At 38.1% G+C, this 66,922-nt stretch overlaps 5 protein-coding genes across 5 annotated transcripts; all 5 read left to right on the top strand.

Moving 5' to 3' along the window:
• Positions 1-6,527: 6,527 nt before the first annotated feature.
• On the top strand, positions 6,528-13,629 carry LOC137975152 (carbonic anhydrase 2-like). The gene is made up of 8 exons (XM_068822232.1): positions 6,528-6,754; positions 9,728-9,799; positions 10,268-10,300; positions 10,395-10,708; positions 10,954-11,046; positions 11,151-11,213; positions 11,382-11,542; positions 12,338-13,629. The coding sequence occupies exons 2-7, from the start codon at positions 9,742-9,744 to the stop codon at positions 11,391-11,393; spliced, it is 573 nt and encodes a 190-aa protein (XP_068678333.1). The 5' UTR covers positions 6,528-6,754; positions 9,728-9,741; the 3' UTR covers positions 11,394-11,542; positions 12,338-13,629.
• Positions 13,630-19,244: 5,615 nt separating this feature from the next.
• LOC137975212 (carbonic anhydrase 2-like) lies at positions 19,245-26,309 on the top strand. The gene is made up of 8 exons (XM_068822299.1): positions 19,245-19,448; positions 22,401-22,472; positions 22,941-22,973; positions 23,068-23,381; positions 23,629-23,721; positions 23,826-23,889; positions 24,058-24,218; positions 25,017-26,309. Exons 2-8 carry the CDS (start codon positions 22,415-22,417, stop codon positions 25,308-25,310), a joined length of 1,017 nt encoding a protein of 338 aa, XP_068678400.1. The 5' UTR covers positions 19,245-19,448; positions 22,401-22,414; the 3' UTR covers positions 25,311-26,309.
• Positions 26,310-30,274: 3,965 nt separating this feature from the next.
• Positions 30,275-37,437, top strand: LOC137975247 (carbonic anhydrase 2-like). The gene is made up of 8 exons (XM_068822333.1): positions 30,275-30,510; positions 33,734-33,805; positions 34,274-34,306; positions 34,403-34,716; positions 34,963-35,055; positions 35,160-35,223; positions 35,391-35,551; positions 36,142-37,437. Exons 2-8 carry the CDS (start codon positions 33,748-33,750, stop codon positions 36,445-36,447), a joined length of 1,029 nt encoding a protein of 342 aa, XP_068678434.1. The 5' UTR covers positions 30,275-30,510; positions 33,734-33,747; the 3' UTR covers positions 36,448-37,437.
• Positions 37,438-42,069: 4,632 nt separating this feature from the next.
• LOC137975010 (carbonic anhydrase 2-like) lies at positions 42,070-49,462 on the top strand. Its single transcript, XM_068822039.1, has 8 exons — positions 42,070-42,308; positions 45,537-45,608; positions 46,076-46,108; positions 46,203-46,516; positions 46,767-46,859; positions 46,964-47,027; positions 47,195-47,355; positions 48,142-49,462. The coding sequence occupies exons 2-8, from the start codon at positions 45,551-45,553 to the stop codon at positions 48,445-48,447; spliced, it is 1,029 nt and encodes a 342-aa protein (XP_068678140.1). The 5' UTR covers positions 42,070-42,308; positions 45,537-45,550; the 3' UTR covers positions 48,448-49,462.
• A 5,355-nt stretch (positions 49,463-54,817) lies between these two features.
• LOC137975966 (carbonic anhydrase 2-like) lies at positions 54,818-63,028 on the top strand. Its single transcript, XM_068823190.1, has 8 exons — positions 54,818-55,057; positions 57,857-57,928; positions 58,419-58,451; positions 58,545-58,858; positions 59,072-59,164; positions 59,270-59,333; positions 59,510-59,670; positions 60,804-63,028. The coding sequence occupies exons 2-8, from the start codon at positions 57,871-57,873 to the stop codon at positions 61,221-61,223; spliced, it is 1,143 nt and encodes a 380-aa protein (XP_068679291.1). The 5' UTR covers positions 54,818-55,057; positions 57,857-57,870; the 3' UTR covers positions 61,224-63,028.
• The last annotated feature ends 3,894 nt before the right edge of the window (positions 63,029-66,922 follow it).

Raw genomic sequence — 66,922 nt, 5'->3', positions numbered from 1 at the left:
CTGAAATAACTAGATCGAATGCCGAAGTCTAGTCAATTAGTGAAAGAGAATAAAGATCCGGGGTCACAGATGATTACATTGATGTGGTTAGTGCATCAAAGACCAAACTAAACGAAGTTACAAGGAGTGTCATTAATTATGTTGCAAACTCAGTGATTTCATGATGATGACGATGAGTGTTGTCAAGACCACAAAGTGATCCGACCCGGCACGCGAAAACGAAAAAAACATATTGGAAGTAATGAAAGCGGAAAGTGGAGCCACTTGAAAGTCCTCTTGTTTATGATCCTGTTTCACACCCTCTCACGAGATTACGGATGTTTTCCATCTGACTAACAACTTGTATCCATTTTTCTTTATTAAGGGGAAGTAAATATAAGTTGCAAGAGAGGCTATTGCTAATGGAAGCAAGCAATACGTGTGGGAACCTGCCCGGGTTGCGTGACCAACGCTATTAAACTGGACTGCTTTAATGTCTTTTTATTATGTAATTCATTATCATCCAGCCAAAGTTACGAAGCATTTGACGATTGTGGCTGGTTGCACTTTGTTGCACTGTGCTCGTAGTTTTGTAGTTACTTTTTGACGTGTGTATTTTAGTGGTCGTTGATGCACACTTAACAATTTGCAAAATCTTACAGTACACTTGAATGTTGCTGTCTGATTGATATTTGTGCAGTACATTCGTGATTAGGGTTGTTGTAGACAACGAACGATCAGTGGAAGGCTCCCCGAGAAACTGATTTCCTGTGGCGGTGTTTTATAATTTTTTTACAGTGAGGTTCACGCTAACAGTGTTCTTGTTAAAGTCATGAAATAAAATCGTCAAGATGAGGATGAAAGTGTTTTACAAAAACCGTTCCCCACTCGAGGAACTACGTTGGTCGTGTTATAGAGCTCTTGTATAATGGCGGCCTAATAAAATTGCTAACAAGCCTTTTCTATGTCTCCTTACGACGAACAAAGTTCAAAAGAAATACTTGTTTCAAATGAGGATAGGCGGTCTAATTAACATAAATACAAAAGAATGGAAAGGTGCACGGTTAGGCCATTTATGAAGGTCTATGCTGTGCACGATTGTACTAAAGTTTGACTGCCTGTGCCAATTAAATTTTAAATGGTGACACTTCCAAAGATAACTGTGGCATTATTTCCGGTGGTATTAAACAATTAAAGGTTGTTCTTTAGCATGTTAAAGAAATAATTAAGTGAGGTCTATTAAATTCGTGTGCAAGTGAAAGGCCGAGGTTAGGTGTAATTGTTTCAGCCTCAGAACATATTAGCAACTTTAGTGGTATATCCTATATTCCATGAAAAATAAACGCAGTGATTAGCTCAGTGCTACTGTAGGTATTCAGTCGAGGGTGCTGAGAACAATTATGAGAAGTTGTATTGTTTCATTTTCCACTGCTTATTTGTTTATCGCCAAGACTCAAAGTCCGCCGGGCTTTGTTGAGAATTTAAAGCCGGATCTTTAAATCATTGTAAATCGGGCCTTAAAAGACAATTGGAAATTAAGAGCTTCTTTTTCACAAAAGCGTGTCTCTTGACCTGTTTTCAACACAAGAAATAGCAAAACAAATTAATTGCAAGTAACATAATTTCCGTGATTTTTTTTATACATGCAGATCCGTAATGCACCCGAAATCCTTAAGTGACACTCGAATTTGCCTCATTATTTCATGACACTCGGATTCGACCTGAAGAAATTTCTGGATTGTTGAGGAGGCGGATGTCAAGTAGAGTAGGCGAAAGTGACCGCCATTAGCTTCTATACTGACTACCTTCAAAGTCCTACGAGTTCCCAACGGTTGGCGGAAACACTTGGTGCTATCCACAATTAGCTATATTGTGATGCAGCATTCGATACTGAACACGAGTCAATATACTGCAAAACAACCTTATGTACGATGGTCTTCAATTTAAACCCTACCAAGTCAGAAGTTTCTAGAAAATTGCATTTTTTCTGCATTGCAGTCACCATTACTTTGTCCTGGCCAACTTTCCGAATGTATCGCAACTCACGTGGATTTTGATCCCGTGTCGTATTAATTGGATATTTTTTCTACATCCCCTTGTACCTGGTACATAATGTGTGTTTGCCATCAGAATGATTGAAACAAGCTATAACTATTACATGATAATGTGTGATTAAAGTTATTGCGGTGTAGAACGCCATAAATAAAACAAGTCCAATAACCGTTCAGTAATGCCATGGTTACATTCTAACCTAAACTATACGTTTTGAAATAGAGTCAACCAAAGAAAAAAGTTTCGGTCGACGGAAATATCTGCTAGTCGTATAGAACATGACCTTCAAATTTCAAATCATCTCCTAGAAGCAAACACTTTACTGGGAAGTTTGCGGATGACAATTATTTTTAACTTAAAACATCATTATCAAAAAATCTCTCTCTCCATCAGGAGGAACATTGAAATGTCCCTTGTAGGGTTAGTCGGATTTGTTCGTTTGGTGTCCCTCATAAAAGCAACTTATTTTGATCCCGAATGATGCCGATAGTTTTTGAGCTAGTGGGTATATTGCCAGTTAAAATCCGTTTTCAGGTTGAATCTGTTTTTATCTAGGCTAAATTGGTGATACTCATTTTACCAAGGTTGAATACGCACTCAGAAAAATGGGAGAAACTTTTTTTGGAGCATAAATTAAGCCGAGAGAAAAATTAGGGTCAGGTTAGGATTAGTTTCGGCTATTAAACATGGATATCAATTGTAAATAAATAAATAGAAGTTTATTTTTACACCGTCATAACGTTTAAAGCTGAATAGCTTGTGAGGTCGTGCACAAATGAAATCAAATTAAGACATATCAAATCATATTGGTTTTTGAGGAGGGGGGAAACCGGAGTACCCGGAGAAAAACCTGTCGGTGCAGAGTAGAGAACCAACAAACTCAACCCACATACGACGCCGGATCTGGGAATGGAAACAGGGCCACAATGGTGTGAGGCGAGAGCTCTCACCACTGCCCCATCCCTCCTAGACATGCAAATAATGAAGCCCAACTATGTTGGGTTAAACACTGTTTGTCGTTGTAGTGTGGTGGTGAAAAAACAGGACTGTAGATCTGGAGGGTCTGAGCTCGAGTGCCGGTATAAACTAGTGAATAGTACAGTCTTCGTTCTCTTACTGTGTTGTGATGTCGAGACTGACTAGATAAGTGTATGAATACAGAAACCAGAAAGATGACATAAAACGTTGAGAAGCGTAAGACAGAGTCTGAGGGAAGGTACAGGTGTTTTCCACCCTCTTTGGGAGTTGATACCTGATTTAAACTATATAGAGTGCATATTCAACCTACAGTAGGTAAAATGAGGATCACCGATTTAAACTTGTACACTCTGTGTGGGCCTAATATAAGTGCGCTCTCCAAATCGCTTTCGGTGAAGTCCTTCGTTGATTAGTCTTTTTTGAAAATATTACTTCGAAAGTCATTGTTCTCGGGCATGGTATGTCATTTATGCTGATCATGGTGTGGTATTATTGTTCTGCTTGTTGGCTGATTCTTGGTGGTCACAATGGAATCAGTCAGGGGATTTCAGCTACAGATTCCAAGCAGTTTGATAATCAGAGCGCCAAAAAGGAGTACAAGTACTGCCTGCTATTATGCATAAGAATACACTGCTTTCACTTTATTGACTAATCATTCACTATTGATTTGAAAGAAGGGACTACATCAAAATATAACAACAGTAATGTGCTTCCAAACTGAACAACCATCATTGGTTATTGTTCAGTAATTCATCCACAAATTAAACAGCGTGAGAAAATTATCACATCAAGTTGAATAAAGTAGAACTGCTGCCCGTCATCTTATTCCGTTATCATGAGTAGGAAGCACTTATCCTCTACAATTGAGCTTTCCTTCCATCTACATGATCAAGTAACCATCTTAAACATCGTACAGTAGTACTTAACAGCGTAGAAAAGAATCGACCACAACTTTATCCGCTGATTTCAAAATGGCAAAAAGCAGAAGAATTGCACCACAATATAATTGTCCTGTAGTGATCACGTCAGTTAACATGTTAACTTGGACAGCATTATCGATAGGACCATCGCACAAGTTTTCCTCAATAGCTTTCACATTCGCGGACTTAAAATGCTGTACTGTGGTGTCCAAGTTTTAGGATTTTTTTGAGCGAAAAGCTTTGAACAGTTTTGAAGTTTCCTTCGACAAGTCGTACGAACTGGTTCTCTCACGTGCCAGGCACGTGAAACCTTAACCTTTCGACCGCATTCTAGACGTGGGAACTTTCTTCAACAACTGATATATGACGCAATGATTTCTGAACGACATGGCGCGATTATGCGTATCAGTACATCAACGGTTCGCTTTTATTTCAATAAAAACAATTTATTTGTCAATATTTCATATCAAGCAAGGGTAAATAAATACAGAGACTCTGGTGTCCAGAAGTCAAGGTCGCTTCGTCATCTTGTATCTTGTATCGGCAAAGCACCACTCTGTCTTTTTCTTTGAACAACCTCCAGACAGAAGAAATCCACATAAATCGTGTTTTTGTTATTGTCTTGATTTAGTTGATGTCATCATATGCTTGTTGCAGAGAGAGAAGGCACACAAAATTTCTACGACCTTGGGAGTGACACCACTGGTTTAAAAAAATATCACATGACCACCGCGTCACTCGAAAAAACTATTTTCTTTTCATTACACACTTCACTACAAGCACGCTATGCATTGCTATCTGGTTGCTCTGTTTGCGGCGTTTATTTTGAGTGAGCGATTTCATGTCCCAGAAAGTTAACTCGATCCTGCGATTTACGTTAGGAAAATAACAATCTTTTCCCAAAACAATAAAATCATCACGATAATGCATTGCAATATTACACCTGTCTGTTATATGTTGAGGTTTCAAGAGACGAACAAGCCTTAGGTGTATATACGTCTTTCAACTATGACTTTATATTATTTTAGAACATATTCGCAATATCGCAGAAAAGAAATACTCATTACTCATCGTGTGTGGATTAATGTGACACAATTTGACTAGAAACCATGGCCATTTTCTACAACGAAGCGTCGATATTCCATTGTTCCTCAAAGTTCGTATCGAATATTAATTGCCCAATATGGCACATTAGATTTACAGGAAAGACGCTAAAGGCGCTTTGAACTCAACCAGTCGGAAGTCGAAGCTTAGTTTGGAAAAAAAACCATTAAGTTGAAACTGTTCTACATTTCGTACAAGTACGCTATCGGAAAAGCTTTAATTATCAGGCCTCATTACACTTGAAGAGCGTCGAAATTAGCAGCCGACCTTAGCAACACACGAGCGTTTCAAACTTGCCCCAGCTTCATTGCCAAGCTTGTAAAAAGGACACAGGGTCTGTTATCAAGAGCGTGTAATTCATATTACCGCAGCTCATGCAATAACCGGCAAGTTTTTCTATGAATGTGTATGAACTGCATGGATATCATCATTTAAGCATTGCCGATTTTGTTGGTGGATCTCGCGTTTTATTATTTGATTAAAAAACCGCGTATTCAATTAGCTGAAAAGTACAGAAACGTCTTAAACTCTAAAGCCTGTAGTTAGCAACAAACACTTACAATCTTTTCAAACGCTCTCAACTCCGGCAACTCTTAAACGAGTTTAAACAATACTGAATCATCTATTATGCAGATGTTTAATAATATACTAATACAGTCACGGGTTCTTGTTGGATACGCCAGTGAGGGGGTGGTGGGTGGGTATGGCACACTAGATTTACATTAAAGGCGCTACAGGTGCTTTGAACTCAATCAGTCAGAAGTTGAAGCTTAGTTTGAAAAAAACATACCATTAAGTTGAAACTTTTCTACATTTCTTACAAGTACGCTATCGGAAAAGCTTTAATTCTCAGGCTTCATTATACTTGAAGAGCGTCGAAATTAGCAGCCGACCTTAGCAACACACGAGCGTTCCAAACTGGCCCAGCGTCGTAAACCAAAACATTGGTCCCTGGATGCTGCGTCATTTCCTGTGAAGAATGATAACGTCTCCCCTCGGGGATGTCTCTTTATGTTTGTTCTTCTCACGTTTACTAAAAACGCGAGCTGTCAATTGTAATGTTCGTCATTATTAATCAAAATTTTGTATATTCGGCAATAAGCGAGATATCACGTGAGCGACTCGTCTAAGGTCGTTCATAATTCATTTTTGTATATCAGCTTCAAGATGCATGGCTCATTTTTGAACAATTAATTGGGTATCTTTTGTCAGATGTTTTTGCCCGAAATCAACAAATTCTGTGTACCTTAATGTTGCCTACGATAAAATCTACCTTTATCTTTCTTACGTGTTGAAAAAGTTACTCGTTTTGCGCAGGACCCCCACTGCGTAACGACAGTGTTTGGTAGAAACAGCAAAACAAAGACGAAAAGAAATCCTAAATATCAAAATACTCCTTACTTAGAAACTTAGAATATTGCAATATTGACAATATCATAGGAATCCTATCTTAGAGCTGAAGGTATAAAAATCGAAAAACTTTCCAATTTTTTCAGTGTTCTCCGAGATCGCTTCGACTGCTGATCAAAACTTCCAGAACCGGTTCTAGATATTTTCCAGCGATCGCAGCGATCCTGATACTCAGAAATAATTGAAATTCCTGGTTCCCAGCTTCAGTCATAACTCGTTAATTTAACTGGGAGCTTATTTCTTCCTATTTGAAGTCAAGCAGCACACATTTTCAAGCTATATCTTCAAAAAGAGAGGTCTTCAATTTCAAGGTAAATTACGCATTTGTGGTAGATGTGATTAATTTTGTAGCTGGTAGCAACGATGATGACGATGACGAGGACGATAAATAGCTTGTCTACAATGGGTTCAAATCGTCAGTTGAGTATGTGCATGTGATAAGTGTTTATTGAGATTAAGGAATTTCGAGACGCCGGTACAATTATCTCTAACCATTGGACCTACAACTTTTCAAGTTGATCAACTTTTTTTCCAAAACCCCTTGCGTCAAGTAATTTAAAAATTTGAAGTAAAGGAAATCGTGAATCCATGACGTTTCAGTAAAAATTGAAAGATTACGAGAAAATGCAAACAAAGGCAAAAATATAGTTAAAAAAAGCCTCAAACGCACGCCTGCCTTAAGCTCGTTTACTGCAATTTTTGCGTAAGTGTTTTATCAAGCAAAGAACAAATAACCGATCAAAATCCAATTTGTTTTTACAATTTGCCAACTCGAAGAATTTATTTTGAATTGAGATTTCTGTTCTGTAATGTACCTATTTTTTCCCGCTGTGGATAATATTAGAATTTAATTACGAACAATCTGCTTTTGGACACAAACGAAAAGAAACCTTTTAATGTTGAAACATACAGACCTTTGCCACGTTATCGTAATTCTCGGGTAGATCCTACATCTAACGTTTTGATGATTTTACTTTGCTAATATACGAATTCTTGATATTTATCGTGATAAGCAGCCTCACAAGAAGAGTAAATGATGGTCTTTAATGAACTGATCATATGAAAGATAGAGACTTGAACTCAGTTCATTTTCAACGTCGCTTTTTCCATAATTTCCCTTCTCGATGTAGCATACGGAAAGATATGCTTTTGTGTGCTCTGAGCTTGGGTGTCCTGTGGATCGGTACTTTTGCTCTCGGAAATTTCTTCAGTTTATGAGCTTTTAATTCGACCTTAGCTGTGTTGACCCTTGTCTGAAAATGTGGTTGTCCTCTCAGTTGAGCGTTGATGATTTAAAAAGATGCCATTCCTGGTTTCCCTCATAGAAAGTAGTTTTTAGGGCAAAGGAAAAAGTCTCTTCTGAACCGGGATTGATCTTGCTTATCGAGTTCAACGTTATTCAGTTAAACGAGCTTCTTTAAACTTTTAAACAAAAAGCAAGAACTTCATTAATTTTCTTATGCTTTTAATTTGGTTATTTCTCTTGTGAACCGAATCTATATGGGTGTAGAAACAACGAAGCGCATTTACTTTTAGTTTTGTTTTTACATCCTACGGGAAATTAAACGCGAATCCATTGACAATCTTGACACAATATCAATAATAGGTTGACGATGTTATAAGTAAGATCCTCGTTAATGACCTTATTCCATTTCACCTGTCTTGTTGTGTCTGGAGTGGAAATGAAAGAGATCGGAACTAAAAGGAAAGTTGAAGAACTCTGATCTTTACCATGCTCGCATTCTCAGGCTTTTACGTCCTAGCTACAAGGCTCGGTTGCATAAAATCAATGAACAAAAAAAATCTAAGTGAACCGAGACGGATTACTGTTTGGGCACAGGCCAATACGTTGTTCCTAGAGCCTGTCAAATGTCTTATTTGTCTCTCGGACGAAACAATTTTCTTTCTTATCATCTCAGAAATAATTATAGTGTCCTGACCAAAATTCCCAAATAAAAGAACTCATTAACACTTAAATTAAGGTCTCATCTTGGACAATATTGTTAAAATTACAACATCTTTGATATTTTTTGCGTCTGACCTTTTGTCGGATGGGTCTGTAATTTTGGTGTTGAAGTCGGCTATAGTCTTTCTTTCTAAAGGAATTAAAACCATTTTTTTCCAATGCATGGGGTTACCGAAATGAACAGAAAGATTACCTTTACAAAAATGCACCCACCCTCTTAAGGTGGAAATTGTTTTGACCAGTAATATAGATAACTCATATATGACATAAGGTCATGTGCATGCGATATTGTGTACTCACGTGCTCCCGTAATATCTTCCATCTCCTAACATATAATCATGTGTCCTCACGTGCTGCAGTGAATGTTGCTTTTTGATAATAATCTTCACTTGAAGGACCTCAGGTGTTTATAACTTTGATTTTATCAGTAACGATGAGGCATGCCTGATACAACCCGATAGAAGCATCACGTGCACTAAGGACCTAACGTGCGTTCGTGTTATCAGTATAACTATGTGGCAGTACTTGAAAAAGCTGGGTTGCGCCAAACGTAGGGAGTGGAACCCACTTTCCTAATTCTATTTCGGATGGTTTATCATTGCGCTTCAATAGGCTCTCGGGACTAGCAGGCCACTAAACTAGATCCGCGATTTGATTTACACCTTTTCGTGTCGAATATGATTCTAGAACGGATCTAATCCAATCATTAAGGAGAGATTAGTTTCACTAAGAATTCACAGGGGAATTCGATGGAGAAACGAGTAAGCAGTTTTCGGAAACAATTGATGTTTCCCGGCCTAGTAATTGTCAAGCAAAATAATATTTGAACGCTCTTGATACTTAAATACTTGAATACTCTGAACACTTGACAGAAGTCGCCAAAAACTGGGAAAATGATCAATGATGGAATAATTAATTTTGTTGACGAGTACTCCTTTAGTTTCTTTTGCTATTTTTTCAGCTGCAATTTTAATGTCTTTCATCTAAATGAAACCGATAAGTAGTTTGCACTTAAGTATTGCAAACGGCCTCGGTTTAGAACAAAATGCAGTACCTTATCTTTAAAGTCGTCCTTAAATATTACTATAGCACGTTCCCGATCAGTATCGATCTGTTAACAGAAATTCTAAGATCATGAAAGCTAAGGTTGTGTTACTTAAGGCCGACCTCTCCTTCAGCTCATCCGCTTGAAACCATGAGACAAAAAAGACCAATCTGTCTTACGTCCATTTTTGCCACTTGCCAGGGTCCACCCATTAATCATGCACGTATTGCTTGCGTATGCTTAAGACTGATTGTTTTGTCTTTTTTTCCACAGCTTACATAGTCAATATGAATCAGTTTTTTTTAGCCGCGGTTCTCAGTGTCGCTTGGGCATCATTTGCCGTTGGTAAGCTACTAGTTTGCATGGCTTTTATGTTTTCTTAGTGTCTATAGAACACATACTTGTAACGTTACTCTTTCTGCCGCAAAAGGAAACTGATGAACACTCTTTATTCAGAAAGTTTAATTTAAAAAATTTAGAAATCCTATATAACTCAAACTAAACAGTTAGTTTTCCCAGTTGTCGATATTCAATATCGACGACCCAACATCTTTCTGATTGCCAAATATCAGATACAAGTTCTGACAAATATTAATATCAGCTGTTACTGTATAAGTAAAATGCTTCCTTCTCAGCCTGCTCTCGGTATTTAGTTTCTGTTATCTTCATAAATGACTCACGTTACAGTTTTTGAACTGAAAATCGTGCACTAGCAAACAGAAAATAAAAACAAAGTGGGAAAAAATGTTAATTGAAAGTAATTCAAGACAAAGCGTGTACTAACATCGCCCTTTTTGTCTTTTTCTCTTTTAGCTCAATGGAGTTACAATCCAAATGCTTTAGACGGTGAGGATTCTTTGTCTCAAGTATACGAAAATCTTTTATACAAACTTTGAAAAGTTAGCAAGCCTTATGACATTGTTATCGCTTAAAATTGTAGGTCCGCAAAATTGGAAGGGAGCTTGCAGCACTGGAAAAAGACAATCACCAATTGACATCGAAACTGCAAAAGTATTTGTCGACAAAGAACTGGGTACCTTCACACTAAAAAACTACAACAAGACACTAAACAAGACTTTCACTGCTTCCAACAATGGCCATGCCCTGGAGATGTCCTTTCCTCACAGAGTGTACAATGTGAGTGGTGGAGGACTGAATGGCGTTTATACAACAGTTCAGTTTCATTTTCATTGGGGAGCCAACAACATGGTCGGATCAGAACACACTGTCGACGGAAAGGAATATGCTGCAGAGGTATGTAAAACAAACGATAATAGTGATTTCCATTCTTTAATCTTCACTTATCAGTGGCAAAGGATTTTTTTTTTACACTCAATGATAACTCTCTTGATACCTTTTTCTCTTCGGCACAGAAGTAACGAATTCCTCTGTTTCTCAGCGCTCTATAACTAGATCATTCATACCTATCTCTTTGCCATGTCGTCAACGCATAACTATGTCACAGGAACATAAGTAAAATATTTTGCACTCTTTTACAGTTACACTTTGTCAGCTACAACACAAAATATGCCAACATCGCAGAAGCAATTGATAAACCCGATGGTCTTGCCGTTCTTGGTCTTTTGATTGAGGTAAGAATCAACTTTGATGATGAGGATGATGATGGCTCTAGCTTTCTTTAGATGACATTAGAATCGAGCATAAAAGAGGTTAATTGATTGTCTTCCTGTTTCAGGTTGGAGAACACAACAATACAGCATTCTCATTCCTCGAAACTTCCAACAGGTTATTGAGTCTTGTAAGTAGTGATGTTGGTTTTTTTAGTGATATGTAAGTGCGCTTTTTCGAAAATAGAGCTCAAATAATGAAAACAACTCTAAAAGGTTTTTCTTCCCTACGGATATAACATATCAGCTGCTAATTCATTGTGGACTAACGTGGTATCTTGTTTTCGCTATCTTTACAGTCACCGCAGTGAGCGATGTTCCAGCCTTTTCGTTTCACGATCTATTGCCTGCCGACAAGACTAAGTTCTACCGGTACAATGGTTCTCTGACCACTCCTACCTGTCTGGAATCTGTCACGTGGACTGTGTTTAGCGACCATGTCTTCATATCGCAATACCAGGTACAGTCGTAGTAATAACTAAGCTACATTGACTCGTGCGGTCGGCTCTACTCTGAAAGGCGATGGCTGTGAAATTTGCTTTATAGAAAGTCAGAACATTTTAGTTTCTGGCTGTAGTCATTACTGAGGCAGAATCAAGAATCAAGAATCAGTTAAATTTATTCCCTTACAGTAAACAAAGTCCTCCGCGATTATTCCATCTCGTTCACGTCCGGCGTACGATGTGGGCCAAGTATCCCAAAATTAAATTGGTACGAGCTGTGTCAAAGAAAAAATAGAAAATGAAAGATTCACATCTGTATGCTCATGTTGTCGTCAAAACCTCAAATTTGGTGATTTCCCCCCCGGGGGGGAGGGGGGTGCTCGTCAGAAATTGTAAATTAAACCCCTAAAAGAGATCAATCTGGGCGTGACCCAGGCTTTTTTTGATCCCAAAGAGAGGCCTTTTTTTCAGTTTTTATGAATGAGTCAAGTAAATAAAGAAATCAAAAATATACGTTGTACATATACCGTAGCCGTCGTAGTTTCTTAAACTTCCTAATATATATTTGAACTACGGACTCCATTTAGTTATAGAAGTCTTATAAAAGCCATCGTCATTCTGAGACTCATAAGAAATCTTTTAATTTGATTCCGAAGTTCAAATATATGACAGTTGATATCATTTTCCTTCGATTTTAAGTTTTACGTAAGTCGTGTTTACCACGCATCTATTAGATTTCTTGAATTTACGTATTTGGAATATTTGGAACTGATGGTTTGAGGAAATGTATCAAACATTTCTTTTCGTTTTAGCTGGACCTTTTGCGAAGGCTCGAAAAGAACGGCACTTTACCAGAATTTGGAAATTACCGTCCAGTGCAGCCACTCAACAACCGAATTGTCAAAGCAAGTTTCCCACGCTCCTCACCTTGTGCTATTACCAAGACAGTCACCACAACAGTTACCGTCACGGCTACTGTCCGCGCAGACACTGGTACTACCACGACGGTGCCTAGAGTAGCAGTGGATTCTGGAGGCTCCTCTGGTGTCACTATGACCCTCGGTGTGTTCTTGCTGATGTTGTCAGTCTCCCTTTTCTTGCAGTAGTTCACAGACACCTACCAACCGTTGTTCATCAATTCCATTCTCGTTCTTCGAGCTGTTGGTTTTTGCGTACCCTACGCCATAGAAAATGCGCAGAAGAGAGAAACTCTGGGGTCGGTAATGACCACACATTCGCACTACGTGCAGTTCGGAGAACAAACACCTTCCACAAAAAAAGATTCGAAATAACATCTTTGAAAATCCTTCTTGCTAGGCGGTTACCATTACTACATACTTTCATAGATGATTTTTGAACAGATTATTTTAAATATTTAAATACCGTACATTCACTGACCAGGGTTTATAAGGTTTTACATAAGTTACTTTTTGGTGCATTAACCGCACATCGACGAATATTAAAAGCGCTTGACCAGATGATGGTTATAATTTCACTCCTGCCTCCTTATTAAAACAATTAGCAAGTAAGCTACACTCCAACTTCGCTTTAGTGTATCTCGTGCATAGGATAGGAGTTACCTTACTGGAACTGTCCCAATCAATTTGTCTAGGATTGTAGATACGATTTATTACACGCTCGTTAGATTAGTATCGAGATATGCTTCTCCTGTGTGGGCTGCCCTGCTTGACTATTTTTCCGATGTAATGGGGTCAGTACAGAAGACGACTCTCCACAATTTCTTACCTCAGCTTAATTATGTAGATATGTCTGCTTTAACTGGCCTGGCCTTCAGTTCCTTTCAGTATGTGGAGATGAGGTGCGCATTCTTGAAATTTATTAGAAATGCTTTACAGCGGTGGCACTACCATAGTTGAACACTGCCACAAATTAAGATCTGGGAGTTATCAGTCTCAAAACGGCTCATCTCTGTGCAGAGTTTATGACAGTGAAGTTGAGTAAATTATGATGAGCTGTGATAATTTATTTATTAGCATGTAATATAACTAGTACTATTAAATGTTGTGTGAAACAGGTATTAGCCGTGGCCACTAATGTATTATACCACTTCAGTAGTGATAAATAAACACACGTTTTATCAGCATACTATTGTTCTAATTGAAATCCAGTCCTCCAAATGCATGGTAAAGTTTCAAAAGGTCTTAGAACTTCAGTTTGTCCTTCCCGTTTTATTCATCTAAGACGACATAAACGGTATAAACACACTCAAAATACATTAATTGCAATGCTGCTATTTTGAAGCACAAAAATGGAGTCTCTGGATGAGCGAGAGAACGTTAGGGAAGAAAAAGGGAACAGTTTTCAAATCTTTTGTTTTCCTTTTGAATTTTTTTTTTGCTTCAGTACGCATTCACTTTGGCATCAAAGGATTCACCGCTATCCAAGTTACTTGATTCCATTTCTGATAATGTTGTTTGTCATGCCCCCTTAAATTTCTAGTAGCATTGGTTTCAAACTCAAGAGTCTGAAGCTTTGCTGTGCCCGTTTTTCAAACAGTTTGGGGGTCATAAATAGCTATGGATTTTTATTTATAGCGGAGCCTCTTGCGGAATACCATGGGTAAGAAATTAGGGAGCTTACGAAACGACGACGCCGACGGCAACGACGACGCTGCAAAACAATAGATTTAGTGAGCAAAAACAATCGCTCTGCACGTGCGTTTTACATTTGGTACATTTCTTTGCCGTCATCTCCTTAATGACGGCGTGAAATGACCAAATTCAAGGTTCTGTGGAGGACGTTAGCACATGACGATGAATTTTCAGTTCTCTCTCTACGCTTCCAACCCACTCATACCAGTTTAATTCCTCGACAGTTACTACACATTTTCAACGCGAAGCGACATGAAATAGTTTCGTAGTGATACGAATAACGCGAACTCGTATTTTTAAATGAAGTCCTCGTAGCCGTCGTCGTCCTCGTTTCGTAAGCTCCCTACTATTGTAATCGTACGACCACCGTACTGCGTACATCTACCCCTCCATGTATGCCAATGTGACCAGTATCCTGTGACCATATCTGGAGTTCAACAAGTTTAGAGCTCATCGAGGACAGCTTTTTTTTGAAGTTGACCGCTCACTAGGCCCTTCCCGATTATGCTAGCATTTTTTGGCATTATTTGGTTAAACAAGCGTTTTTTCGCACTTTTTCTGTAAAAGGAATTACTAGCATTATTTAGCATTTTGCATAACTTTGATCCAAATTTCAACACTCCAAAGATTTTGAATGCTAAATTTTAGAATTCAAAAGCATTGTGATGATTTGCTTTTGTGTTTGAGAGAGGGATTTCTGTAACTGAAGAATGAAGTGAGACTCGAAAGAAGTCTGAACCTAGCTGGTCGATAGTTAACTTTCAGGGCTCGTTCACGCGCTTGCTCATAAAAGGAAATTCTTACGAAGAACATAGACCAGTCCCTTCAACGCGCAACAGAATGGTGCTCTTGTTTACTAACTCCAGGCTGGCGTCATGTCACACTTCAAGAAAGCGTTAAGGACTTCGGAGATTAATTAATTGTTGGACAAGTTTGGGCTGTATCAGAAGTTTTATATATATATATATATAAAAAACAACAATTAAGCATATGTCGCTTTGTCCAGTTGATGGTAAGCACACATGATGCCTGAGTTTCTACGTTTTGCTTGAAATAAAGCAAAGCATTTTCTGGAACCAAAGTAGCATTATTTTGGAAATCGAGTATAATTTAAGCATTTTCACGGTGGAGCAAAACGATAATTGCTAGAATCATAAAATGCTAGTTTTACTAGCATGATCGGGATAGGGCTACCGCTCACCAGGTAATGGGTTTCGATTGGATCGCAGGCTCAAACCAGGTTAACTAATTGAAAGAATAAATAACGCGGGAGCTTTGGTTTTAGGCTTGGCTAAATCTATAGAACTACATAAAAATATTGTGTGCCAAATGTGATGCGCGCGCGCTGGGTCGAAAGCGTTTAAAAAATTAATCGGAATAGCTTTGGATTTCTCCTTAAGATTGAAAAAGAAAGTTGCGCCAAATAATCTGATTGCAAAACAGAAAGCAAAATGCGATTGTCAAATGCCCTACTGATCGACGAATTGAAACTTGTTACACTAGCTAGTAATCTGCCTAGTGGAGAAGAATCGCGCGCCCCACCCACCACTGCCCGGGAACATTCCCTTCTAAGTCAATCGAACCACCATCTTTAGTCAGTCAAGCGCACGGGCCGAGGAGAGACCGGTGATAAAGCGAGATAGCTCTCGATGACATAAAACGTTGAGAAGCGTAAGACAGAGTATGAGGGAAGGTACAGTTATTTCCACCCTCTTTGGGGGATTGATAGCTGATTTAAACTATGTAGAGTGCATATTCAACCTACAGTAGGTAAAATGAGGATCACCAATTTAACCTTGGTTAAAACGGATTCATCCTGAGCCCGGATTTGACCGACAACAGTTACACTTGTCTGATAACTATATATATCCACTAACCATGAAATTCATTTAAATTGGACAACGGTTTTCTGGTGTTGGTATTTTTGTATACGATCCGAAGCCATTTATTGACCTGGCCTTTCTCATGCAACGGACAAGAAACTTAACAGATCTTGTTTCCTTTTGTTCCTATCGCCAGACCGATAATACTGCATCGCGGAGTAAATAACTCTGTGTGGGCCTAATATAAGTGTTATTCATGGCCCTCTCCAAACGGCTTTCAGAGCGCCAAAAAGGAGTACAAGTACTGCCTGCTATTATGCAGAAGAATACACTGCTTTCACTTCATTGAATATTCATTCACTATTGATTTGAAAGAAGGGACTACATCAAAATAGAACAACAGTAATATAATGTGCTTCCAAACTGAACAACCATCATTGGTTATTGTTCAGTAATTCATCCACAAATTAAACAGCGTGAGAAAATTACCACATCAAGTAGAATAAAGTAGAACTGCTGCCCGTCATCTTATTCCGTTATCATGAGTAGAAAGGCCTTATCCTCTACAATTGAGCTTTCCTTCCATCTACATGATCAAGTAACCATCTTAAACATCGTACAGTAGTACTTAACAGCGTAGAAAAGAATAGACCACAACTTTATCCGCTGATTTCAAAAATGGCAAAAAAGCAGAAGAATTGCACCACAATATAATTGTCCTGTAGTGATCACGTCAGTTAACATGTTAACTTGGACAGCATTATCGATAGGACCATCGCACAAGTTTTCCTCAATAGCTTTCACATTCGCGGACTTAAAATGCTGTACTATGGTGTCCAAGTTTTAGGATTTTTTTGAGCGAAAAGCTTTGAACAGTTTGAAGTTTCCTTCGACAAGTCGTACGAACTGGTTCTCTCACGTGCCAGGCACGTGAAAGCTTAACCTTTCGACCGCATTCTAGACGTGGGAACTTTCTTCAACAACTGATATATGACGCAATAATTTCTGAACGACATGGCGCGATTATGCGTATCAGTACATCAACGGTTCGCTTTTATTTCAATAAAAACAATTTATTTGTCCAATATTTCATATCAAGCAAGGGTAAATAAATACAGAGACTCTGGTGTCCAGAAGTCAAGGTCGCTTCGTCATCTTGTATCTTGTATCGGCAAAGCACCACTCTGTCTTTTTCTTTGAACAACCTCCAGACAGAAGAAATCCATATAAAATCGTGTTTTTGTTATTGTCTTGAATTACCTAGCACTTCACATATCAGTTGATTTAGTTGATGTCATCATATGCTTGTTGCAGAGAGAGAAGGCACACAAAATTTCTACGACCTTGGGAGTGACACCACTGGTTTAAAAAAATATCACATGACCACCGCGTCACTCGAAAAAACTATTTTCTTTTCATTACACACTTTACTACAAGCACGCTATGCATTGCTATCTGGTTGCTCTGTTTGCGGCGTTTATTTTGAGAGAGCGATTTCATGTCCCAGAAAGTTAACTCGATCCTGCGATTTACGTTAGGAAAATAACAATCTTTTCCCAAAACAATAAAATCATCACGATAATGCATTGCGATATTACACCTGTCTGTTATAGAATTAAGAGGTTTCAAGAGACGAAACAAGCTTTAGGTCTATATACGTCTTTCAACTATGACTTTATATTATTTTAGAACATATTCGCAATATCGGAGAAAAGAAATACTCATTACTCATCGTGTGTGGATTAATGTGACACAATTTGACTAGAAACCATGGCCATTTTCTACAACGAAGCGTCGATATTCCATTGTTCCTCAAAGTTCGTATCGAATATTAATTGCCCAATATGGCACATTAGATTTACAGGAAAGACGCTAAAGGCGCTTTGAACTCAACCAGTCGGAAGTCGAAGCTTAGTTTGAAAAAAAAAAAAACCATTAAGTTGAAACTGTTCTACATTTCGTACAAGTACGCTATCGGAAAAGCTTTAATTATCAGGCTTCATTACACTTGAAGAGCGTCGAAATTAGCAGCCGACCTTAGCAACACACGAGCGTTTCAAACTTGCCCAGCGTCATTGCCAAGCTTGTAAAAAGGACACAGGGTCTGTTATCAAGGGCGTGTAATATTACCGCAGCTCATGCAATAACCAGCAAGTTTTTCTATGACTGTGTATGAACTGCATGGATATCATCATTTAAGCATTGCCGATTTTGTTAGTGGATCTCGCGTTTTATTTGATTAAAAAACCGCGTATTCAATTAGCTGAAAAGTACAGAAACGTCTTAAACTCTAAAGCCTGTAGTTAGCAACAAAACACTTACAATCTTTTCAAACGCTCTCAACTCCGGCAACTCTTAAACGAGTTTAAACAATACTGAATCATCTATTATGCAGATGTTTAATAATATACTAATACAGTCACGGGTTCTTGTTGGATACGCCAGTGAGGGGGTGGGTGGGTGGGTATGGCACACTAGATTTACATTAAAGGCGCTACAGGTGCTTTGAACTCAACCAGTCAGAAGTCGATGCTTAGTTTGAAAAAAACATACCATTAAGTTGAAACTTTTCTACATTTCTTACAAGTACGCTATCGGAAAAGCTTTAATTCTCAGGCTTCATTATACTTGAAGAGCGTCGAAATTAGCAGCCGACCTTAGCAACACACGAGCGTTCCAAACTGGCCCAGCGTCGTAAACCAAAACATTGGTCCCTGGATGCTGCGTCATTTCCTGTGAAGAATGATAACGTCTCCCCTCGGGGATGTCTCTTTATGTTTGTTCTTCTCACGTTTACTAAAAACGCGAGCTGTCAATTGTAATGTTCGTCATTATTAATCAAAATTTTGTATATTCGGCAATAAGCGCGATATCACGTGAGCGACTCGTCTAAGGTCGTTCATAATTCATTTTTGTATATCAGCTTCAAGATGCATGGCTCATTTTTGAACAATTAATTGGGTATCTTTTGTCAGATGTTTTTGCCCGAAATCAACAAATTCTGTGTACCTTAATGTTGCCTACGATAAAATCTACCTTTATCTTTCTTACGACAGTGTTGAAAAAGTTACTCGTTTTGCGCAGGACCCCCACTGCGTAACGACAGTGTTTGGTAGAAACAGCAAAACAAAGACGAAAAGAAATCCTAAATATCAAAATACTCCTTACTTAGAAACTTAGAATATTGCAATATTGACAATATCATAGGAATCCTATCTTAGAGCTGAAGGTATAAAAATCGAAAAACTTTCCAATTTTTTCAGTGTTCTCCGAGATCGCTTCGACTGCTGATCAAAACTTCCAGAACCGGTGCTAGATATTTTCCAGCGATCGCAGCGATCCTGATACTCAGAAATAATTGAAATTCCTGGTTCCCAGCTTCAGTCATAACTCGTTAATTTAACTGGGAGCTTATTTCTTCCTATTTGAAGTCAAGCAGCACACATTTTCAAGCTATATCTTCAAAAAGAGAGGTCTTCAATTTCAAGGTAAATTACGCATTTGTGGTAGATGTGATTAATTTTGTAGCTGGTAGCAACGATGATGACGATGACGAGGACGATAAATAGCTTGTCTACAATGGGTTCAAATCGTCAGTTGAGTATGTGCATGTGATAAGTGTTTATTGAGATTAAGGAATTTCGAGACGCCGGTACAATTATCTCTAACCATTGGACCTACAACTTTTCAAGTTGATCAACTTTTTTTCCAAAACCCCTTGCGTCAAGTAATTTAAAAATTTGAAGTAAAGGGAAATCGTGAATCCATGACGTTTCAGTAAAAATTGAAAGATTACGAGAAAATGCAAACAAAGGCAAAAATATAGTTAAAAAAAGCCTCAAACGCACGCCTGCCTTAAGCTCGTTTACCGCAATTTTTGCGTAAGTGTTTTATCAAGCAAAGAACAAATAACCGATCAAAATCCAATTTGTTTTTACAATTTGCCAACTCGAAGAATTTATTTTGAATTGAGATTTCTGTTCTGTAATGTACCTATTTTTTCCCGCTGTGGATAATATTAGAATTTAATTACGAACAATCTGCTTTTGGACACAAACGAAAAGAAACCTTTTAATGTTGAAACATACAGACCTTTGCCACGTTATCGTAATTCTCGGGTAGATCCTACATCTAACGTTTTGATGATTTTACTTTGCTAATATACGAATTCTTGATATTTATCGTGATAAGCAGCCTCACAAGAAGAGTAAATGATGGTCTTTAATGAACTGATCATATGAAAGATAGAGACTTGAACTCAGTTCATTTTCAACGTCGCTTTTTCCATAATTTCCCTTCTCGATGTAGCATACGGAAAGATATGCTTTTGTGTGCTCTGAGCTTGGGTGTCCTGTGGATCGGTACTTTTGCTCTCGGAAATTTCTTCAGTTTATGAGCTTTTAATTCGACCTTAGCTGTGTTGACCCTTGTCTGAAAATGTGGTTGTCCTCTCAGTTGAGCGTTGATGATTTAAAAAGATGCCATTCCTGGTTTCCCTCATAGAAAGTAGTTTTTAGGGCAAAGGAAAAAGTCTCTTCTGAACCGGGATTGATCTTGCTTATCGAGTTCAACGTTATTCAGTTAAACGAGCTTCTTTAAACTTTTAAACAAAAAGCAAGAACTTCATTAATTTTCTTATGCTTTTAATTTGGTTATTTCTCTTGTGAACCGAATCTATATGGGTGTAGAAACAACGAAGCGCATTTACTTTTAGTTTTGTTTTTACATCCTACGGGAAATTAAACGCGAATCCATTGACAATCTTGACACAATATCAATAATAGGTTGACTATGTTATAAGTAAGATCCTCGTTAATGACCTCATTCCATTTCACCTGTCTTGTTGTGTCTGGAGTGGAAATGAAAGAGATCGGAACTAAAAGGAAAGTTGAAGAACTCTGATGTTTACTATGCTCGCATTCTCAGGCTTTTACGTCCTAGCTACAAGGCTCGGTTGCATAAAATCAATGAACAAAAAAAATCTAAGTGAACCGAGACGGATTACTGTTTGGGCACAGGCCAATACGTTGTTCCAAGAGCCTGTCAAATGTCTTATTTGTCTCTCGGACGAAACAATTTTCTTTCTTATCATCTCAGAAATAATTATAGTGTCCTGACCAAAATTCCCAAATAAAAGAACTCATTAACACGTAAATTAAGGTCTCATCTTGGACAATATTGTTAAAATTACAACATCTTTGATATTTTTTGCGTCTGACCTTTTGTCGGATGGGTCGGTAATTTTTGGTGTTGAAGCCGGCTATAGTCTTTCTTTCTAAAGGAATTAAAACCATTTTTTTTCCAATGCATGGGGTTACCGAAATGAACAGAAAGATTACCTTTACAAAAATGCACCCACCCTCTTAAGGTGGAAATGTTTTTGACCAGTAATATAGATAACTCATATATGACATAAGGTCACGTGCATGCGATATTGTGTACTCACGTACTCCCGTAATATCTTCCATCTCCTAACATATAATCATGTGTCCTCACGTGCTGCAGTGAATGTTGCTTTTTGATAATAATCTTCACTTGAAGGACCTCAGGTGTTTATAACTTTGATTTTATCAGTAACGATGAGGCATGCCTGATACAACCCGATAGAAGCATCACGTGCACTAAGGACCTAACGTGCGTTCGTGTTATCAGTATAACTATGTGGCAGTACTTGAAAAAGCTGGGTTGCGCCAAACGTAAGGAGTGGAACCCACTTTCCTAATTCTATTTCGGATGGTTTATCATTGCGCTTCAATAGGCTCTCGAGACTAGCAGGCCACTAAACTAGATCCGCGATTTGAATTACACCTTTTTTTGTCGAATATGATTCTAGAACGGATCTAATCCAATCATTAAGGAGAGATTAGTTTCACTAAGAATTCACAGCGGAATTCACAGCGGAAAAACGAGTAGGCAGTTTTCGGAAACAATTGATGTTTCCCGGCCTAGTAATTCTCAAGCAAGATAATATTTGAACGCTCTTGATACTTAAATACTTGAATACTCTGAGCACTTGACAGAAGTCACCAAAAACTAGGAAAATAATGAATGATGGAATAATTAATTTTGTTGACAAATACTCCTTTAGTTTCTGTTGCTATTTTTTCAGCTGCAATTTTAATGTCTTTCATCTATATGAAACCGACAAGTAGTTTGTACTTAGGTATTGCAAACGGCCTCGGTGATAATGCAGTACCTTATCTTTAAAATATTACTATAGCACGTTCCCGATCAGTATCGATCTGTTAACAGAAATTCTAAGATCATGAAAGCTAAGGTTGTGTTACTTAAGGCCGACCTCTCCTTCAGCTCATCCGCTTGAAACCATGAGACAAAAAATACCAATCTGTCTTACGTCCATTTTTGCCACTTGCCAGGGTCCACCCATTAATATTGCTTGCGTATGCTTAAGACTGATTGTTTTGTCTTCTTTTCCACAGCTTACATAGTCAATATGAATCAGTTTTTTTTAGCCGCGGTTCTCAGTGTCGCTTGGGCATCATTTGCCGTTGGTAAGCTACTAGTTTGCATGGCTTTTATGTTTTCTTAGTGTCTATAGAACACATACTTGTAACGTTACTCTTTCTGCCGCAAAAGGAAACTGATGAACACTCTTTATTCAGAAAGTTTAATTTAAAAAATTTAGAAATCGTATATAACTCAAACTAAACAGTTAGTTTTCCCAGTTGTCGATATTCAATATCGACGACCCAACATCTTTCTGATTGCCAAATATCAGATACAAGTTCTGACAAATATTAATATCAGCTGTTACTGTATAAGTAAAATGCTTCCTTCTCAGCCTGCTCTCAGTATTTAGTTTCTGTTATCTTCATAAATGACTCACGTTACAGTTTTTGAACTGAAAATCGTGCACTAGCAAACAGAAAATAAAAACAAAGTGGGAAAAAATGTTAATTGAAAGTAATTCAAGACAAAGCGTGTACTAACATCGGCCTTTTTGTCTTTTTCTCTTTTAGCTCAATGGAGTTACAATCCAAATGCTTTAGATGGTGAGGATTCTTTGTCTCAAGTATACGAAAATCTTTTATACAAACTTTGAAAAGTTAGCAAGCCTTATGACATTGTTATCGCTTAAAATTGTAGGTCCGCAAAATTGGAAGGGAGCTTGCAGCACTGGAAAAAGACAATCACCAATTGACATCGAAACTGCAAAAGTATTTGTCGACAAAGAACTGGGTACCTTCACACTAAAAAACTACAACAAGACACTAAACAAGACTTTCACTGCTTCCAACAATGGCCATGCCCTGGAGATGTCCTTTCCTCACAGAGTGTACAATGTGAGTGGTGGAGGACTGAATGGCGTTTATACAACAGTTCAGTTTCATTTTCATTGGGGAGCCAACAACATGGTCGGATCAGAACACACTGTCGACGGAAAGGAATATGCTGCAGAGGTATGTAAAACAAACGATAATAGTGATTTCCATTCTTTAATCTTCACTTATCAGTGGCAAAGGATTTTTTTTTTTTACACTCAATGATAACTCTCTTGATACCTTTTTCTCTTCGGCACAGAAGTAACGAATTCCTCTGTTTCTCAGCGCTCTATAACTAGATCATTCATACCTATCTCTTTGCCACGTCGTCAACGCATAACTATGTCACAGGAACATAAGTAAAATATTTTGCACTCTTTTACAGTTACACTTTGTCAGCTACAACACAAAATATGCCAACATCGCAGAAGCAATTGATAAACCCGATGGTCTTGCCGTTCTTGGTCTTTTGATTGAGGTAAGAATCAACTTTGATGATGAGGATGATGATGGCTATAGCTTTCTTTAGATGACATTAGAATCGAGCATAAAAGAGGTTAATTGATTGTCTTCCTGTTTCAGGTTGGAGAACACAACAACACAGCATTCTCATTCCTCGAAACTTCCAACAGGGTTATTGAGTCTTGTAAGTAGTGATGTTGGTTTTTTTAGTGATATGTAAGTGCGTTTTTTCGAAAATAGAGCTCAAGTAATGAAAACAACTCTTAAAGGTTTTTCTTCCCTACGGATATAACATATCAGCTGCTAATTCATTGTGGACTAACGTGGTATCTTGTTCTCGCTATCTTTACAGTCACCGCAGTGAGCGATGTTCCAGCCTTTTCGTTTCACGATCTATTGCCTGCCGACAAGACTAAGTTCTACCGGTACAATGGTTCTCTGACCACTCCTACCTGTCTGGAATCTGTCACGTGGACTGTCTTTAGCGACCATGTCTTCATATCGCAATACCAGGTACAGTCGTAGTAATAACTAAGCTACATTGACTCCTTCGGTCGGCTCTACTCTGAAAGGCGATGGCTTTGAAATTTGTTTTATAGAAAGCCAGAACATTTTAGTTTCTGGCTGTAGTCATTACTGAGGCGGAATCAAGAATCAAGAATCAGTTAAATTTATTCCCTTACAGTAAACAAAGTCCTCCGCGATTATTCCATCTCGTTCACGTCCGGCGTACGATGTGGGCCAAGTATACCCAAATTAAATTGGTACGAGCTATGTCAGAGAAAAAATAGAAAATGAAAGATTCACATCTGTATGCTCATGTTGTCGTCAAAACCTCAAATTTGGTGATTTCCCCCCCCTGGGGGGAGGGGGATGCTCGTCAGAAATTGTAAATTAAACCCCTAAAAGAGACCAATCTGGGCGTGACCCGGGCTTTTTTTGATCCCAAAGAGAGCCCTTTTTTTCAGTTTTTATGAATGAGTCAAGTAAATAAAGAGATCAAAAATATACGTAGTACATATACCATACCCGTCGTAGTTTCTTAAACTTCCTAATATATATTTGAACTACGGACTCCATTTAGTTATAGAAGTCTTATAAAAGCCATCGTCATTCTGAGACTCATAAGAAATCATTTAATTTGATTCCGAAGTTCAAATATATGACAGTTGATATCATTTTCCTTCGATTTTAAGTTTTACGTAAGTCGTGTTTACCACGCATCTATTAGATTTCTCGAATTTACGTATTTGGAATATTTGGAACTGATGGTTTGAGGAAATGTATCAAACATTTCTTTTTCTTTTTTAGCTGGACCTTTTGCGAAGGCTCGAAAAGAACGGCACTTTACCAGAATTTGGAAATTACCGTCCAGTGCAGCCACTCAACAACCGAATTGTCAAAGCAAGTTTCCCACGCTCCTCACCTTGTGCTATTACCAAGACAGTCACCACAACAGTTACCGTCACGGCTACTGTCCGCGCAGACACTGGTACTACCACGACGGTGCCTAGAGTAGCAGTGGATTCTGGAGGCTCCTCTGGTGTCACTATGACCCTCGGTGTGTTCTTGCTGATGTTGTCAGTCTCCCTTTTCTTGCAGTAGTTCACAGACACCTACCAACCGTTGTTCATCAATTCCATTCTCGTTCTTCGAGCTGTTGGTTTTTGCGTACCCTACGCCATAGAAAATGCGCAGAAGAGAGAAACTCTGGGGTCGGTAATGACCACACATTCGCACTACGTGCAGTTCGGAGAACAAACACCTTCCACAAAAAAAAGATTCGAAATAACATCTTTGAAAATCCTTCTTGCTAGGCGGTTACCATTACTACATACTTTCATAGATGATTTTTGAACAGATTATTTTAAATATTTAAATACCGTACATTCACTGACCAGGGTTTATAAGGTTTTACATAAGTTACTTTTTGGTGCATTAACCGCACATCGACGAATATTAAAAGCGCTTGACCAGATGATGGTTATAATTTCACTCCTGCCTCTTTATTAAAACAATTAGCAAGTAAGCTACACTCCAACTTCGCTTTAGTGTATCTCGTGCATAGAATAGGAGTTACCTTACTGGAACTGTTCCAATCAATTTGTCTAGGATTGTAGATACGATTTATTACACGCTCGTTAGATTAGTATCGAGATATGCTTCTCCTGTGTGGGCTGCCCTGCTTGCCTATTTTTCCGATGTAATGGGGTCAGTACAGAAGACGACTCTCCACAATTTCTTACCTCAGCTTAATTATGTAGATATGTCTGCTTTAACTGGCCTGGCCTTCAGTTCCTTTCAGTATGTGGAGATGAGGCGCATTCTTGAAATTTATTAGAAATGCTTTACAGCGGTGGCACTACCATAGTTGAACACTGCCACAAATTAAGATCTGGGAGTTATCAGTCTCAAAACGGCTCATCTCTGTGCAGAGTTTATGACTGTGAAGTTGAGTAAGTTATGATGAGCTGTGATAATTTATTTATTATTATGTAATATAACTAGTACTATTAAATGTTGTGTGAAACAGGTATTAGCCGTGGCCACTAATGTATTATACCACTTCAGTAGTGATAAATAAACACACGTTTTATCAGCATACTATTGTTCTAATTGAAATCCAGTCCTCCAAATGCATGGTAATGCTAACGTTCTCTCGCTTATCCAGAGACTCCATTTTTGTGCTTAAAAATAGCAGCATTGCAATTAATGTATTTTGAGTGTGTTTATACCGTTTATGTCGTCTTAGATGAATAAAACGGGAAGGACAAACTCCAAAGATTTTGAATGCTAAATTTTAGAATTCAAAAGCATTGTGATAATTTACTTTTGTGTTTGAGAGAGGGATTTCTGTAACTGAAGAATGAACTGAGACTCGAAAGAAGTCTGAACCTAACTGGTCGATAGTTCACTTTCAGGGCTCGTTCACGCGCTTGCTCATAAAAGGAGCAATAAGAGCAAGGTGACACACGCTAACACCAAACCGGTGTGGCCAACACATCACGCATGCGCACAACCATTTCACCCGGTCGATTAGCAGCCATGGACAGCTGTTTCGGCTTTTTGGGCCTCATCAGCATGGCGTAGCTAACATACCAGGCGGGTGTGTTTAGCACCCCTTTAAGTGGCAGCTTCACATGCCAAACATGTTTGGCATGTGAGGCTGCCACTTAAAAGGAAATTCTTACGAAGAACATAGACCAGTCCCTTCAACGCGCAACAGAATGGTGGTCTTGTTTAGTAACTCCAGGCTAGGGTCATGTCACACTTCAAGAAAGCGTTAAGGACTTCGGAGATTAATTAATTGTTGGACAAGTTTGGGCTGAATCAGAAGTTTTATATATATATATATATATATAAAAACAACAACAACAACAATTAAGCATATGTCGCTTTATCCAGTTGATGGTAAGCACACATGATGCCTGAGTTTCTACGTTTTGCTTGAAATGAAACAAAGCATTTTCTGGAACCAAAGTAGCATTATTTTGGAAATCGAGAATAATTTAAGCATTTTCACGGTGGAGCAAAACGATAATTGCTAGGATCATAAAATGCCAGTTTTACTAGCATGATCGGGATAGGCCTACCGCTCACCAGGTAATGGGTTTGGATTGGATCGCAGGCTCAAACCAGGTTAACTAATTGAAAGAATAAATAACGCGGGAGCTTTGGTTTTAGGCTTGGCTAAATCTATTACATAAAAATATTGTGTGCCAAATGTGATGCGCGCGCGCGCTGGGTCGAAAGCGTTTAAAAAATTAATCGGAATAGCTTTGGATTTCTCCTTAAGATTGAAAAAGAAAATTGCGCCAAATAATCTGATTGCAAAACAGAAAACAAAATGCGATTGTCAATGCCCTACTGATCGCGACGAATTGAAACTTGTTACACTAGCTAGTAATCTGCCTAGTGGAGAAGAATCGCGCGCCCCACCCACCACTGCCCGGGAACATTCCCTTCTAAATCAATCGAACCACCATCTTTAGTCAGTCAAGCGCACGGGCCGAGGAGAGACCGGTGATAAAGCGAGATAGCTCACGATGACATAAAACGTTGAGAAGCGTAAGACAGAGTATGAGGGAATGTGCAGGTGTTTTCCACCCTCTTTGGGGGATTGATAGCTGATTTAAACTATGTAGAGTGCATGTTCAACAATGAGGATCACCAATTTAACCTTGGTTAAAACGGATTCATCCTGAGCCCGGATTTGACCGACAACAGTTACACTTGTCTGATGACTATATATATCCACTAACCATGAAATTCATTTAAATTGGACAACGGCTTTCTGGTGTTGGTATTTTTGTATACGATCCGAAGCCATTTATTGACCTGGCAGAACAGATCTTGTTTACTTTTGTTCCAATCGCCAGACCGATAATACCGCGTCGCGGAGTAAATAACTCTGTGTGGGCCTAATATAAGTGTTATTCATCAAGTAGAATAAAGTAGAACTGCTGCCCGTCATCTTATTCCGTTATCATGAGTAGAAAGGCCTTATCCTCTACAATTGAGCTTTCCTTCCATCTACATGATCAAGTAACCATCTTAAACATCGTACAGTAGTACTTAACAGCGTAGAAAAGAATCGACCACAACTTTATCCGCTGATTTCAAAAATGGCAAAAAGCAGAAGAATTGCACCACAATATAATTGTCCTGTAGTGATCACGTCAGTTAACATGTTAACTTGGACAGCATTATCGATAGGACCATCGCACAAGTTTTCCTCAATAGCTTTCACATTCGCGGACTTAAAATGCTGTACTATGGTGTCCAAGTTTTAGGATTTTTTTGAGCGAAAAGCTTTGAACAGTTTGAAGTTTCCTTCGACAAGTCGTACGAACTGGTTCCCTCACGTGCCAGGCACGTGAAACCTTAACCTTTCGACCGCATTCTAGACGTGGGAACTTTCTTCAACAACTGATATAGGACGCAATAATTTCTGAACGACATGGCGCGATTATGCGTATCAGTACATCAACGGTTCGCTTTTTTTTCAATAAAAACAATTTATTTGTCCAATATTTCATATCAAGCAAGGGTAAATAAATACAGAGACTCTGGTGTCCAGAAGTCAAGGTCGCTTCGTCATCTTGTATCTTGTATCGGCAAAGCACCACTCTGTCTTTTTCTTTGAACAACCTCCAGATAGAAGAAATCCACATAAAATCGTGTTTTTGTTATTGTCTTGAATTACCTAGCACTTCACATATCAGTTGATTTAGTTGATGTCATCATACGCTTGTTGCAGAGAGAGAAGGCGCAAAAAATTTCTACGACCTTGGGGAGTGACATCACTGGTATAAAAAAATATCACATGACCATTGCGAGACTCGAAAAAAACTATTTTCTTTTCATTACACACTTTACTACAAGCACGCTATACATTGCTGTCTGGTTGCTCTGTTTGCGGCGTTTATTTTGAGAGAGCGATTTCATGTCCCAGAAAGTTAACTCGATCCTGCGATTTACGTTAGGAAATAACAATCTTTTCCCAGAACAATAAAATCATCACGATAATGCATTGCGATATTACACCTGTCTGTTATAGAATTAAGAGGTTTCAAGAGACGAAACAAGCCTTAGGTCTATATACGTCTTTCAACTATGACTTTATATTATTTTAGAACAAAATCGCAATATCGGAGTAAAGAAATACTTACTAATCGTGTGTGGAATAATGTGACACAATTTGACTAGAAACCATGGCCATTTTCTACAACGAAGCGTCGATATTCCATTGTTCCTCAAAGTTCGTATCGAATATTAATTGCCCAATATGGCACATTAGATTTACAGGAAAGACGCTAAAGGCGCTTTGAACTCAACCAGTCGGAAGTCGAAGCTTAGTTTGAAAAAAAAAAAAACCATTAAGTTGAAACTGTTCTACATTTCGTACAAGTACGCTATCGGAAAAGCTTTAATTATCAGGCTTCATTACACTTGAAGAGCGTCGAAATTAGCAGCCGACCTTAGCAACACACGAGCGTTCCAAACTTGCCCAGCGTCATTAACCAAAACATTGATCCCTGGATGTTGCGTCATTTCCTGTGACGAATGATAGTGTCTCCCCTCGAGGATGTCCAGTTATGTTTGTTCTTCTCACGTTTGCTAAAAACACGAGCTGTCAATTGTAATGTTCGTCATTAATCAAAATTTTGTATATTCAGCAATAAGCGCGATATCACGTGAGCGTTCATAATTCAATTTTGTATATCAGCTTCAAGATTCATGGCTCATTTTTGAACAATTAATTGGGTATCTTTGGTCAGATGTTTTGCCCCAAATCAACAAATTCTGTGCACCTTAATTTTGCCTACGATAAAATCTTTTTTTATCTTTCTTACGACAGTGTTGAAAAAGTTACTCGTTTTGCGCAGGAAGCCCACTGCGTAACGTCAGTGTTTGGTAGAAACAGCAAAACAAAGACGAAAAGAAATCACAAATATCAAAATACTCCTTACTTAGAAACTTAGAATATTGCAATATTGACAATATCACAGGAATCCTATCTTAGAGCTGAGGGTATAAAAATCGCAAAACTTTCCAATTTTTTCAGTGTTTTCCGAGATCCCTTCGACTGCTGATCAAAATTTCCGGAAACTTCACGTTACAGAATTCTAGATATTTTCCAGCGATCGCAGCGATCCTGACACTCAGAAATAATTGAAATTTCTGGTTCGTAGCTTCAGTCTTAACTCTTTAATTCATCTGGGATCTTATTTCTTCCTATTTGAAGTCAAGCAGCACACATTTTCAAGCTATATCTTCAAAAAGAGAGGTCTTCAATTTCAAGGTAAATTACGCATTTGTGGTAGATGTGATTAATTTTGTAACTGGTAGCAACGATGATGACGATGACACGACAACGATAAATAGCTTTGTATACAATGGTTTCTAACCGTCAGTTGTGTATGCGTGATAAGTGTTTATTGAGATTAAGGAATTTCGAGACGCCGGTACAATTATCTCTAACCATTGCACCTACAACTTTTTAAGTTGATCAACTTTCTTTCCAAAACACCTTGCGTCAAGTAATTTAAAAATTTGAAATAAAGGGAAATCGTGAATCCATGAAGTTTCAGTAAAAACTGAAAGATTACGAGAAAACGCAAACAAAGGCAAAATATAGTTTAAAAAAAGCTTCAAATGCACGCCTGCCTTAAGCTCGTTTACCGCAATTTTTGCGTAAGTGTTTTAAACCGATCAAAATCCAATTTGTTTTTACAATTTGCCACCTCGAAGAATTTCTTTTGAATTGAGATTTCTGTTCCGTGATGTACCTGTTTTTTCTCGCTGTGGATAATATTAGAATGTACGAACAATCTGCTTTAGGACAGAAACGAAAAGAAACCTTTTAATGTTGAAACATACAGACCTTTGCCACGTTATCTTAATGCTCGGATAGATCCTACATCTAACGTTTTAATGATTTTACTTGCTAATATACGCCGGAATTCTTGATGTTTATCATGATAAGCAGCTTCACACGGCCGGAGTAAATGATGGTCTTCAATGAATAGGTCATACGAAAGATAGAGACTTCGATTGTAAGCCAATGTTTTGGTTTCATTTTCAACGTCGCTTTTCTATGATTTCCCTTCTCAATGTAGCATACAGAGAGATATGCTTTTGTGTGCTCTCAGCTTGGGTGTCCTGTGGATCGGTACTTTTGCACTCGGAAATTTCTTCAGTTTATGAGCTTTTTATTCGACCTTAGCTGTGTTGACCCTTGTCTGAAAATGTGGCTTTCCACAGTTGAGCGTTGATTATTGTAAAAAAGATGCCATTCCTGGTTTCCCTCATAGAAAGTAGTTTTTGGGGCAAAGGAAAAAGTCTCTTCTGAACCGGGATTGACTGCTTGCTGATCGAGTTGAATATTATTCAGTTAAAAGTGCTTCTTTAAACTTTTAAACAAACAGCAAGAACTTCATTAATTTTCGTATTCTTTTAATTTGGCTATTTCTCTCGAGAACCGAATCTATATGGGTGTAGAAACAACGAAGCGCATTGACTTTTAGTCTCGTTTTTACATCCTACGGGAAATTAAACGCGAATCTATTGGCAATCTTGACACAATATCAATAATAGGTTGACGATGTTATAAGTAAGATCCTCGTTAATGACCTTATTCCATTTCACCTGTCTTGTTGTGTCTGGAGAGGAAATGAAAGAGATTGGAACTAAAAGGAAAGTTGAAGAACTCTGGTGTTTAATATGCTTGCATTCTCAGGCTTTTACGTCCCAGCTACAAGGCTCGGTAGCATAAAATCAATGAACAAAACAAATCAAAGTGAACCGAGACGGATTACTGCTTTGGCATAGGCCAATACGTTGTTCCAAGAGCCTGTCAAATGTCTTATTTGTCTCTTCTGCGCGCACTCTATGTATCTCGGACGAAACCAATTTTCTTTCTTATAATCTCAGAAATAATTAGTGTCCTGACCAAAATTCCCAAATAAAAGAACTCATTAACACCTAAATTAAGGTATCAGCTTGGACAATATTGTTAAAATTACAACATCTTTGATATTTTTTGCGTCTGACCTTTTGTCGGATGGGTCGGTAATTTTTGGTGTTGAAGCCGGCTATAGTCTTTCTTTCTAAAGGAATTAAAACCATTTTTTTTCCAATGCATGGGGTTACCGAAATGAACAGAAAGATTACCTTACGTCAAGTGTCTTGAAACTAAAGCAACGAATCTTCTTTACAAAAATACACCCACCCTTTTAAGGTGGAAATGTTTTTGACAACTAAAATAGACCCTATGCAAAAATGGCTGCCTTTAAATTATTCTTTTGTCCATATTCAAAATAGCCCAACTAACCTCGTTCGGGATAACAAATTCTTTAGAATTTTTGTCTCAAATACGAGGTTAGTTGGGCTATTTTGAATATGAACAAAAGAATAATTTAAATGCAGCCATTTTTGCATAGGGTCTATAAATAACTCATATTTGACATAACGTCACGTGCATGCGATATATTGTGTACTCACGTGCCCGGTAATATCTTCCGTCTCCTAACAGATAATCATGTGTCCTCACGTGCTGCAGTGAATATTACCTTTTTATAATAATGTTCACCTGTAGGACCTCACGTGTTTATAACTTTGACTTTTATCAGTAACGATGAGGCATCCCTGATACAACCCGATATAGGCATCACGTGCACTAAGGACCTCACGTGCGTTCGCGTGCATTAAGGACTTTTATCAGTATAACCATGTGGCAGTACTTGAAAAAGCTGGGGTGCTCCAAACGTAGGGAGTGGAATCCCTTTCCTACTTCTATTTCGGATGGTTTATTATTGCGCTTCAATAGGCTCTCGGGACTAGTAGACCACTAAACTAGATCCGCGATTTGAATTACACCTTTTTGTGTCGAATATGATTCTAGAACGGATCTCATCCAATCATTAAGGAGAGATTAGTTTCACTAAGAATTCTCAGGGGAATTCGATGGAAAAACATTTAGGCAGTTTTCGGAAACAATTGATGTTTCCCGGCCTAGTAATTCTCAAGCAAGATAATATTTGAACGCTCTTGATACTTAAATACTTGAATACTCTGAACACTTGACAGAAGTCGCCAAAAACTGGGAAAATAATCAATGATGGAATAATTAATTTTGTTGACGAGTACTCCTTTAGTTTCTTTTGCTATTTTTTCAGCTGGAATTTTAATATCTTTCATCTATTTGAAACCGATAAGTAGTTTGCACTTAGGTATTGCAAACGGCCTAGGTTTTAAACATAATGCAGTACCTTATCTTTAAAGTCGTCCTTAAATATTACTATAGTACGTTCCCGACAAGTATCGATCTGTTAACAGAAATTCTAAGATCACGGAAGCTAATGTTGTGTTACTTAAGGCCGACCTCTCCTTCGGCTCATCCGCTTGAAACCATGAGACAAAAAAGACCAATCTGTCTTACGTCCATTTTTGCCTCTTGCCAGGGTCCACCCATTAATATTGCTTGCGTATGCTTAAGACTGATTGTTTTGTCTTTTTTTCCACAGCTTACATAGTCAATATGAATCAGTTTTTTTTAGCCGCGGTTCTCAGTGTCGCTTGGGCTTCATTTGCCGTTGGTAAGCTACTAGTTTGCATGGCTTTTATGTTTTCTTAGTGTCTATAGAACACATACTTGTAACGTTACTCTTTCTGCCGCAAAAGGAAACTGATGAACACTCTTCATTCAAAAAGTTTAATTTAAAAAATTTAGAGATCCTTTATAACTGAAACTAAACAGTTAGTTTTCCCAGTTGCCGATATTCAGTATCGACGACCCAACATCTTTCTGATTGCCAAATATCAGATACAAGTTTTGACAAATATTGATATCAGCTGTTACTGTATAAGTAAAATGCTTCCTTCTTAGCCTGCTCTCGGTATTTAGTTTCTGTTATCTTCATAAATGACTCACGTTACAGTTTTTGAACTGACAATCGTGCACTAGCAAACAGAAAATAAAAACAAAGTGGGAAAAAATGTTAATTGAAAGTGATTCAAGACAAAGCGTGTACTAACATCGGCCTTTTTGTCTTTTTCTCTTTTAGCTCAATGGAGTTACAATCCAAATGCTTTAGATGGTGAGGATTCTTTGTCTAAAGTATACGAAAATCCTTTATACAAACTTTGAAAAGTTAGCAAGCCTTATGACATTCAGTTATCGCTTAAAATTGTAGGTCCGCAAAATTGGAAGGGAGCTTGCAGCACTGGAAAAAGACAATCACCAATTGACATCGAAACTGCAAAAGTATTTGTCGACAAAGAACTGGGTACCTTCACACTAAAAAACTACAACAAGACACTAAACAAGACTTTCACTGCTTCCAACAATGGCCATGCCCTGGAGATGTCCTTTCCTCACAGAGTGTACAATGTGAGTGGTGGAGGACTGAATGGCGTTTATACAACAGTTCAGTTTCATTTTCATTGGGGAGCCAACAACATGGTCGGATCAGAACACACTGTCGACGGAAAGGAATATGCTGCAGAGGTATGTAAAACAAACGATAATAGTGATTTCCATTCTTTAATCTTCACTTATCAGTGGCAAAGGATTTTTTTGTTTAGACTCAATGATAACTCTCTTGATACCTTTTTCTCTTCGGCACAGAAGTAACGAAATCCTCTGTTTCTCAGCGCTCTCTAACTAGATCATTCATACCTATCTCTTTGCCATGTCGTCAACGCATAACTATGTCACAGGAACATAAGTAAAATATTTTGCACTCTTTTACAGTTACACTTTGTCAGCTACAACACAAAATATGCCAACATCGCAGAAGCAATTGATAAACCCGATGGTCTTGCCGTTCTTGGTCTTTTGATTGAGGTAAGAATCAACTTTGATGATGAGGATGATGATGGCTATAGCTTTCTTTAGATGACATTAGAATCGAGCATAAAAGAGGTTAATTGATTGTCTTCCTGTTTCAGGTTGGAGAACACAACAACACAGCATTCTCATTCCTCGAAACTGCCAACAGGCTTACTAAGTCTTGTAAGTAGTGATGTTGGTATTTTAGTGATATGTAAGTGCGTTTTTCCGAAAATAGAGCTCAAATAATGAAAACAAGTCTAAAAGGTTTTTCTTCCCTACGGATATACCATATCAGCTGCTAGGTCATTGTGGACTAACGTCGTATCTTGTTCTGGCCTTCTTTACAGTCACCGCAGTGAGCGATGTTCCAGCCTTTTCGTTTCACGATCTATTGCCTGCCGACAAGACTAAGTTCTTCCGGTACAATGGTTCTCTGACCACTCCTACCTGTCTGGAATCTGTCACGTGGACTGTGTTTAGCGACCATGTCTTCATATCGCAATACCAGGTACAGTTGAAGTAATAACTAAGCTACATTGGTTGGTGCGCTCGGCTCTACTTTAAAAGGCGATGGCTTTGAAATTTGCTTTATAGGAAGCCAGAACATTTTAGTTTCTGGCTGTAGTCATTACTGAGGCAGAATCAAGAATCAAGAATCAGTTAAATTTATTCCCTTACATTAAACAAAGTCCTCCGCGATTATTCCATCTCGTTCACGTCCTGCGTACGATGTGGGCCGAGTATCCCAAAATTACATTGGTACGAGCCGTGTCAGAGCAAAAATAGAAAATAAAAGATTCACATCTGTATGCTCATGCTGTCGTCGAAACCTCAAATTTAAACATCCTAATATTTATTTGAACTACGGACTCCATTTAGTTATAGAAGTCTTAGAAAAGCCAGCGTCATTCTCATAAGAAATCATTTAATTTGATTCCGAAGTGCAAATATATGACAGTTGATATCATTTCCCCATGATTTTAAGTTTTACGTAAGTCGTGTTTACCATGCATCTATTAGATTTCTCGAATTTGCGTATGTGGAATCTTTGTAGTTGATGGTTTGAGGAAATGTATCAAACATTTCTTTTCGTTTTAGTTGGACCTTTTGCGAAGGCTCGAAAAGAACGGCACTTTACCAGAATTTGGCAATTACCGTCCAGTGCAGCCACTCAACAACCGAATTGTCAAAGCAAGTTTCCCACGCTCCGCAGACACCATCACCCCGACCCCATCACCTTGTGCTATTACCAAAACAGTCACCACAACCGTTACCGTCACGGCTACTGTCCGCGCTACCACGACGGTGCCTAGAGTAGCAATGGATTCTGGAGGCTCCTATGGTGTCACTATGACCCTCGGTGTGTTCTTGCTGATGTTGTCAGTCTCCCTTTTCTTGCAGTAGTTTACAGACACCTACCAACCGTTGTTCATCAATTCCATTCTCGTTCTTAGAACTGTTGGTTTTTACCTACCCTACGCCATAGAAAATGGGCAGAAGAGAGAAACTCTGGGGTCGGTAATGATCACACATTCGCACTACGTGCAGTCCGGAGAACAAACACCTTCCAAAAAAAAAGATTTGGAATAATATATTTGAAATCCCTTCTTGCTAGGTGGTTACCATTACTACATACTTTCATAGATGATTATTGAACAGATTATTTTAAATATTTAAATACCGTACATTCACTGACCAGGATTTATAAGGTTTTACATAAGTTACTTTTTGGTGCATTAACACATCGACGAATATTAAAAGCGCTTGACCAGATGATGGTTATAATTTCACTCTTTTCTCTTTATTAAAACAATTAGCAAGTAAGCTACACTCCAACTTCGCTTTAGTGTATCTCGTGCATAGGATAGGAGTTACCTTACTGGAACTGTTCCAATCAATTTGTCTAGGATTGTAGATACGATTTATTCCACGCTCGTTAGATCAGTATCGAGATATGCTTCTCCTGTGTGGGCTGCCCTGCTTGACTATTTTTCCGATGTAATGGAGTCAGTAGAGAAGAAGACTCTCCACAATTTCTTACCTCAGCTTAATTATGTAGATATGTCTGCTTTAACTGGCCTGGCCTTCAGTTCCTTTCAGGATGTGGAGATGAGACGCGCATTCTTGAAATTTATTAGAAATGCTTTACAGCGGTAGCACTACCATAGTTGAACACTGCCACAAATTAAGATCTGGGAGTTATCAGTCTCAAAACGGCTTATCTCTGTGCAGAGTTTATGACTGTGAAGTTGAGTAAATTATGATGAGCTGTGATAATTTATTTATTATTATGTAATATAACTAGTACTATTAAATGTTGTGTGAAACAGGTATTGGCCGTGGCCACTAATGTATTATACCACTGCAGTAGTGATAAATAAACACACGTTGCAGCATTTAACCTGTGGCTTGTTTTTCTTCTTTTTTTCCGACGTTTTATCAGCATACTATTGTTCTAATTGAAATCCAGTCTGCCAAATGCATGGTAAAGTTTCAAAAAGTCTTAGATCTTCAGTTTGTCCTTCCCGTTTTCTTCATCTAAGACGACATATCGGTATAAACACACTCAAAATACATTAATTGCAATGCTGCTATTTTCAAGCACAAAAATGGAGTCTCTAGATGAGCGAGAGAAGGTTAGGGAAGAAAAAGGGAACAGTTTTCAAATCTTTTGTTTTCCTTTTGAATTTTTTTGTTTGCTTCAGTACGCATTCACTTTGGCATCAAAGGATTCACTGCTATCCAAGTTACTTGATTGCATTTCTGATAATGTTGTTTGTCATGCCCCCTTAGATTTCTAGTAGCATTGGTTTTAAACAAGAGTCTGAAGGTTCGCTGTGTCCGTTTTTCAAACAGTTTGCGGGGCACAAATAGCTATGGATTTTTATTTATAGCGGAGCCTCTTGCGAAATACCATGGGTAAGAAAATATGGTAATCGTACGACCACCGTACTGCGTACATCTACCCCTCCATGTATGCCAATGTGACCAGTATCACGTGACCATATCTGGAGTTCAACAAGTTTAGAGCTCATCGAGGACAGCTTTTTTTTGAAGTTGACCGCTCACTAGGCCCTTCCCGATTATGCTAGCATTTTTTGGCATTATTTGGTTAAAGAAGCATTTTTTTGCACTTTTTCTGTAAAAAAAATTACTAGCATTATTTGGCATTTTGCATAACTTTGATCCAAATTTCAGCACTCCAAAGATTTTGAATGCTAAATTTTAGAATTCAAAAGCATTGTGATGATTTGCTTTTGTCTTTGAGAGAGGGATTTCTGTAACTGAAGAATGAACTGAGACTCGAAAGAAGTCTGAACCTAGCTGGTGGATAGTTAACTTTCAGGGCTCGTTCACGCGCTTGCTCATAAAAGGAAATTCTTACGAAGAACATAGACCAATCCCAACAGAATGGTGCTCTTGTTTACTAACTCCAGGCTGGCGTCATGTCACACTTCAAGAAAGCGTTAAGGACTTCGGAGATTAATTAATTGTTGGACAAGTTTGGGCTGTATCAGAAGTTTTATATACATAAAAAAAAAAACAACAACAACAATTAAGCATATGTCGCTTTATCCAGTTGATGGTAAGCACACATGATGCCTGAGTTTCTACGTTTTGCTTGAAATAAAACAAAGCATTTTCTGGAACCAAAGTAGCATTATTTTGAAAGTCGAGCATAATTTAAGCATTTTCACGGTGGAGCAAAACGATAATTGCTAGGATCATATATAAAATGCCAGTTTTACTAGCATAATCGGGATAGGCCTACCGCTCACCAGGTAATGGGTTTGGATTGGATCGCAGGCTCAAACCAGGTTAACTAATTGAAAGAATAAATAACCCGAGAGCTTTGGTTTTAGGCTTGGCTAAATCTATAGAACTACATAAAAATATTATGTGCCAAATGTGATGCGCTCGCGCGCTGGGTCGAAAGCGTTTAAAAAATTAATCGGAATAGCTTTGGATTTCTCCTTAAGATTGAAAAAGAAAATTGCGCCAAATAATCTGATTGCAAAACAGAAAGCAAAATGCGATTGTCAATGCCCAACTGATCGCGACGAATTGAAACTTGTTACACTAGCTAGTAATCTGCCTAGTGGAGAAGAATCGCGCGCCCCACCCACCACTGCCCGGGAACATTCCCTTCTAAATCAGTCGAACCACCATCTTTAGTCAGTCAAGCGCACGGGCCGAGGAGAGACCGGTGATAAAGCGAGATAGCTCTCAATGACATAAAACGTTGAGAAGCGTAAGACAGAGTATGAGGGAATGTACAGGTGTTTTCCACCCTCTTTGGGGGATTGATAGCTGATTTAAACTATGTAGAGTGCATATTCAACCTACAGTAGGTAAAATGAGGATCACCAATTTAACCTTGGTTAAAACGGATTCATCCTGAGCCCGGATTTGACCGACAACAGTTACACTTGTCTGATGACTATATATATCCACTAACCATGAAATTCATTTAAATTGGACAACGGCTTTCTGGTGTTGGTATTTTTGTATACGATCCGAAGCCATTTATTGACCTGGCCTTTCTCATGCAACGGACAAGAAACTTAACAGATCTTGTTTACTTTTGTTCCAATCGCCAGACCGATACTGCCGCATCGCGGAGTAAATAACTCTGTGTGGGCCTAATATAAGTGTTATTCATGGCCCTCTCCAAACGGCTTTCAGAGCGCCAAAAAGGAGTACAAGTACTGCCTGCTATTATGCAGAAGAATACACTGCTTTCACTTTATTGAATATTCATTCACTATTGATTTGAAAGAAGGGACTACATCAAAATAGAACAACAGTAATATAATGTGCTTCCAAACTGAACAACCATCATTGGTTATTGCTCAGTAGTTCATCCACAAATTAAACAGCGTGAGAAAATTATCACATCAAGTAGAATAAAGTAGAACTGCTGCCCGTCATCTTATTCCGTTATCATAAGTAGAAAGGACTTAACCTCTACAATTTAGCTTTCCTTCCATCTACATGATCAAGTAACCATGTTAAACATCGTACAGTAGTACTTAACAGCGTAGAAAAGAATCGACCACAACTTTATCCGCTGATTTCAAAAATGGCAAAAAGCAAAAGAATTGCACCACAATATAATTGTCCTGTAGTGATCACGTCAGTTAACATGTTAACTTGGACAACATTATCGACAGGACCATCGCACAAGTTTTCCTCAATAGCTTTCACATTCGCGGACTTAAAATGCTGTACTATGGTGTCCAAGTTTTAGGATTTTTTTGAGCGAAAAGCTTTGAACAGTTTGAAGTTTCCTTCGACAAGTCGTACGAACTGGTTCCCTCACGTGCCAGGCACGTGAAACCTTAACCTTTCGACCGCATTCTAGACGTGGGAACTTTCTTCAACAACTGATATAGGACGCAATAATTTCTGAACGACATGGCGCGATTATGCGTATCAGTACATCAACGGTTCGCTTTTTTTTCAATAAAAACAATTTATTTGTCCAATATTTCATATCAAGCAAGGGTAAATAAATACAGAGACTCTGGTGTCCAGAAGTCAAGGTCGCTTCGTCATCTTGTATCTTGTATCGGCAAAGCACCACTCTGTCTTTTTCTTTGAACAACCTCCAGATAGAAGAAATCCACATAAAATCGTGTTTTTGTTATTGTCTTGAATTACCTAGCACTTCACATATCAGTTGATTTAGTTGATGTCATCATACGCTTGTTGCAGAGAGAGAAGGCGCAAAAAATTTCTACGACCTTGGGGAGTGACATCACTGGTATAAAAAAATATCACATGACCATTGCGTGACTCGAAAAAAACTATTTTCTTTTCATTACACACTTTACTACAAGCACGCTATACGTTGCTGTCTCGTTGCTCTGTTTGCGGCGTTTATTTTGAGAGAGCGATTTCATGTCCCAGAAAGTTATCTCGATCCTGCCATTTACGTTAGGAAATAACAATCTTTTCCCAGAACAATAAAATCATCACGATAATGCATTGCGATATTACACCTGTCTGTTATAGAATTAAGAGGTTTCAAGAGACGAAACAAGCCTTAGGTCTATATACGTCTTTCAACTATGACTTTATATTATTTTAGAACAAAATCGCAATATCGGAGTACAGAAATACTTACTAATCGTGTGTGGAATAATGTGACACAATTTGACTTGAAACCATGGCCATTTTCTACAACGAAGCGTCGATATTCCATTGTTCCTCAAAGTTCGTATCGAATATTAATTGCCCAATATGGCACACTAGATTTACAGCAAAAGACGCTAAAGGCGCTTTGAACTCAACCAGTCGGAAGTCGAAGCTTAGCTTGAAAAAAAAAAAAACCATTAAGTTGAAACTGTTCTACATTTCGTACAAGTACGCTATCGGAAAAGCTTTAATTATCAGGCTTCATTTCACTTGAAGAGCGTCGAAATTAGCAGCCGACCTTAGCAACACACGAGCGTTTCAAACTTGCCCAGCGTCATTAACCAAAACATTGGTCCCTGGATGTTGCGTCATTTCCTGTGAAGAATGATAGTGTCTCCCCTCGGGGATGTCTCTTTATGTTTGTTCTTCTCACGTTTGCTAAAAACGCGAGCTGTCAATTGTAATGTTCGTCATTAATCAAAATTTTGTATATTCGGCAATAAGCGCGATATCACGTGAGCGTTCATAATTCATTTTTGTATATCAGCTTCAAGATTCATGGCTCATTTTATGAACAATTAATTGGGTATCTTTTGTCAGATGTTTTGCCCCAAATCAACAAATTCTGTGCACCTTAATTTTGCCTACGATAAAATCTTCTTTTATCTTTCTTACCACAGTGTTGAAAAAGTTACTCGTTTTGCGCAGGAAGCCCACTGCGTAACGTCAGTGTTTGGTAGAAACAGCAAAACAAAGACGAAAAGAAATCACAAATATCAAAATACTCCTTACTTAGAAACTTAGAATATTGCAATATTGACAATATCACCGGAATCCTATCTTAGAGCTGAGGGTATAAAAATCGCAAAACTTTCCAATTTTTTCAGTGTTTTCCGAGATCGCTTCGACTGCTGATTAAAACTTCCAGAAACTCCACGTTACATAGTTCTAGATATTTTCCAGCGATCGCAGCGATCCTGACACTCAGAAATAATTGAAATTTCTGGTTCGTAGCTTCAGTCTTAACTCCTTAATTCATCTGGGATCTTATTTCTTCCTATTTGAAGTCAAGCAGCACACATTTTCAAGCTATATCTTCAAAAAGAGAGGTCTTCAATTTCAAGGTAAATTACGCATTTGTGGTAGATGTGATTAATTTTGTAGCTGGTAGCAACGATGATGACGATGACACGACAACGATAAATAGCTTTGTATACAATGGTTTCTAACCGTCAGTTGTGTATGCGTGATAAGTGTTTATTGAGATTAAGGAATTTCGAGACGCCGGTACAATTATATCTAACCATTGCACCTACAACTTTTCAAGTTGATCAACTTTCTTTCCAAAACACCTTGCGTCAAGTAATTTAAAAATTTGAAATAAAGGGAAATCGTGAATCCATGACGTTTCAGTAAAAACTGAAAGATTACGAGAAAACGCAAACAAAGGCAAAATATAGTTAAAAAAAAGCTTCAAATGCACGCCTGCCTTAAGCTCGTTTACCGCAATTTTTGCGTAAGTGTTATAAACCGATTAAAATCCAATTTGTGTTTAGAATTTGCCAACTCGAAGAATTTCTTTTGAATTGAGATTTCTGTTCCGAGATGTGCCTGTTTTTTCCCGCTGTGGATAATATTAGAATGTACGAAAAATCTGCTTTTGGACAGAAACGAAAAGAAACCTTTTAATGTTGAAACATACAGACCTTTGCCACGTTATCTTAATGCTCGGATAGATCCTACATCTAACGTTTTAATGATTTTACTTGCTAATATACGCCGGAATTCTTGATGTTTATCATGATAAGCAACTTCACACGGCCGGAGTAAATGATGGTCTTCAATGAATTGGTCATACGAAAGATAGAGACTTCGATTGTAAGCCAATGTTTTGGTTTCATTTTTAACGTCGCTTTTCCATGATTTCCCTTCTCAATGTAGCATGCAGAGAGATATGCTTTTGTGTGCTCTGAGCTTGGGTGTCCTGTGGATCGGTACTTTTGCACTCGGAAATTTCTTCAGTTTATGAGCTTTTTATTCGACCTTAGCTGTGTTGACTCTTGTCTGAAAATGTGGTTTTCCTCTCAGTTGAGCGTTGATTATTATAAAAAAGATGCCATTCCTGGTTTCCCTCATAGAAAGTAGTTTTTGGGGCAAAGGAAAAAGTCTCTTCTGAACCGGGATTGACTGCTTGCTGATCGAGTTGAATATTATTCAGTTAAAAGTGCTTCTTTAAACTTTTAAACAAAAAGCAAGAACTTCATTAATTTTCGTATTCTTTTAATTTGGCTATTTCTCTCGAGAACCGAATCTATATGGGTGTAGAAACAACGAAGCGCATTGACTTTTAGTCTCGTTTTTACATCCTACGGGAAATTAAACGCGAATCTATTGGCAATCTTGACACAATATCAATAATAAGTTGACGATGTTATAAGTAAGATCCTCGTTAATGACCTTATTCCATTTCACCTGTCTTGTTGTGTCTGGAGAGGAAATGAAAGAGATTGGAACTAAAAGGAAAGTTGAAGAACTCTGGTGTTTAATATGCTTGCATTCTCAGGCTTTTACGTCCCAGCTACAAGGCTCGGTAGCATAAAATCAATGAACAAAACAAATCAAAGTGAACCGAGACGGATTACTGCTTTGGCATAGGCCAATACGTTGTTCCAAGAGCCTGTCAAATGTCTTATTTGTCTCTTCTGCACGCACTCTATGTATCTCGGACGAAACCAATTTTCTTTCTTATTATCTCAGAAATAATTAGTGTCCTGACCAAAATTCCCAAATAAAAGAACTCATTAACACCTAAATTAAGGTATCAGCTTGGACAATATTGTTAAAATTACAACATCTTTGATATTTTTTGCGTCTGACCTTTTGTCGGATGGGTCGGTAATTTTTGGTGTTGAAGCCGGCTATAGTCTTTCTTTCTAAAGGAATTAAAACCATTTTTTTTCCAATGCATGGGGTTACCGAAATGAACAGAAAGATTACCTTACGTCAAGTGTCTTGAAACTAAAGCTATGAATATTCTTTACAAAAATACACCCACCCTTTTAAGGTGGAAATGTTTTTGACAACTAAAATAGACCCTATGCAAAAATGGCTGCCTTTAAATTATTCTTTTGTTCATATTCAAAATAGCCCAACTATAACCTCGTTCGGGATAACAAATTCTTTAGAATTTTTGTCTCAAATACGAGGTTAGTTGGGCTATTTTGAATATGAACAAAAGAATAATTTAAATGCAGCCATTTTTGCATAGGGTCTATAAATAACTCATATTTGACATAACGTCACGTGCATGCGATATATTGTGTACTCACGTGCCCGGTAATATCTTCCATCTCCTAACATATAATCATGTGTCCTCACGTGCTGCAGTGAATATTACCTTTTTATAATAATGTTCACGTGTAGGACCTCACGTGTTTATAACTTTGACTTTTATCAGTAACGATGAGGCATCCCTGATACAACCCGATACAAGCATCACGTGCACTAAGGACCTCACGTGCGTTCGCGTGCATTAAGGACTTTTATCAGTATAACCATGTGGCAGTACTTGAAAAAGCTGTGGTGCTCCAAACGTAGGGAGTGGAACCCCTTTCCTACTTCTATTTCGGATGGTTTATTATTGCGCTTCAATAGGCTCTCGGGACTAGCAGGCCACTAAACTAGATTCGCGATTTGGATTACACCTTTTTGTGTCGAATATGATTCTAGAACGGATCTCATCCAATCATTAAGGAGAGATTAGTTTCACTAAGAATTCACACGGGAATTCGATGGAAAAACGTTTAGGCAGTTTTCGGAAACAATTGATGTTTCCCGGCCTAGTAATTGTCAAGCAAAATAATATTTGAACGCTCTTGATACTTAAATACTTGAATACTCTGAACACTTGAGAGAAGTCACCAAAAACTAGGAAAATAATGAATGATGGAATAATTAATTTTGTTGACGAGTACTCCTTTAGTTTCTCTTTGCTATTTTTTCAGCTGGAATTTTAATGTCTTTCATCTATATGAAACCGATAAGTAGTTTGCACTTAGGTATTGCAAACGGTCTCGGTTTTAAACATAATGCAGTACCTTATCTTTAAAGTCGTTCTTAATTATTACTATAGTACGTTCCCGACAAGTATCGATCTGTTAACAGAAATTCTAAGATCACGGAAGCTAATGTTGTGTTACTTAAGGCCGACCTCTCCTTCGGCTCATCCGCTTGAAACCATGAGACAAAAAAGACCAATCTGTCTTACGTCCATTTTTGCCACTTGCCAGGGTCCACCCATTAATATTGCTTGCGTATGCTTAACACTGATTGTTTTGTCTTTTTTTCCACAGCTTACATAGTCAATATGAATCAGTTTTTTTTAGCCGCGGTTCTCAGTGTCACTTGGGCATCATTTGCCGTTGGTAAGCTACTAGTTTGCATGGCTTCTATGTTTTCTTAGTGTCTATAGCACACATACTTGTAACGTTACTCTTTCTGCCGCAAAAGGAAACTGATGAACACTCTTTATTCAGAAAGTTTAATTTAAAAAATTTAGAAATCCTATATAACTCAAACTAAACAGTTAGTTTCCCAGTTGTCGATACTCAATATCGACGACCCAACATCTTTCTGATTGCCAAATATCAGATACAAGTTCTGACAAATATTAATATCAGCTGTTACTGTATAAGTAAAATGCTTCCTTCTCAGCCTGCTCTCGGTATTTAGTTTCTGTTATCTTCATAAATGACTCACGTTACAGTTTTTGAACTGACAATCGTGCACTAGCAAACAGAAAATAAAAACAAAGTGGGAAAAAATGTTAATTGAAAGTGATTCAAGACAAACCGTGTAGTAACATCGCCCTTTTTGTCTTTTTCTCTTTTAGCTCAATGGAGTTACAATCCAAATGCTCTAGATGGTGAGGATTATTTGTCTAAAGTATACGAAAATCTTCTATACAAACTTTGAAAAGTTAGCAAGCCTTATGACATTGTTATCGCTTAAAATTGTAGGTCCGCAAAATTGGAAGGGAGCTTGCAGCACTGGAAAAAGACAATCACCAATTGACATCGAAACTGCAAAAGTATTTGTCGACAAAGAACTGGGTACCTTCACACTAAAAAACTACAACAAAACACTTAACAAGACTTTCACTGCTTCCAACAATGGCCATGCCCTGGAGATGTCCTTTCCTCACAGAGTGTACAATGTGAGTGGTGGAGGATTGAATGGCGTTTATACAACAGTTCAGTTTCATTTTCATTGGGGAGCCAACAACAATGTTGGATCAGAACACACTGTCGACGGAAAGGAATATGCTGCAGAGGTATGTAAAACAATCGATAATAAAGATTTCCATTCTTTAATCTTCACTTATCAGTGGTAAAGGATTTTTTTTACACTCAATGATAACTCTCTTGATGCCTTTTTCTCTTCGGCACAGAAGTAACGAATTCCTCTGTTTCTCAGCGCTCTATAACTAGATCATTCACACATCATTTACATCTCTTAGTTATGTCGTCAACGCATAACTATGTCACAGGAACATAAGTAAAATATTTTGCACTCTTTTACAGTTACACTTTGTCAGCTACAACACAAAATATGCCAACATCGCAGAAGCAATTGATAAACCCGATGGTCTTGCCGTTCTTGGTCTTTTGATTGAGGTAAGAATCAACTTTGATGATGAGGATGATGATGGCTATAGCTTTCTTTAGATGACATTAGAATCGAGCATAAAAGAGGTTAATTGATTGTCTTCCTGTTTCAGGTTGGAGAACACAACAACACAGCGTTCTCATTCCTCGAAACTGCCAACAGGCTTACTAAGTCTTGTAAGTAGTGATGTTGGTTTTTTAGTGATATGTAAGTGCGTTTCTCCGAAAATAGAGCTCAAATAATGAAAACAACTCTAAAAGGTTTTTCTTCCCTACGGATATACCATATCAGCTGCTAGGTCATTGTGGACTAACGTCGTATGTTGTTCTGGCCTTCTTTACAGTCACCGCAGTGAGCGATGTTCCAGCCTTTTCGTTTCACGATCTATTGCCTGCCGACAAGACTAAGTTCTTCCGGTACAATGGTTCTCTGACCACTCCTACCTGTCTGGAATCTGTCACGTGGACTGTGTTTAGCGACCATGTCTTCATATCGCAATACCAGGTACAGTCGAAGTAATAACTAAGCTACATTGGTTCGTGCGCTCGGCTCTACTTTAAAAGGCGATGGCTTTGAAATTTGTTTTATAGAAAGCCAGAACATTTTAGTTTCTGGCTGTAGTCATTACTGAGGCAGAATCAAGAATCAAGAATCAGTTAAATTTATTCCTGCCCTTACAGTAAACAAAGTCCTCCGCGATTATTCCATCTCGTTCACGTCCTGCGTACGATGTGGGCCGAGTATCCCAAAATTAGATTGGTATGAGCCGTGTCAGAGTAAAAATAGAACATGAAAGATTCACATCTGTATGCTCATGTTGTCGTCAAGATCTCAAATTTTGTGATTTCCCCCCCGGGGGGAGGGGGGTGCTCGTCAGAAATTGTAATTTAAACCCCTAAAAGAGACCAATCTGGGCGTTAAGCAGTCTTTTTTTGATCCCAAAGAGAGGCCTTTCTTTCAGTTTTTATGAATGAGTCAAGTAAATAAAGAGATCAAAAATATACGTAGTACATATACCATACCCGTCGTAGTTTCTTAAACTTCCTAATATATATTTGAACTACGGACTCCATTTAGTTATAGAAGTCTTATAAAACCCATCGTCATTCTCATAAGAAATCATTTAATTTGATTCCGAAGTTCAAATATATGACATTTGATATCATTTCCCCACGAGTTTTACGTAAGTCGTGTTTACCATGCATCTATAAGGTTTCTCGAATTTGCGTATGTGGAATCTTTGGAGATGATGGTTTGAGGAAATGTATCCAACATTTCTTTTCGTTTTAGCTGGACCTTTTGCGAAGGCTCGAAAAGAACGGCACTTTACCAGAATTTGGCAATTACCGTCCAGTGCAGCCACTCAACAACCGAATTGTCAAAGCAAGTTTCCCACGCTCCGCAGACACCATCACCCCGACCCCATCACCTTGTGCTATTACCAAGACAGTCACCACAACCGTTACCGTCACGGCTACTGTCCGCGCTACCACGACGGTGCCTAGAGTAGCAATGGATTCTGGAGGCTCCTCTGGTGTCACTATGACCCTCGGTGTGTTCTTGCTGATGTTGTCAGTCTCCCTTTTCTTGCAGTAGTTCACAGACACCTACCAACCGTTGTTCATCAATTCCATTCTCGTTCTTAGAGCTGTTGGTTTTTACCTACCCTACGCCAGAGAACATGCGCAGAAGAGAGAAACTCTGGGGTCGGTAATGACCACACATTCGCACTACGTGCAGTCCGGAGAACAAACACCTCCCACAAAAAAATATTTGGAATAACATTTTTGAAAATCCCTGGTTACCATTACTGCATACTTTCATAGATGATTATTGAACAGATTATTTTAAATATTTAAATACCGTACATTCACTACCCAGGGTTTAAAAGGTTTTACATAAGTTACCTTTTTGTGCATTAACCGCACATCGACGAATATTAAAAGCGCTTGACCAGATGATGGTTATAATTTCACTCCTGCCTCTTTATTAAAACAATTAGCAAGTAAGCTACACTCCAACTGTTTTCCTCAAGTGGAAAGTCGACCAGGCACCTGCGCAATAGTGTATCTCGTGCATAGGATAGGAGTTACCTTACAGGAATTCTCCCAATCAATTTGTCTAGGATTGTAGATACGATTTATTCCACGCTCATTAGATCAATATCGAGATATGTTTCTGCTGTGTGGGTTGCCCTGCTTGACTATTTTTCCCATGTAATGTAGCCAGTACAGAAGAAGATTCTCCAGAATTTCTTACCTCAGCTTAATTATGTAGATATGTCTGCTTTAACTGGCCTGGCCTTCAGTTCCTTTCAGTATGTGGAGATGAGGCGCGCATTCTTGAAATTTACTAGAAATTACAGTGGTGGCACTACCATAGTTGAACACGGCCACAAATTAAGATCTGGGACTTGTCAGTCTCAAAACGGCTCATCTCTATGCAGAGTTTATGACTGTGAAGTTGAGTAAATTATGATAAGTTATGTATGATAATTTATTTATTGTTATGTAATATAACTAGTGCTTTTGAATGTTGTGTGAAACAGGTATTAGCCGTGGCCAATAGTGTGTACCACTGCAGTAGTGATAAATAAACAAACTTTACAGCATTTAACCTGTGGCTGGTTTTTCTTCTTTTTTTCCGACGTTTTATCAGCATGCTATTGTTCTAATTGAAATCCAGTCGTCCAAATGCATGGTAAAGTTTCAAAAAGTCTTAAAACTTCAGTTTGTCGTTCCCGTTTTCTTCATCTAAGCCGACATATCGGTATAAACACACTCAAAATACATTAATTGCAATGCTGCTATTTTGAAGTACAAAAATGGAGTCCCTAGATGAGCGAGAGAAGGTTAGGGAAGAAAAAGGGAACAGTTTTCAAATCTTTTGTTTTCCTTTTGAATTTTTTTTTTGCTTCAGTACGCATTCTTTTTGGCATCAAAGGATTCACCGCTATCCAAGTCACTTGATTCCATTTCCGATAATGTTGTTTGTCATGCCCCCTTAAATTTCTAGTAGCATTGGTTTCAAACTCAAGAGTCTGAAGCTTCGCTGTGTCCGTTTTTCAAACAGTTTGGGGGTCATAAATAGCTATGGATTTTTATTTATAGTGGAGCCTCTTGCGGAATACTGTGGGTAAGAAAATACGGTAATCGTACGACCACCGTACTGCGTACATCCACCCAGAATAATAAAATTCCAGTTTTACTAGCATAATCGGAAAGGCCTACCGCTCACCAGATACTGGGTTTCGATAGGATCGCAGGCCCAAACTAGGGTAACTTATTGAAAGAATAAATAATCCGGGAGCTCTGGTTTTAGGCTTGGCTAAATCTATATATTAGAACTACATAAAAATATTTTTTTGCCAAATTTAAAGCGCTGGGTCGAAAGCGTTTGAAAAATTAATCGGAATAACTTTGGATTTCTCCTTAAGATTGAAAAAAGAAAGTTGCGCCAGATAATCTGATTGCAAAACAGAAAGCAAAATGCGATTGTCAATGCCCTACTGATCGCGACGAATTGAAAATTTTTACACTAGTAATCTTTCTAGTCGAGAAGGATCGCGCGCCCCACCCATCACTCCCCGGGAATACTAGACTGCTAGTCAGTCGAACCGCCATCTTTAGTCAGTCACGCAGCCGGACTGAGGGGAGACCGGTGATAGAGCGAGATATCTCTCGTTCTATCAAAGTCTTGCCTCCTCCTAGGCCTCTTGGCGTTTAAGGCCGTCTTTCAACGTTCGTAAATGTGTTTTTGAAGTTTGTCAACACGAAGGAGGCGTGACTGAGAGAGTACAGTCGTGTCGGGAGACCCAGGGGACTAAAGAAATTTGCGGTTACAAACTACGGTCTGCCACCCCGGTAAGGCTCAGTTTGTTATTATAGGTCGAAGCGGTGGTGTGTGGGTTGTGATGGCGGGTTGCAATGAAAGTTCAATCTTTGTCAATTGATTCTGACGTGGAATTGTGACCGTGGGAACATTTTATCCAGGAATATCTGACTCAAATTTGTGGACTCCTGAGAATAGTGTCTATTACCCTTGAAACAACAGAGAAATTGAAAATGGTTCAAATCGCGTATGATCTGGAAAATAACCACCGAGGAAGGAAGCGACTTACAATTGCAATAAGGTTAGGCTTTTGAACTGAACATTTTTTCATATAATTGTCTTAAGCCTTTTATCGGGATTCCTGTACAAATTCCCTCACACTGAGCTTGGGGCGTCTATGGTTGCAATCGAGTGGAAAAACCATCGCGTGAGGTCGCTCGTAGAGCTGCTATTGCGTTGATGGTGGGTTTAAATGGAAGTTTAATATTTGTCAGCTGATTCCGATGTGGAATTGTAACCGTGGGAACCTTTTATCCAGGAATATTTGACTCAATTTGGTGGTCTCCCGAGAATTTTTAGTGTGCAGCCTTGGTATTTTATAATAACCGTTGACAACCGAGGAATTGAAAACAGCTCCAATCGCGTCGAATTTGGCAAAAAACCACACAGGGAGGAAGGAGAGAATTTTTTCGTATATATACAAATCGGCTCAGCTTTTCCTCACGCTGAGCTTGGGCGCCTGTGAACGGATTAACATAATGTGTGGTTAACTTATTCCCATCCAAAGTGCCATATTAAAAGTGAAACCGTTTAGTGATGCCCTGGTTACATTCTAACATAAACCGTACGTTTTTGTTTCGTTTCATCAGACGCAACGTATCTATTTTGACTTCAGAGTGAAGTATTTACACAGTGAAGCGGAGTGGCCAATCAAAACAGAGTTTGTAGTGAACCTGTATCGCAAAAGCAAAAGCGAAGGAAATGGATCATAAATAGGAGGTTTTGGCCATCTGAATGATTTTGGGTTAGCTTAAAGCGATATATTGTTGAAAAATCCAAAGTTATCTCTCTTCGAATTCAATTCGAATAGACGAGTCCACGCTCTTGAGTGCATTATGGGTATAATCAGGGCAAGATGGAGAGAAATTCAAAGGTCCAAAAGCGTTCAAAACGATGAAAAGTATTAATGATGTGCAATTTTGGGTTTTTTTAATATCCAAAACAAAAGATATGCGCTTAAAGGTGCAGAAGAATAAAGTTGGAGAGTCTCACAATGACTATCTGAGAAATGATTTTATTAAACAAAGTATGGGTAATGCCATGCATACGATGCAAAGCCATTTATTAACCTGGCCTTTCAGTTTCTCAACAGATAAGAAACTTAACAAATCTTTTTTACCTTTGTTAGCCAGACCGATAATGCCACATCACAGAGTAGATAACTCAGTGTGGGCCTAATACATGTGTAAGTTATTCATGGCGCTCTACAATTGGGTCTCGGTGAAGTCGTTCTTTGATCAATCGTTTGTGACAATGTTATTTCGAAAGTCATTGTTCTCTGGCGTGGTGTGTCATTTATGCTGATCAGGGTGTGGTATTATAATATTGTTCTGCTTGTTACCTGATTCTTGGTTGTCTCGACGGAATCAATCATTGGATTTCAGCTACAGATTCCAAGCAGTTTGATAATCAGAGCGCCAAAAAGGAATGCAAGTACAGTGTCTTCTATGCAGAAGAATTCACTTCTCTCACTTTATTGACGTATTCACTATGGAAGGGACGACATCAAAATAGAACAACAGTAATGTACTTCCAAACTGAACAGCCATCATCGGTAACCACTCGGATAATCTTACACAAATTAAACAGCGTGAGAAAATTATTACATCAAATAGAATAAAGTAGAAATGCTGCCCGCCATCGTATTCTGTTATAAGTAAAAACAATTAAGCTTTCCTTCCATCTACACGATCAAGTAACCATGATATTAAACATCGTACAGTTCTTAAACAACACCGTATTCAAAGGTCAAGTAAAGAACTGATCACAACTTTATCCCCATATTTCAAAGAATGGCAGAAAGCAGAAGAATTGCACCACAATATGATAGTCCTGTAGTGATCACGCCACGGTGAAAGCAGGTTATTCGCTAAAGAATGTACTGTTAACATAGAAAGCATTATCAATAGCACAGCCACAGAAGTATTACTCGATAGCTTTCACTTTCGCGGACTTACAACTCCATGTTTTTTTAGGAGTTTTTCAATCAAAAAGCTTTGAACAGTTTAAAGGTTCCTTCGAGAAGTCGTACAAACAGGTTCCCTCACGTGCCAGGCACGTGAATCGTTAACCTTTGGACCGCATTCTACACGTAGAAACTTTCGTAAACAATTGATATAAGACCCAACAATTTCTGAACGACATGGCGCGATAATGTGTATCAGTTCCTCAACGCTTTGCTTTTTTTCAATAACAAAAACGCTTACTTGTTCAATATTCCATATCCAGGGAAGGAAAATAAATTCAGAGACTCTGGTTATCCAGAAGTCACACTCGCTTCGTCATCTTGTATCGGCCAAGCATCACACTGTTTTTTCTTTGAACAACATCAAGACAGCAGAAATCCACATAAAATTAAATCGTGTTATTGTTTTGAATTACGTAACACTTCATATCATTTAATGCAGTTGATGTCATCACGCGCTTGTTGCAACGTGAGAAAGCACACAAAATCTCCACTGCGTGACTCGAAAAAACTATTTTCTTTTCATTACACACTTCACTACAAGCACGCTATGCGTTCCTATCTGGTTGTTCTGTTTGCGGCCTGTTTTTTTTGAGTGAGAGATTAAATTTCCCAGAAAGTTAACTCGATCCTACGATTTACGTTAGGGAAATAACAGTCTTTTCACAAAACTTTAAGATCATCACGATAAATGCATTGCAATATTACAAATGTGGGCCATAGAATTAAAGGGTTCAAGAGACGAAACAAGCCTTACGTCTATATACGTCCTTCAACTATGACTTCATATTATTTTTAAAACACAAAGCTTTCACATTCGCAATATCGGAGAAAAGAAATGCTTTCTCATCGTCCTTTTGAATAAAGTGAGAAAATTTGGCTAGAGACCGTGGGCGTCTTCTACCGTCCAAGCGTCGACATTACATTGTTCCTCAAAGTTTGTGTGGAGTGTTCATCGGTCCAAGAAAGAACTCTTTGTAAACGTTTGTAATAAAGACAACGGGTATGTTATCAAGAGCGTGTAATTCATACTACCGCAGCTCATACAATATCTGGTAAAATTTTCTCTGAATGTGTATGAACTGGATATCATTTATGCATTGAAGATTTTGTTGGTGGATCGCGAGTTTTATTATTTGATTAAAAAGCGACGTCTTCAAACAGCAGAGAAGAAACGACCGGGGACATTGTGTTGTGTTCTTGGGCAAGACACTTTACTCTCATAGTGCCTCTCTTCACCCAGGTGTATAACCTGGTACCGGCGAATTCAATGCTGCGATGGACTGGCATTCCATCCAGGGGGGAGTAGAAATACTCCTAGTCGCTTCATGCTAAACAGGAGATAAGCGCCGGCCTGATGGGCCTTCTTGGCTCGTAACAGACTTTACCTTACTTCTCACAGACGACAAATATGCTATGGAACCCTGAATCAATGTATCCTCTTAGCAAAATCTCACGTTGACTAAAAACGCGAGATGTTAAGTGTTATGTTCGTCATTAATCAAAAAAGACAGCTTTATCTTTTGTATATTCGCAAATATGCGCAATATCACGTGAGCAAATCGTCCAAGTTCAATTTTGTATCCAGCTTCAAAGATGCATGGCTCCTTTTTGCACAATTAATTGGGTATCTTTTTTGATATGTTTCGCCCCAAATCAACAACCGTTACTGTTGCTTAAGACAAACTCACTAGAATTACTTGTTTTGCGCAGGAAGCCCACTGCGTAACGTCCGTGTTTGGTAGAAACAGCAAAACAAAGACGAAAAGAAATCATAAATATCAAAATACTCCTTTCTTAAAAACTTAAAATATTGCGATATTGACAATATCACAGGAATCCTATCTTAGAGCTGAGGGTATAAAAATCGCAAAACTTTCCAATTTTTTCAGTGTTCTCCGAGATCGCTTCGACCGCTGCTTAAAACTTCCAGAAACTTCACGTTACATAGTTCTAGATATTTTCCAGCGACCGGAGCGATCCTGACACTCAGAAATAATTGAAATTTCTGACTCCTACCTTCAGTTTTTAACTCCTTAATTCAACTGGGAGATTATTTCTTCCAATTTGCAGTCAAGCAGCACACAGTTTCAAGCTATATCTTCAGAAAGACACGTCTTCAATTTTAAGGTAAAGTAGGCATTTGTGGTAGATGTGATTAATTTTTTAGCTGGTATAAATAACTTGTATAGGATGCCGGGTTTTCTAATCGTCATTTGTGTATGTGTGATAAGTGTTTGCTGAGACGATGGAATCTCGAAACGCCGGGACAATTATTTCTAACATGTAACTTTTCAAATTGTTCAGCTTTCTTTCCAAAGCACTTGCGTTAAGAAATTAAAAATTTTGAAGTGAAAGGAAATCTTAAATCGATGACTTCTTAGTAAAAAAATGAAAGATTGCGAGGAAACGCAAACAAAGCCAAAATATCCTTTCAAAAAAAAGCCTCAAACGCACGCCTGCCTTAAGCTCGTATACCGCAATTTTTGATGAAGAGTTGTATCAAGGTAAGAATAAATAACCGATCAAAATTTAATTGCTTATACAACTTTGCACATTAAGAAATTATTTTAAAGTGAGAATTTTGTTTCATGAGGTAGAAAGACAGAAACGAAAAGAGAGCTTCTGTTGTTAAACATGCTGACCTTTGCCACTTTATCGGAATGCTCGGTTGGCGTAAAGTAGATGCAATCGGAAAGTAATCGTTGGTCTTCACTGAATCGGTCATATGAATGATGGATAGTTCGATTCTGAACCAATGTTTTTTTGGTTTTATTTTCAACGCCGTTTTTTTTTCATTTCACTTTTCATCGCATATATTCTTAAGTGTGCTCTGAGCTTGGGTTTCCTGTAGATCGTCACTTTTGCACTCGGATATTGTTCAGTTTATCAGCTTTTAATTCGACCTTAGCTGTGTTGAGCTTTCTTTAAAAAATGTAGTTTTCCTGTTAAACGCTGTTTCCTAAAGATTTAAACGGATGCCATTCCTGGTTTGCCATCTGAAAAGCAGTTTTGTCATGTTTTTTGCGGCAACCGAAAAAGTCTTTTCTGAACAAGATTAACTATAATTTTGATTGCAGTTAAAAGAGTCACTTTAAAATTCCGACCAAACAACTAGAAAGAAAACGTTAATTAAGGGAACACATAATTACTTATGATTTTAACTTGATTTTAGTATTTCTCCTGTGAGCTGAGTCCATCTTGGTGCATTCATTTTTAGTTTTTGTTTTTGCATCCTAAGAAAAAAGTAAACGCTAATCAATCGGCAATCTTGATACAATATAAATAATGTTATAAGCAAGAACCTCGTTAATAACCTTATTCCATTTCATCTTGTTGTGTTTGGAGAGGAAATGAACTGAAGAGATTGGAACTGAAAGTTAAGTTGAAGAACTCTGGTCTTTACTATAGTTGCATTCTCATGCTTTTACGACCGAACTACAAGGTTCGGTAGAATATGAAAAAATCGAAGTGAACTGAGACAGCCAATAAGCTGTTCCAGAAACCTGTCAAATGTCTTACGTAATTCAGTTGTCTCTTCTACACTCACTCGATGTATCTCCGACAAAACAATTTTCTTTTCTTATCATCTCAGAAATAGTTAGTGTCCCGACCGAAATTTCCAAATGAAAGAACTCATAAGGCTTAATTTATTAAAAAATCTTGGACAATATTGTTAAAATTACAATATCTTTGATATTTTTCAAGTTGTCTGACCATTTGTCGGATGGGTCGATAATTTTTGGTGTTGATATATACAGTAGTTCTTTTTTCTAAAGGAATTAAAACCACTTTTTTTTAAAATAAGATTACCAAAATGAATAGGAAGATGACCTTACGTCATGCGCCTTGAAACTAAAGCTATAATATTCTTTACAAAAATACGCCCACCCTCTTAAGATGGAAATGTTATTGACAAGTAATACACATAAATCATATATTACATAACGTCACGTGCATGCAATGTTGTGCACTCACGTGCTCCGATATTTTCCATCGCCTAACATATAACTATGTGTCCTCACGTGCTGCAGTGAACATCGCTTTCTGATAATAATCTTCACGTGCATTAAGGACCTCACGTGTTTATAGCTTTGACTTTTATCAGTAACGATGAGGCATGCCAAATACAACCCGATACAAGCATCACGTGCACTGAGGACCTCACGTGCGTTCGCGTGCATTGAGGACTTTTGTCAGTATAAGTATGTAACAGTACTTGTAATTGAAGCTGCACTTTCCTAATTCTATTTCGGATGCCTTGTCACTGCGCTTCAATAGGCGCACTAAACTAGATCCACGATTTGGATTACACCTTCTTGTGTCGATTATGATTCTAGAACGGATCATTAAGGAGAGATAAGTTGAACTACAAATTCGCAGAAAAATTCGATAGAAAAACTTGTAGGCAATTGATATTTCCCGGCGTAATTGTGAAGAGAAAAAAAAAAGTTAAACACTCTTGATACTTTAATACCCTGAACACTAATGAAGGAATTTTTGTTGGTATTGTTTCAGCTGGAATTGTACGGTTTTTCCTTGTATATGAAACCGACTAGTAGTTTAAATATTTTCTATGTTTGCTTGCACTTGGGTATTGCAAACGGCAACGGTTTTAAACATAAATGCAGTACCTTATCATACAATCTTCCTTAAATATTACTATAGCATGTTCCCGATTAGTATCGATCTGTTAATAGATTTAAATATCTTTCGCTAAAGGAAAATGGATAAAGCTATGAAACTCCAAGCTCACGGATCTTTGTTACTTAAAGCAGACCTTTCTTCCGGCTCATCCGCTTGAAACCATGAGACAAAAAGACCAATCCGTCTTACGTCTTTTTTCACCACTTGCGAGGGTCCACCCTCAATCATGCACGTATTGCTTGCCTGTGCTTAAGCCGGTTTTGTTTTCATCTTTTTCCACAGCTATCATAGTCAATATGAACCAGTTTCTTTCGGCCTTGGTCTTCAGTGTCTTTTGTGCATCATTTGCCTTTGGTAAGCTAGTAATTGCATGGCTTTTATGTTTTCTTAACGTCTGTTATAGACATCAGGTCTTAATTAAATTAAAAAGTCACTCTTTCTACCATAAAAGGAAACTGATGAACATTCTCGATACACAAAGTTTGATTTTAAACATTTTAAGATCCTTTATAACTCAAAGAAAACAGTTAGCTTTCCCAGTGGACAATATTCAATATCGACTACCCAACATCTTTTTGATCGCCGAATACCAGATACAAGTTCTGACAAATACTAACATCAGTTATATATTACTGTATGAGTGAAATGCTTCTTTCTCAGGCTGCTCTCGGTATTCCGTTTCTGTTATCCTGTTAAATGACGTCTCACGTTACAGTTTTAAAACAATCTTACATTAACAAATAGAAAATAAAAATAAGGTGGGAGACTTTGAAACGTTAAGTGAGAGAGGGATTCAAAACAAGCTGTGTGCTAACATCGTCTTTTTTGTCTTCTTCTCCTTTAGCTCAATGGAGTTACAATCCAAATGCTTTAGATGGTAAGGATTCTTTGTCTCAAGTATACGGAAATCTTTTACACAAGATTTGAAAAGTTAGCAAGCTTTATGACATTGTTATCGCTTTTATTCCAGGTCCCCATAATTGGCAGGAAGCTTGCAGCACTGGAAAAAGACAATCACCAATTGACATCGAAACAGCAAAGGTATTTGTCGACAAAGAACTGGGTACCTTCACACTAAAAAACTACAACAAGACACTAAACAAGACTTTCACTGCTTCCAACAATGGCCATGCCCTGGAGATGTCCTTTCCTCCTAGAGTGTATAATGTGAGTGGTGGAGGATTGAATGGCGTTTATACAACAGTTCAGTTTCATTTTCATTGGGGAGCCAACAACACTGTTGGATCAGAACACACTGTCGACGGAAAGGAATATGCTGCAGAAGTAAGTAAAAGAATCGAAATTTATTGAGTTCCATTATTAATCTTCACACTCAATGATGACTCTCTCGATACCTTTTGTCTTCCGCACAGAAGTAACGAAATCCACTGTTTCTCGGCGCTCTATAACTAGATCATTCATACCTATCTCTTAGCCATGTCAACAACGCATAAGTTGTACAGGAACATAAGTAAAATACTTTGCCCTCTTTTACAGTTACACTTTGTCAGCTACAACACAAAATATGCCAACATCTTAGAAGCAATTGATAAACCCGATGGTCTTGCCGTTCTTGGTCTTTTGATTGAGGTAAGAATCGACAATGATGAGGAAGATGATGATGGTTATAGCTTTCATTTCGATGACATTAAAATCGATTATAAAAGAGGTTAATTGATTGTCTTCTTGTTTCAGGTTGGAGAACACAACAACACAGCGTTCTCATTCCTCGAAACTGCCAACAAGCTTACTAAGTCTTGTAAGTAGTGATATTGGTTTTCATAGTGATATGAAAGTTAAGTGCGTTTTACCGGCGAAAGAATAGCACAAATAATGAAAACAATCCTAAAAGGTTTTTCTTCCCTACGGATATACCATATCAGCTGCTAGGTCATTGTGGACTAACGTGGTATCTTGTTCCGGCCTTCTTTACAGTCACTGCAGTGAACGACGTTCCAGCCTTTTCGTTTCACGACCTATTGCCTGCCGACAAGACTAAGTTCTTCCGGTACAATGGTTCTCTGACCACTCCCTCCTGTCTGGAATCTGTCACGTGGACTGTGTTTAGGGACCATGTCTTCATATCGCAATACCAGGTACAGTCGTAGTAATAACTAAGCTACATTGATTCGTGCGGTCGGCTCTACTTTGAAAGGCGATGGCTGTGAAATTTGCTTTATAGAAAGCCAGAACATTTTAGTTTCTGGCTGTAGTCATTACTGAGGCTGAATCAAGAATCAAGAATGGGTTAAAATTATTCCCTTTGAGAATAATCATTACAGATAAGAAAGTCCTCCGTGATTCACATTCCATATGTTTCACGTCCGCCGTACGATGTGGGCCAAGTATCCCAAAATTAATTTGGTACGAGGCGTGTCAGAGTAAAAATAGAAAATGAAAGATTCACATCTGTATGCTCATGTTGTCGTCGAAACCTCAAATGTGGTGATTTTCCCGGGGGTAGGGGGTGGGTGGGAGGGGATGCTCCTCGGAAATTGTAAATTAAAGCCCTAAAGGAGACCAATCTGGGCGTGGGCCAGGTCTTTTTTGACCCCTAAGAGAGGTCGTTTTTCAGATTATATGAATCAGTCAAAAATATACGTAGTAAATATATATATATATATATATATATATATATATATATATATATATATATGATTGCATTTTGCCCAAAACACGCTAAGTGAGAACAAAATCCGAACTTTACATCCGTAAGCGAGACGACGAGCATCCCTCCCCTTTTAATATGGGATTCCCCTCCCGCGGGTGGGGGGAGAGGTAGGGGGGTGATTTCATGTCGTTGTTACGCAGAGTACCGAGAAAATATGTTCTGAAATGAGTGCCGCTCGTGCAAAACGATTATTTTTCCTCTTTTAAATTTAACCGGTGATGCTATTATTTGTGTCCCTGTCGTTGTCGTAGCCGTCGTAGTTTCTAAAGCTCCCTAATATATATTTGAAATACGGACTCCGTTAAATTTTAAAAGTCTTGTAAAAGCCAGCGTCCTTTTCATAAGAAATCATTTAATGGTTTCCTAAGTTCAAATATATGACATCTCATATCTTTTTCCTATGCAAATTGGTTACAATGATTTTAATTTTTACGTAAGTCGTGTATGCCACGCATTTACCAAAGTTCTTGTTGAATTTGACTATTTGGAATCTTTGGAGCTGATGGTTTGAGGAAATGTATCAGAAATTTCTGACTGTGATTTTCGTTGTCTTTTTAGCTGGACCTTTTGCGAAGTCTGGAAAAGAACGGCACTTTACCGGAATTTGGCAATTACCGTCCAGTCCAGCCACTCAACAACCGGACTGTCAAAGCAAGTTTCCCACGCTCCGCAGACACCACCACCCCGACCCCATCACCTTCTGCTATTACCAAGACAGTCACCACAACAGTCACCCCGACCCCATCACCTTGTGCTATTACCAAGACAGTCACTACAACAGTCACCGTCACCCCACCACCTTGTGCTATTACCAAGACAGTCACCACAACTGTCACCGTCACGGCTACTGTCCGCGCAGACACTGGTACTACCACGACTGTGCCGAGAGTAGCAATGGATTCTGGAGGCTCCTCTGGTGTTACTATGACCCTCGGTGTGTTCTTGCTGATGTTGTCCTTAGCGCTTTTCTTGCATTAGTTCACAGACACCTACCAACCGTAGTTTATCACTCCCATTCTCGTTCCCAGAGCTGTTGCTTTTTACAGACGGTATGCCATGGAACGTGCACAGAAGAGAGAAACTCTAGGGCCGGTAGTTCGGGGAATAAGCACCTTCCAAACAAAAAATTCGGTATTACATCTCTGAGAATCCTTCTTGCTAGGCAGGTACCATTGCTATATACTTTCATAGATGATTATAAAACAAATGCTTTGAAGTGTTTGGGTTTGCTCGGGCTTTTTGCACAATGAAATTTACGGTATTTTTAAATACGGTACATTTCACTGCCCAGGGTTTATAAAGTTTTGGATAAGTTACTCTTTGGTGCATTAAGCGAACATCGACGAATACCAAGAGTGCCTGACAAGATGATGATTATGATTAAATATCAACTGATACGTCCCATTAATTATTTCAAAGTGCTCAACACCAAAGTCACTTTAATACGATAGTAAGGCAGTAACTCTTACTTTGCAATTAGCGAAAGCGTTGGAAGGATTCACTCCTGCCTCTTTATGAAAACAATTAGCAAGTAAACTATACTCCAAACTGTTTTCCTCAAGTGGAAAGTCAACCAGGTACCTTTGCATTAGTGTATCTCGTGCACACAATCTTGAAATCACTTAGTAGATGAGAAAATTAACTAGGTACGTGTGTTTTTTGCAGATTTTTCTTAAGGGTTTGATTTATAATTAGTAGATCATAGTAGATCACAACGTACAAATGCGTTAACTGGAGCTCTTTTGGATGAACGATTGCTTACTGCGTTGGGTTGCTGCTTTTCTCACTAATAGGTCACGAAGTTTTATAATTAGCGAATTACTGTCTAAACCTGAGGTGCTTCACTCATATGGGGGTATTCCCAGGGAGTAAGCTTGCTTCACTATTATTCGCTATCTTATTTAAACGACTGGTCAAGCAGAGACCATACTGGGTGAAATATGTAGACGATACAACCGTTTATGAAGTGGTACCGCGGTGCTCACCCAGCTATATCCCGTGCATTGCTAATGATTTGCAGGTGCCATGCATCTTAATTCGTCAAAGTGCAGGGTGCTCTGGGTAAAGTTACTACAATACCAGCCTTTTCCTATCAATGCGCAAGTTATATGGATATGATCGCGTCTCTAGTTATAAGATACAGGATGTGCAAATTTGTAATGACTTGAAATAGAGATATTGAATACAAACGGAATCGTTTGTGTGGAACAAGACTCCTTAAACATTTCTGCGATAGCTTACAGGAACTGTCCCAATCAATTTGTCTAGGATTGTAGTTACGATTTATTCCACGCATGTTAGATCAGCATTGAAATATATTTATCCTGTGTGGGCTGCCCTGCTTGACTATTTGTCCTATGTAACGGAGTCGGTACAGAAGAAAGCTCTCCACAATTTCTTAATCCAGGTTAATTATATAGATATCCTTGCTTTAGCTGGCCTTCAGTTCTTTTCAATATGTAGAGATGAGGCACGCATGCTTGAAATTTATTAGGAATGCTAAGGAAAAGACCTTATCAGCGGTGGCACTACCATAGTTGAACAGGGCCACAAATTAAGATCTGGGCCTTCTCGGTCTCACAACGGCTTATGTCCAGAACAAACCTTTATGCAGAGTTTATGACTGTAAAGTTGTGTAAATTATGATAACTATGATAATTTATCTATTATTATGTAGTAGAACTAGTATCATTAAATGTTGCGTGAAACAGGTATGAGCTGTGACTACCGATGTATTATATACGACTGCAGCAGTGATAAATAAACATACATTACAACATTAACCTGTGGCATGTTTTTTTCTTTTTTTTTCAACGTTTCATTAACGCGCTCTGGCTCTAATTGACATCCAGTCTGCCAAATGCATGGTAAAGTTTTGAAAAATCTTAAAATTTTACGTGATGCATGCAACGTGATCGGTTTGTCGTTCCCATTTTATTCAGGTCATCTAAGTCGACATATCGACATAGACACATGCACTCAAGATGCATTAATTGCAATGCTGCTATTTTGAAACGCAAAAACAGTGTCTCTAGATGACCGAGAGAAGGTTGGGGAAGAGAAAGGGAACAGTTTTTAGATTTTTATGCTTTAGTACGCATACACTCTGGTATCAAAGGATTCACTGCTATCCAAGTAAAGTTACTTGATTCCATTCTTGAGAATGTTGTTTTCTATGCTCCTTTTAAATTTTCAGCAGCATTGGTTTCAAACAAAGAGTCTGACGCTTCATTGTGTCCTTTTTTGAAACGGTTTGTGGATGTTTGAAGTTGACCGCTGACCAGTTACTGGGTTTCGATTGCATCGCAAGCTCAAACTTAGGGTAAAAAAAGAACAGAGTTTGTAATTGAAAACCATTGGCTAAACATCTAAGAGATGCAAAAACAAATTTGTGAACACGTGAACCTGTAACGCAAATAATAATGCTGGCAGGATAAATAGGAATCTTTGGCTATCTAAATGATTTCCTGTTAATAATAATAACAATGATAATAATAATAATAATAATAATAATAATAATAATAATAATAATAACAATTATTATTATAAATTTAATTTCAAAATATGCCATTAATAATTCAAAACAATTTACAAAAGGTCATAAATAAATATCACAATATCTTCCAAATACATATATCAGATAGTACTTAAAGAAGGCTATTTAAAATTAGTTTAGAAGGTGTAATATAAAAAAATCTAATAAAAAAGGAAATGTAAACAGACAAAACAATTTAAAACGTATGGATCCCTAAATTTCCCTTTAAAAACGTCAATAAATACCTCCTTTAGTGCTCTCAATTTCTATATCAGTATCAGTAATAATAATAATAATAATAATAATAATAATAATTATAATAATTATAATAATAATAATAATAACTGTTTATTCACAAATCCATAGGAAAGTGAAAAGGAGATAAAGGAGGAAATTAGCCCAAATTAAGAAGTAAATTAAAACATTAATTAAAATACTAACTATAAGAATATACTATATACTAACTATAAAAATAAATCATACATCACGCGATAAAAGAACTTAGTGTTCACTAGAAAAATTTTGCAAGATGACATCTCAGTCTGTTCTTAAAAGTGTTCAAATTCTCCGCCTCAGCAATTTCCTTTGGCAGATATTACACTTATCGATTATGCGTATAAAAAAGAATTGTTTAAAACTATTTAAAGTTGCGGTTGCAAACTTAAGTTTATAACTGTGATTAGCTCTTAAGGGCCGAAAATCATTTGCAAACGTAAAAAATGCAGAAGGATCTAGTCCATTGTTGAAAAATCCAAAGTTATCCCTCTTCGAATTAATAAACGAGTTCACGCTCTTGAGTAAATTATGGGTAATCAGGGCAAGATGTAGAGATATTCAAAGGTTTGCGTTCAAAACGATGAAAAGTATTCATGATATGCAATTTTGGGATTTTTTTATTTCCAAAACAGAAAATATGCGCTTAAAGGCGCGGCAGATTAAAGTTGGAGAGAATGACTGTTGCAGAAATGATTTTATTAAACAAAGTTTCTGCTATACATTTCCCGTGATTCCGAAGTCACAAAATTACAGAGAATGTATGGAAACAAAAATGCAATGTTTAGGAACTCCAAAGAATAGATACCAAGTCCAGTTCATCTCAGTTGTGAATTTGAACTAATTTGTTTGGTTTATGAAGGCGAAAGTCTATAAAGTAGAGTCATGTATGCTCCGAATTTCCATACAAACCTTTGAATTTCCCGTTATGTTGCCCTGATTACCCATGATGCAATCAAGAGTGGAACTGGTCTATGAGTGGTGTAAACAATCTCCCCACTAAGAGCGTAGTAATATATTGTGTTAACCAAGAACCAGTTTAATACAGTAAACACCCGCATATAAGAACACATTTTTAAGGCTTAAGGGTGATCGTGTTCTTATTTGAGGGCTGCTTAGTGAGAAATCAGCCTGAAAGTGTTCTTAAAATGCTCTTAAAATTGGTTTCAGAAATACTTCAAACTATATATTACTGGAGGTTTAATTAACATACAATGCTGTTTTGTAATAGATTTAATAGTTTGTAATGGTCCTGAACACCATAGTACTTTGATGTAAGTTACTGTACTGAATTGTTTCCTTATCCTAATACCCTTTCCCTTTGTATTAAGAACATGTTTTATTTATCAGCCTGAATTTGTTCTTATTCATATGATGCTTTATTGACCAAGTTTCAGCCTGATGTTCTTAATCCACTTGTTCTTATATGCGGGTGTTTACTGTATGTAAAGCTATTAACTGCCGAGGCTCACTGATATGTAACACGGGTAATAGAAAATTCACGGAACTTGCGGAATTTGAAATGTTATGCAATGGCATTTGAAGGTAAAATGGGTATTTGTAGACTTCATGCTTTGATATAGTGCGGAAATGAACAAGTATGTGACCTTCTCTTTAATGGTTGAGATTCCTTGTCACCATCTGTATCAGGCTTCTCGCCGTTCAGAGGGTTGGCATTTCTATCTTAAGAAAGTGGGTGACCAATTACTCCTTAATTTTGGCGCGAAATTCCAGCTTTCATTTATAATTTCAGATGTGAAATTACAATGTTGCCATGGCAACTTTTCTAACAGTGTCAAAATGGCGTCCCGTGGACGCTATTTGTCATCCATGATATTAATAGCTAATGCAATGGTATACTGTCTCGTGAAATTGAGCAATAATCTCACTTGCATTTTGTCCAAAATCAAATAATTTCCCTCGCCTGGACAAAACGCGAGTAAAATTACTCCCTAATTTCATTCCGTCATCATTTGATTACTCATACTTATTTCTCGAGAGTTTCAATAGACGAAAGGAAATTTATATGACAGACAGAATGATCCACACTACAGTATTTTATCTTTTCTCCTGCCCTTACGTACCATTCCGGAAACGAAACACTATTTCTTTTTGAAATAGTTTCTTGTTGAAACAGAGGCAACCAAGGAAAATAAAATTATTGGACGGAAATATCTGCTAGTATGGAACGCGACCTACAAATTTCAAAATTATCTCCTAGAAGCAAACACTTTACTGGAGAGTTTGTGGATAACAACTTTTAACGTAAAACTGTATCCTTATCAAAGCATCTCTCTCCATCACGAGGAACATGGAAACCCTTGTAGGATTTTAGTTGGATTTAGTCGTTGTGTGTACCACTCATAAGCAAATTATTTGACTCTAAATGATGTCGACAGTTTTTGAGTCAGTGGTTTCACTTGCCTGACGACTATATATCCACTAACCATGAAATTCATTTAAATTGGATGAGGGCTTTCTCAGTGGTCGTGTTATTTCTGTATACGATGCAAAGCCATTTATTAACCTGGCCTTTCAGTTTCTCAACAGATAAGAAACTTAACAAATGTTTTTTACCTTTGATAGCCAGACCGATAATGCCGCATCACGGAGTCGATAACTCAGTGTGGGCCTAAAAGTAAGTTATTCATGGCGCTCTGCAATTGGGTCTCGGTGAAGTCTTTCTTTGATCAATCGTTTGTGAAAATGTTACTTCGAAAGTCATTGTTTTCGGGCGTGGTGTGTCATTTATGCTGATCAGGGTGTGGTATTATAAAATCGTTCTGCTTGTTACCTGATTCGTGGTTGTGTCAACGGAATTAATCAGTGGATTTCAGCTACAGATTCCGAGCAGTTTGATAATCAGAGC

The sequence above is a fragment of the Montipora foliosa genome, chromosome 11 (genome assembly GCF_036669935.1).
Source record: "Montipora foliosa isolate CH-2021 chromosome 11, ASM3666993v2, whole genome shotgun sequence".
NCBI classification, from domain to species: Eukaryota; Metazoa; Cnidaria; class Anthozoa; order Scleractinia; family Acroporidae; genus Montipora; species Montipora foliosa.
This window is presented reverse-complemented; position numbering and strand designations above follow the sequence as displayed.

Coding starts and splice junctions, on each gene's coding strand:
- LOC137975152 (XM_068822232.1), top strand. CDS start 9,742: ATGAATCAGTTTTTTTTAGCCGCGGTTCTCAGTGTCGCTTGGGCATCA. Junction 10,709..10,953: donor GAAAGGAATATGCTGCAGAG/GTATGTAAAACA, acceptor ACTCTTTTACAG/TTACACTTTGTCAGCTACAA. Junction 11,047..11,150: donor TTCTTGGTCTTTTGATTGAG/GTAAGAATCAAC, acceptor TTCCTGTTTCAG/GTTGGAGAACACAACAATAC.
- LOC137975010 (XM_068822039.1), top strand. CDS start 45,551: ATGAATCAGTTTTTTTTAGCCGCGGTTCTCAGTGTCACTTGGGCATCA. Junction 46,517..46,766: donor GAAAGGAATATGCTGCAGAG/GTATGTAAAACA, acceptor ACTCTTTTACAG/TTACACTTTGTCAGCTACAA. Junction 47,356..48,141: donor TCTTCATATCGCAATACCAG/GTACAGTCGAAG, acceptor TTTTCGTTTTAG/CTGGACCTTTTGCGAAGGCT.
- LOC137975247 (XM_068822333.1), top strand. CDS start 33,748: ATGAATCAGTTTTTTTTAGCCGCGGTTCTCAGTGTCGCTTGGGCTTCA. Junction 34,307..34,402: donor CAATCCAAATGCTTTAGATG/GTGAGGATTCTT, acceptor TTAAAATTGTAG/GTCCGCAAAATTGGAAGGGA. Junction 34,717..34,962: donor GAAAGGAATATGCTGCAGAG/GTATGTAAAACA, acceptor ACTCTTTTACAG/TTACACTTTGTCAGCTACAA.
- LOC137975966 (XM_068823190.1), top strand. CDS start 57,871: ATGAACCAGTTTCTTTCGGCCTTGGTCTTCAGTGTCTTTTGTGCATCA. Junction 57,929..58,418: donor TTGTGCATCATTTGCCTTTG/GTAAGCTAGTAA, acceptor CTTCTCCTTTAG/CTCAATGGAGTTACAATCCA. Junction 58,452..58,544: donor CAATCCAAATGCTTTAGATG/GTAAGGATTCTT, acceptor CTTTTATTCCAG/GTCCCCATAATTGGCAGGAA.
- LOC137975212 (XM_068822299.1), top strand. CDS start 22,415: ATGAATCAGTTTTTTTTAGCCGCGGTTCTCAGTGTCGCTTGGGCATCA. Junction 23,722..23,825: donor TTCTTGGTCTTTTGATTGAG/GTAAGAATCAAC, acceptor TTCCTGTTTCAG/GTTGGAGAACACAACAACAC. Junction 23,890..24,057: donor CAACAGGGTTATTGAGTCTT/GTAAGTAGTGAT, acceptor CTATCTTTACAG/TCACCGCAGTGAGCGATGTT.